General features: G+C 50.6%; 3 protein-coding genes across 4 annotated transcripts; all 3 read left to right on the top strand.

Annotated features, from left to right (window-relative positions):
* The first annotated feature begins 12,653 nt into the window (after positions 1-12,653).
* Positions 12,654-37,800, top strand: KLHL12 (kelch like family member 12). Of its 2 annotated transcripts, XM_017821390.1 has the most exons (12): positions 12,654-12,746; positions 12,965-13,162; positions 20,267-20,420; positions 21,209-21,426; positions 24,386-24,535; positions 26,307-26,421; positions 28,934-29,040; positions 29,947-30,142; positions 30,867-31,025; positions 32,612-32,710; positions 35,610-35,796; positions 36,238-37,800. In XM_017821390.1, exons 2-12 carry the CDS (start codon positions 12,977-12,979, stop codon positions 36,362-36,364), a joined length of 1,698 nt encoding a protein of 565 aa, XP_017676879.1. In that variant the 5' UTR covers positions 12,654-12,746; positions 12,965-12,976; the 3' UTR covers positions 36,365-37,800. The 2 variants fall into 2 exon arrangements, with proteins under 2 accessions (XP_017676879.1, XP_017676878.1); XM_017821389.1 differs by lacking the exon at positions 12,654-12,746 and having other exon boundaries at positions 12,938-13,162.
* A 1,983-nt stretch (positions 37,801-39,783) lies between these two features.
* Positions 39,784-43,119, top strand: RABIF (RAB interacting factor). The gene is made up of 2 exons (XM_017821392.1): positions 39,784-39,975; positions 40,052-43,119. Exons 1-2 carry the CDS (start codon positions 39,784-39,786, stop codon positions 40,292-40,294), a joined length of 435 nt encoding a protein of 144 aa, XP_017676881.1. The 3' UTR covers positions 40,295-43,119.
* A 10,965-nt stretch (positions 43,120-54,084) lies between these two features.
* Positions 54,085-65,064, top strand: LOC108500453 (tubulin alpha-8 chain). Its single transcript, XM_017821391.1, has 5 exons — positions 54,085-54,164; positions 58,690-58,912; positions 62,268-62,416; positions 63,765-64,445; positions 64,674-65,064. The coding sequence occupies exons 1-5, from the start codon at positions 54,162-54,164 to the stop codon at positions 64,965-64,967; spliced, it is 1,350 nt and encodes a 449-aa protein (XP_017676880.1). The 5' UTR covers positions 54,085-54,161; the 3' UTR covers positions 64,968-65,064.
* The last annotated feature ends 4,324 nt before the right edge of the window (positions 65,065-69,388 follow it).

The raw sequence follows: 69,388 nt of genomic DNA, 5'->3' as shown, positions 1-69,388 counted from the left end.
AAAGAGAGCAGGGAGCCAGGGCAGAGCAGGGAGCATCCACCTCATGGCATCCTGTGCTGGGTAAGGCCGTGCTGCCTCATGCAGCCAAGAGCTGGCTGTCCTCAGAGCCTTCAGGTATGAGCATGGTGGCTGGGGATCCCAGGAATAAAGCCACAGATCCATCTGAAATGTGCCTTGCTTCTACCTGGGTGCTTTCCATACCCAGAGAAGGGAGAGGAACCACTTTGAAAGGTGATAGGCATGGTGCAGAGGAGGCAGAACTGCAAGGGGCTGAAGAGTTAACAGTTTGTTCTCATTTCTCTGGCCAGTACACTTTCCTCCTATTCTGGGAAGTATTCTGTTGGGAAGCAGAAGTTTTCTGGGAAATATCCTGCTCAGAGATTTCTTAAACCCTGGATGAAAGTGAAGTATGTGCAAAATCTCTCCAGCTATGTTCCCAGGTACACAGCAAAGTCCAGATCTTGCATCTTCTCTTCACATGTATCAAGGATGTCATTGTACACACAACTGTCAAGCTGATCCTTGGGAAAAATCACAAGAAAAGCTGAGTGAAAAGCTAACCTGGAAAACAGGAAAAAGCTCCAGCTTCCTGAATGTCTCAAAACTGGAGTAGCTTCCCTGCAATTGGTGAGGAAGAAGAATCCCACTCAAGTACTGGTCAGTGATAAACTGAGTTAAACACCCTGACCACTTCTGTGGCACCTCCCCTGATACATTATTAATTAGAATGTTTGAACTCCAAAGTGGGAAAGAAGGCATGCTGTAGACAGAACCTTTTGGTGCCCAAAACATGGAGAGTAAAAGGACACCTTTTCACCACCAAAAAATCAAACCTGCTCTTTCATTACTCAGTGCAGTTTCCATCACCCAAAAGTAAAAGGGCAGAATGCCAAGCTGCCAAAGTACTCCAACAGTGTTAAGGAACTGTTCATTCATTTATGACTATCATCACACAGGGACTGTGAACATCAGGACAGTCAGAATCCATTTTTTATTTATTCCTTTTCAAAGTGTTCTGAAAGAAAAAGCAAAATAAAGAGCAGGACCCGCCAGGGGACATGGGAGATGCCGTCATCACAAGGAACACAGCTCTGTGTTTCAAAGTAATGAGTGACACCACATCAACAACAACAACCTAAACCCAGAGGAGACTGGCCAACCAGTCACATCACACAGACATATTCTAAGATCTATTTCTTTACACTGATTAGCTGATTTCCTGAAGCATAAATCAAGTTGACAGCAAAGCCATCTACAAACTAATCTCACATTTTCTCCTACTCCTGATGACAGCATTTTCTTTGCTTGGGGAGAGCCTATATTCTTTGGGGTATTGTCTCCCTTCCTTGTCCAGCACTCTGGGACAGCCTTAGAGACAAAGAAAACTTTCAGCCTGTAGAACACGACCCATGGTCCTGATTCTTCCATTGTCCAACACACTCCCAACATCCAGTACAGTTTTCCCAGCACATTGCGAGGCACAGGAGGGAAGCAGAGGGAGAGGCACAGTTGGTCTCATCCAAACATACACTTGACCACAAACACTGGAAATAATAATAATAATAATAATAATAATAATAATAATATAATAATAATAATAATAGTAATAATAATAATAATAATGGGGAGTTTACACTTACTGCTATGACTTTCACAGCCAAGATGTGGGAGAAAGCAAAGGACCAGGAATGTGGTGAGTAGCGGCAAAAACTGACTCCTCCTCTCAAAAACATCATTCTATATCCATGTTTATACCATGGTGTGTGGGAAGAGCTGATCCTGAGTTGCTGCCAGTTTAGGGATAAAATCCAGCAGCTGCTCCACACCACCTAGGAATGGTTTGAGGTTAATTCTCAACAACAACAAAAGGTCACTTTCTTTATGGGTGATTTCCTGAACCAGGAGAGGAGCAGAGGATGGAGCCAGAGGAGGCATTTTGATGGCAGTGACAACTTCTCCTAATATCAGCTGTTCAGGAAACTACAGCCTTCAGCAACACAGCTGAAGTGACCCTGATCCTCAAGGAAAAAGCAGATGGTAAGGTGGGTCCCAATTTGCCATTGAGGTTCAAGGGGTGCCCAAAGGGAGCCTGGCCCCTACACAGCTGGGCTCTTCCTCCCCTTTGCTGTGCTGCCCCACAGAGCCAATTAACAAACAGAAAAACAATTGCACCAAAAAATCTGCAGTGCTTTTAGCTCCAAGCCCTCAGGAAAAAAAGCCTTTTATTCTTTTAATTTTCTGTTTTTCTCCTGCAATTTTGCCAATTTAATCAATCAATTAAAATAACTGGATTATTTTCCTCTCCCAACCCCTCTAATCCACCTCTTCTCTTCCTTCTTCTCCCACTCTCATATTTAGATCTTAATTTCCTTCTCCCCTCCTCCGTTTTCTTTTTTTTAAACTTCTGGTTTGGAAAAGTTCCACAGCTGGAGTTTCACATTTCCTTTTGTCACCACATTGAAGACATTTGAGGAGCACAGTGAGGGGAATGTCACAATGGACACACACATGTTCAGTTACATTAGGGGCAAAGGAAAAAGAGACACAAAGGCAAAGCAGGTTCCAGTCCAGTTTCCATGGCTTGGCTGGCCTTTTTTGCCTTGCTGTGACTGCCTGGCTGTTCAAATTCTCCATCCATCCCCATCTTTCTGTCTTTGCTGCACCACTTCTTCCTCTTGCTTCACAGTCTTGTTTCTGTGAGTCCATTTCTGTTACATACACCCCTCATCACCCCGCGTGGAATAAAATCACTTATAAGAGAAATAAAACTGCACCGCAGATCTGAAGGTGCCAGGTGTGAGTCAAGTGAGCAAAGCTTTGAAGAGTCCAATTCTCTCTTTTAACAAGTGCTGGGGCCTCACTTCAAGAAAGACGTTGAAGTGCTGGAGCACTAGGGGAGGTTCAGGTTGGACATCAGGAAGAATTTCTTCACTGAAAGGGTTTTAAGGCATTGGAAGGGGCTGCCCAGGGCAGTGGTGGAGTCCCCACCCCTGAAGGTGTTCAAGGAACGACTGGATGTGGCATCAGTGCTCTGGTCTAGTTGTCAAGGTGGGGCTCAGTCACAGGTTGGACTCAATGGTCTTGAAGTTCTTTTCCAACCTAATCGATTCCGTGATTCTGTGAATAAGGAACATCCCAGAGCCCCAGAGGCTTGTGGGGGATGAGGGGTTGGACCTGACTGCGAGGCCTGTCCTGCTAGAGCCTTTCTGAGACATGAAGCATTAGTGGAATAGGCTGAGGAGATCTGTGCCATGACAGCCAGGCTGAAGCCCTGCACACTCTGCAGAGAGAGCACAAGCAGTGGTGGGGATGCACTGACAAGGCTGCACCTAGGCCAATGTGAAGGAAATGGCAATTCCCAGGGGAGCACATGCCCATCACACAGAGGTTGGGCCTGTTAAGGAAACTTCCCTGTCTGCCCATCCAGGAGCCACTCTGGAAGTCACTCTCCCACCAGCTGAGCTGTGACCAAGGTCCCTGCGCAGCTGCTCCCCCCCACACTGACACAGTCAGACCAGGTTTCCTCATCTGCTTGGCCACAGGTTTCCCATAGCAGAGTCTCAGACCTCCAGATCCTTAAAATAATTTAATCATGGTGCAATAACTAAATAAAAAAATAAGAGCTCGAGCTGATGCGTCTGAGGAGGAACCCCGAACAAAGGAACCCCTGGGCTTTTATCATCTCATAGTCTAAGGGTGGGAAACTCTGGGGGTCATTGGCTCCTGCTGTGTCTCTGAGTGTTGGGTCCCCTCGATGGGCCACAGGTCCCCAGACCCTTTGTGATGCAAAGGGTCAGCAGTTCACAGCCTCCTTTCCCCTGTTCACCAGAGCTCAACCTGCAGCTCTCACTGCACGTGGACCCCGAGCCACCGGCACTGAATGGATTCTGTAACAGGCCAACCCTGTCACTGCAGTGCTGGCTGTTCCTGTGGCTGAAGTGGAGCAGTGGTCCTTTGGATTTTACTCCTATGCCACAGCAGGAGCCCTCACCTGCCCTCCAGATCTCCACAGAACAAGCGCACTGAGTTCAGGATTTTTGGAGAGCCCCTTCTCCTGCAGGTTTATCTGAAAATCCCAGTCTTCAAACAGCAAAGCAGAACACACAGTCAAGAAGCCACAGTCAGACACTGCACATGCTGCACCACCACCTTCCTTGTCCTCCATGTGAGCAAGAAACACCAAAAAGGTTTTGCATCAGAGAAGTTGTACCACACAGGCCGTTCTGTATCTCCTCAGGCAGCTGCAGGTACCTTTAGCAGCTTTACCTTTAAGGAGAGGGGGCAGAGAGAAAAGCATAGAATCATGGAATGGTTTGTGCTGGAAGAGACCTTAAAAATCATCTACACAGAAGTCTGGAGAGGCATGTCACAGGAAGAGGTGCTGCAGAAGCAGACCCCTTGAGGTCTGTGTTCTGGATCACAAGTAACAGATGCTAAATCCCCCACCCCAGGTCACTCACAGAACCTTTCCCCCCTCTACACAGCAGCTCTGGCAAGAGGTATTTCCTTCTCTAACTTAACTGAAGCCTCTTACTTACCTTCCTCAAATGCCTGCCCCTGGCTTCTGACATTTCACTTCCTCAGGGATCTTTTCTCCAACTCTTAGCAGCAGCTTCCTCCCCCTGAAATACCTGCTCTGCCATTGCCTCAGCTGTGATCAGGAATTCAGACACATCCTGGAAGTCCTTTTTGTCCTTCCTAGCAGTCCCTAATGACTGCTGCTAACAAAGCCTTGGGGAGCTTACAGTGAAGTTAATTTTATCAACCAAGTGAAAGAGAGAAAAAAAATCAGCATATAAAGTCCTTCATCCTAAACTGAGGGTCTGAGTTCCAAACACCATGTCCAGAGAACCAGCTCTCACCTCTTAATGCCTCCCACATGCTCAAAACGACAGCAGAAGTTGCAGCTGCCTCACCATGTGCACACCATAGGGTAAGATGCAATTCACTTTCCAGAAACAAATCCTTCCAAGCTGAAAATGCCTTTTTTTTTTCCACATGACAGTTTTGCTCCAGTGAAAACTTCTTAAGAGGGGAAAAAAAAAACCAGAATCTACCAGAAGTTAGAGCTCAGCTAGAAACAGAACAAAGAGGGTTAACTAATGGTTCTGAGCTGGATGGGATTCATCCTGCCAGCCTTAGTGAGTCTGGGCCGTTCCAGTGCAGGCTGTAGAGTTTCTAGATTTGAAAGGGAAAGAAAAAAAGAAATTGGACCTTTGCTAACTCAAGGTGCCCAGGTAGAAGAGGTTGGGCACACACACTGTTCCCAACAGGCTTGGGGCAATGACTCTGTCTTCTCCAGCATGGTTCTGCCTCTCTCCAACCAGAAAACCTTCAAACTGCCCCACAGGCCCACTGCTGTCAAGTCCTGTGCCCCAGATTGTCCATCTCATACTTGTGTCCAGCACAGTGGATATGACAGCAAAACACACTGTATGACCCTTCCAGGTTACACTGACATCCTGTATGGGTCACTTGGTTGTGAGTGAAATGGAAGGTCTTGATCTGGGTGAAAACCCACTCCATAAGGGTGAAGGGCAGGCAGAGACATGGTGGGTCCCACAGTCATTTCCTCACAAGATATCAGGGACATGCTCTCCCCTTGGTGCACAATCACCACGAGTGCAGAGGCGAGTAGATGTCCCTAAGGTACATGGCCATTGGGAGCAAAGTCAAAGGGGTTATGAAACAGAAAGAGGTACAAGGTGTGGCAGAAGGTGATAAGAGACTTATCCCAGTGGCAGCAGCTCCAGCCACTGGTCCCTGTGGCAGGCAGCAGGTGGCTTCTGCAGAGAGCAACACAGCCCCATGCCAAGGCCTGGGCACAGGAACAATTCCCAGAACCTGCTCAGTGTTGTACTGGACACAACATACTCTTGTTTCAGCCCAGAAACCCTCCATGTCTGGGGCTGCATCAAACGAGCTGTGGGCAGCATCTGAGGGGGGGATTCTGCCCCCCTGCTCTGCTCAGGTGAGACCCCACCTGCGTCAGGCAGTGCTGCCTCCAGCTCTGAGGTCCTCAGTACAGGAAGGACATGGACCTGCTGGAGCAATTCCAGAGGAGGCCATGGAGATGCTCTGAGGGCTGGAGCCCCTCTGCTCTGGAGTCAGGCTGGGAGAGTTGGGGCTGTTCAGCCTGCAGAAGGGAAGACTCCAGGGAGACCTTAGAGACCCTTCCAGTGCCTAAAGGGGCTCCAAGAGAGCTGGAGAAGGACTTTGGACAAGGGACGGAATGACAGGACAAGAGGGAATGGCTTCCCACTGCCAGAGGGCAGGGTTAGATGGGATTTTGGGGAGAAATTCTTCCCTGTAAGGGTGGGGAGGCGCTGGCACAGGTTGCCCAGAGAAGCTGTGGCTGCCCCATCCCTGGATGTGTTCAAGGCCAGGTTGGACAGGGCTTGGAGCAACCTGGGCTAGAGGAAGGTGTCCCTGCCCATGGTAAAGGTGTAGAACAAGATGTTCTTTAAGGTCCCTTCCAACCCAGGCCATTCTGTGGTTCTGATACTCAAATACTGCCCTGGGAAGCTTAGAGGGACCATTCATTATATTCTGTTTGGAGGTGTCAGAGGAAACCCCAGGGGTCTTTCCAGCCACTGTCACACACACACACACACACACACACACACACAGAGTTTATGGAGTTCTTACAACACCGGGGCTGGGAAGAGCCTTTCCTTGTGGCGCTGCAGGAGCAGCCTCGGAGCTCCCCTGCCCTCGCGTGGTGCACGGGCACTGCTGCAGCTCTGCTGTCGCTGAGCCACATCCCAGACACGTGTCACTGCAGCGCCCTCAGCAGAGGCTGGGGAAGATGCTGTGCTCCTTCGGGCCATTCCGAATGTGCCTGGCAGATCGGATCCAGCGAACACCCACATCACCCCCCACAGACACGGGCCATCCTGAAGGGGAGTTCATCCTCGGAGGCTGTTCTAAGCGCTTCCCAGATCACCCCTGTGAGACATCTCTTAAAATATTACTGAAGACATCCCCTAAATTCAGAACCTCGATCTGACTCTAAGCCCTCACCTAAAGGACAGAACCAATAAGAATTCGAAAAATTATCCCAAGTCCCAGCCCAGGAACCATTTTGTGACTCCTCTGAAAGCTGGAAAAAATCCTGGACTACAGACCCAGCACACCAGAAACCACAGCCAAAGGCAGTTATGAAAATATATAGATCTAAGGCCCCAGCAAAGCAATTTATCAAAAGTCTCAGTGACCCCACTGAAGAGACATTCAGAAAATGCCCTTAGGGCATCACTGATGAAACAATTGTGAAAATCATCAAGGCAGTTGTAAAGAGTCAAACCATATGGATTTAGTGGGAACATCTTGGTGATTCTAAAATTGCCCCAAATAACACTGCATAGAAGCCATTTTGGAAGTGATCTGTAATGTCAAAGCATAGCAATAAACACCCCATTAAAAGGACCATAAAAACAAAACCAACCAAAAAATCCCACAAAGCATCCAGTATTAAAAATCTTTTGTGTGATTTTTGGAAGTATTCTCGTGGGGGCCTTTTGAAGAGATTTGTACAATGATCCTTCCATTTTTTATGGTTCTACTTACAATGGCTCCCCTGTGGGAATTTGGGCTTACTCTTGATAGCTCCTTGGCAGTATTTTTGGTCTCCTCAGTGTGTTTTCACAATAGCTCCATAATGGAGGAGGGGTATTTTTACAAGAGGCATTTCTTAGATTTTTTGGAGACAGTTTACATAATGGTTATGTAATGGTGTCTTGGGGGAGGATCAGAGATGTGATTTAAAGTGTCTGAGTGATGTTGGACTTGCAAGTATTTTCCCTGTTAAGTCTCATTCATGGTACCCATTTTATGCCATAAAGAACAAAGAGGAGACAATGGTAATCACAGGGTTCCCACTCTGACTCCAGTTGCAGGGAAGGGTACAACAGCCACATTGCAGACAGCTGAAGGTGGCATCACCCCACAGTTCCCAGGGGAACAAACTGAATCTGCCATGAATATTTCCATCCATGACTGCAACAATTCCAAATGGATCACCTGAGATGGTCCATCGGTGATCCAGGGCAATACTGACTCCCCTACAGACAAAAACAGCAAAGGAGGAAGAGTGGGGTGGCCCTGGAAGACTAACAGCCATGAGGAGTCAGGGTTCAGGTGATCACAATCCGGTAAAGCAGCCAAGGCCCTCCAGGTGATGCATCTTGTTACTAAACTGAAACTGCAGCCAGTTTTGTATGGTTGCCCCTTCTAAAAGAAGTGCCCCTGACATGAGAGCCCTGCCCAGAATCATTGCTTCTCTGACCAGAGAAGGCACAGCTGTGAGATGACAGTGTGGGGATATCTGCTCAGGCAGGGGATGTTCTGACTCCCTCCCTGGGCTGCAGGCAGTGACCATCACCTCCAGCAGCATTCCTGCCCCAAACCGAGTCATGTCTCCTTGTCCTCTACCCTCCCTGTTCATGCTGTTGGTGCCCACACACATGGCCACTCCTCCCAGACTTGAGCATGTCCTCATGGATGTCTGAAAAGTTCAGATCATGGAAAACACCCAAGCCTTGACAAAGGCCTTGTCTGGCTAGGAGGAGGGTCCTATTTGACTCCCAAGTCTAAAGCACTAATAACTTTTAAGACCCATGCCTGAGATTCCTCCTTATCCCTTCACAATCTGTCCTGGCTCTACACTTAGGAAATACCACCAGAGGTTCATTGGAAACTCCCTTCCACAAATTTCACATAGCAGTCACAGAGACATGCTGCCCTAGATGGACAGCTGCAGTCTTGTTACTCACCTGAGTTGTTGGTGGGTTTTATTACCATGATTATCATCATCATCAGGTGTCTGCAGCCTTGCCAATAGCCTGGGAAGGGACCTTGTGCTGCTGTACTGACACGGTATCAGCTGGATGGCTCCCAACTCTCTTCACAGCTCCCGCAAACCTCTTCCAGCCATGAGAAACAGGGACAAAAGTGCTTCCCTGCAAAGCAGAAAAGCAGAGGGGAGATGCTGTGTTTTCTTCACGGATTTTGTAGAGGGGTATTGAACCAGAGAAAGTGGAAACGGAAGAGTTGAAGGTATTGTGGAATATTTCAGGAGAGCTATGGGTGAACATGCACTACAACAGTGACAGTCACAACCCCGTACCTCTCAAGGATGGAGCCCAGGCTCGTTCTCTCTTCTACCACTCCCTTGAGAGTGAGCACGAGTTTCTCACCCAGGTCTCCAGCTGACTTGCTCCACAGTGCAGCCAGACTCTAAACTACGGTGTGAGAAGTGGAGGATCAAAGAGTCTGGGTTCTTCCATGATCACAGCCACAATAATCTTGCCCATCCCAAACTGGTAAACCAGCACTGAAGAAGAATCAGGAGCTGCCTGTTGCTGCTCAGGCTCGAAGGAGAGTCTGAGTGTGCAGACCCTGGCCTGTTTTTCCAGGAATATCAGTTTCTCTGACCTAAAAAATCACATCTTCCTTCTTTTCAACTGAAGAACATCCAGTGGGCAGTTGGACGGGAAGAGAATAAAGGTATTTCTTAATCCAGGGCTTGCAACAGGAGCAGAAATTTTTCAGTAACTGTATTTTTCTCCTGGAAACTGCAGCACAAAGATTGACAACAGACTCATGTCCTCAGATAAGCAGCTCCATGCAGGAGCTGAAGCCAGGAGGCACTTGGCAGTAGCCTTTGAGTGCCTCTGGCTGCTAGAGGATTATTCTCTAGAGGATGAACATTCTCTAAAGGATATTCCCAAATCCTGTGATGGCTTTTGTCAATTTTGACCTAAGTGACTCACAGTCAACCCAGTTCCAATGTTTCCTCCTCTTCCTTCTCCAAATCATCCCTCCTCCCATAACACCTGCAAGCATGGAGAACATGTCTGGTGTGGGACCAAAGGGATGAGAGTCCTGAAAAAAAAGGAAACTTCTAAGAACAGAATCTTCAACATAAAATACTTTCTTTGATAATTAACAATAAAACACATCAGTTTTGTGTCTAGAAATACATGAGCCTCCAAAAAACTTTTTATAACTAAAGTATTTCAAATAATTTTTTTTTTCATAAATCAGAATTGTTTGTAATGGTCTTGCCTGTATTCAGGCTAAAGCTCTGTCCTGGGCACGTCTGGTTTGTGTTTCCAGAGTTCTTGCACACCTTCATTCCTCTGACAGCACAGAGCACTGCCTGGCTCACGCTGACTCTGGGAGTCCCTGGGGTGTGTGAAGGCAGACAGGCCTGGCCTGGCTCTGGCCTGTCTGTCTCGGATGAACCCTCAGCTATTCCAAAATCCGTCTATCTGTTCCCTGGGGTTGGGCCACTGGGAACCTCATCCCAGTGTACTCAGCCTACAGGACCTGCAGACACAGACCCTGTGTATTCATTCAGATTTGCAGAAAACCAGGTTTTCTTGGCAGTGTGAGAGCAGCTTCCCCAGCCTGCCTTGTGCAGGAAACACTGAGCCAGGACACATTGCAGCCTTGGAGAGCCAAGCCAGAGCACCTGCTGGGGAACTGTGCCCCTGATGTCCCAGCACAGGGCTGGGAGAATACTTGAGTCACCAGGAGAGCTGTATTTTGCTCAGGCCATTCTGCAGGAAGTCCTGGGGGAACAAGAGCTAGCCTGAACAGCTCTGCTGCACGTGAGACTCAGCACCATCTACCCCAAAGGTCATTCCACCACATTCCAACTCTTCAATCCAACCCTGTCCCTGAGAGCATTGTCCAAACACTCCCTGAGCTCTGGCAGCCTTGGAGCCGTGACCACTGCCCTGGGGAGCCTGTTCAGTGCCCAACCGGCCTCTGGGAGAAGAACCTTTTCCTGATATCCAGCCTAAACCTCCCCTGACACAGCTCCAGCTGTTCCCTCAGGTCCTGTCACTGCTCACACTGAGTAGAGATCAGTGCTGTCCCTCTGCTGCCCCTCCTGAGGAAGCTGCAGATCCTGAGGAGGTCTGACCTCAGGCTCCTCCAGGCTGAACAGACCAAGTGACCTCCTCGTATGGCCCCTCTAGACCCTTCCCCATCCCTGTGTCCCACCTTTGGACACTCTCCAATAGCTTCAGATCCTTCTTACATTGAGGTGCCCAAAACTGCCCCCAGGACTCAAGGTGAGGCCACACCAGCTCAGGTGCTGGGGGAGCCATGGATTGTTTCAAACAGGCCTTCAACACTCTCAGAGATTTCATCTATATCCTTGGAAAATCAGCATGAGGTGGATACAGAGGCTAATTTAATGTGTCTGTTGGGAAACAAGGAGCATGTGGAGATGAGCAGTGGGCAGGCATATTCTGGCTCTTTGCTCCATTACTCCAGGCTGTATCTCTCATGCACTGACAGTGTGCTCTGCCACTCTGGTCACACATCCCTCCTGACTTCAAGCTCCAGGAGAACCAGATGATGATGCAGTCTGACAAACATACTGGTACCTGCCTCCAGCACAATAATTTCTGCTTGAATTGGGTCTAGAGAACGAGGCACTGCTGATTTAAAGATCCCCTGTGGCCAAGCATCTGCCAGCTCTGAAGGCAGTGGTAAACTGTCCTCCTTGCTAAACGCTGAATTCTCACCTCCAGCTGCTGGGTATTGCCAATGCTTTGCTTGCTTAGCATGGCTGAGGTCAAACAAATCCCCCAAACTCTCATTCCACATACAGCCTCCAAACAGACCGACCCTGCCCCCAGGCCAGGATAAGGTCTTAAACTCCATGTACAGATTTTCTTAAGTTGTAATTTGTTCTACATTTAGCTGGGAATTTATCTCAGGTTGCTGACAAGGACCGTATGTACGGATTCAGGTTTTTAAATCCATCCCCAGGCAGGATGGAAGCGAGCTCGAGGGCAGGGGGGAGCGGGGGTGGCTCAGGGCTGTCAGCTGGAGGCGATCTGCTGGAGATGTTGAGATGCGTGTGTGGGAAGAGATCAAAAATAACATTCATTTAAAAATCCTGGGATACTAAAGCAGTCTCCCGCTGCCTCTCTCCCAGCTTGGCTCCAGCAGCCCTCGGAGAGCCAGTTCCAGGGGGTTCATCCTGCAGGAGCGACACATAGGGGTGGGGGGCACCACGCAGCCCATGCCTGGAGCTCTGTGAGGGCTCTGCTGCAACAGAGAATTGAGACCCATGGAATCACAGGATCCTTAAGTTTGGAAAGCCCTGTAAGATCATTGAGTCCAACCCTTCCCCCAGCACTGCCATGTTGTTCACCACTAACCCGTGTCCCAAAAGTGTCACATCTGCAGGTTTTTTGAGCACTTCCAGGCATGGTGACTCCACCACTGCCCTCGGCAGCCTGGGCCAGGGCCTGATCGCCCTTTCAGGGAAGAAATTTTCCCCAACATCCAACCTAAACCTCCCGGGCTGCAACTTGAGGGCGTTTCCTCTTGTTCCCTGGGAGCACAGCCCAACCCTCCCCTGGCTCCCCCTTCCTGTCAGGGCGTTGCAGAGAGCGAGAAGGTCCCCCCTGAGCCTCCTTTTCTCCAGGCTGAGAAAGCTTTCCCCCAGCTCCCTGAGCCGCTCCCGGTGCTCCAGCCCCCTCCCAGCCCCATTCCCACCGCTGGACACGCTCCAGCCCATCCCTGTCTCTGCGGGTCCCCGCGGGGGCCGCTAGGGGGCGCTGCGGGCGCCCGTTGCCCGGCAACCGCCCGGCACTCCGGGGGGCGGGCTCGCGGCGCGGCGCGATGACGCCATCAGGGCGCGCCGCGCGGGGAGAGGGGAAGGGCGGAGCGGGGGGGGGGCAGGCGAGGTGTGCGGGCCGGGACCTCTCCCTGCGGCGGTGAGTGCGGCCGGGCCGCGTTGGGCTGTGCTTGGCTGGGCTGGGCTGGGTCGAGCCGAGCCGGGCTGCCCCCCCCCAGGCGGGTGTGGCCGCCGCGGGGTCGCGGTGGGCGGTGGCGGGGCGGGGCGGGCGCTGAGGGGCGGGCAGGGCGGGGCGGCAGCGCCCCCTGGCGGCGGCGGGGCGCCCGTGCCATGTGGCCGTGCTGGCTGTGCCCGCAGGTGCCGCGCGCCATGGCCCCCCCCAAGGACATCATGACCAACTCCCACGCCAAGTCCATCCTCAACGCCATGAACGCCCTGCGCAAGAGCAACACGCTCTGCGACGTCACCCTCCGCGTGGAGCACAAGGACTTCCCGGCCCACCGCATCGTCCTGGCCGCCTGCAGCGACTATTTCTGCGCCATGTTCACCAGCGAGGTCGGTGCTGCCGCCGCCGCCGGCCCCCTGGGTGCTCCGTGGGTGGAGGAGGCAGGGCCGCCCGACGCTCGGGGCTGCCCTCTGGCGAGCTGCTCAGCAGCTGGGCCAGGATCCCCCTCGTGGTGGCCCAGGATCCCCTTGTGGTGGTCTTGGGAGTCCCCTGGCTACTCCCCGTGGTGGCCCAGGATGCTCCCATAGTGGATCTTGATCCCCTCATGGTGGCCCTGGATTCCTCCATGGTGCCCCAAGGTCCCCCCATGGTGGCTCTGGGTCTCTCTGGTTTCCCCCATGGTGCCCCAAGGTCCCTCCATGGTGGCTCTGGGTCTCTCTAGTTTCCCCCATGGTGCCCCAAGGTCCCTCCATGGTGGCCCTGGGTCTTTCTGGATCCCCCCATGGTGGCCCTGGATTCCTCCATGGTGGCCCTGGGTATCTCTGGATTCTCCCACAGTGACCCTGGATTTCCCTGTGGTGGCTTCAGGTCCCCCCATGGTGGCCTTGGGTCTTGCTGGATCCCCCCATGCTGGCCCTGGAGCCCCTCGTGGTGATTCTGGGTCCCCTCATGGTGGCCCCAGAGCCCTTTATCGTGGCCTGGTGTGGAGCAGGAGGTTGTACCTGGGACTGTGGTCCTGAATCATGGTGTGCTGGGACCACCCTGTGTCCAGCGAGCTGGCAGACTGAGCTGCCAAACCAGAGGGTTCTGATACATTTACTTATTTTTCTAGTGGTGATTTGTGGTTTCTGTGGTTCTGGGCATCTTTCCTGCCAAGGGCAGCAGCCCTGGTGTGGAGCTGTGCGAGCAGTGCCTGGGGAAAGGAGGAGGGGGTTTGACAGCTCCCCTTGGCACTGGCTGAGCAGCTGGTGCCTGCTGGCTCGTGCTGTGGAGGTGTCACCTCCAGCACTGGGGCTGGGGTGACTGAGCCCCAGATCTGCTGCACCCAGCAGATCCCACCTGAGAGCACCTTGGCTCTTACTGGGAGACTCGCACTACCTTTGTGCTGTTTCCCTGAGTCACTGGCAGGTGCTGTTTGAGCTAAAACTGGTGCTCGTTTGTGCTGTTAAACATCAGATGCTTTGCCTGGCTTTGTCTTTTATAAGTTTGAATCAATCTTTTGTGGCTTTTTCTTACAGAAGATGCTTTCCTTATCCTACCACCTTTCCCATTAGCAGGGAGAAACATTAACAAGTAGCTCATAGGTCCTAAAGCCCTCCCTGCTAGCCCAGGAGTCCTTGCAGCAGAGAATTATTTTCTTCTTTATTTTACCCAGCAAAGAAGGCTGTGGCACAGCTCTCTGTGTGCCCACTGCTCTCAGTGCTGTCAGGGAAGCAGGTGTTTCAGTTTTTACAGTCCTGTGCAAAGCAACCAAAAGAAGACATGTGTGGCCTGATCACATACCAGTATATTTTTTGGTCCACATCTTCGTGAAATTTGTAAATTCATCAGGTTTATGCTCTTTCTCTGCATAAAGGAAATGTAATTTAAAGCAAAAATTACACAAAGCAAATTCAATCCCTGGAGGCTGAAGTTCTCTGTTCTCCAGTAGCTCCAGGTGCACAGCAGTACAGCAGAGTGTCTCTGCTTCTTCAGGTTTGCCTCCGCATTCCTGTCAATGCTTTTGACTTCTGGACTTCCTCTAGGCAGTGTGCAGAGATCCAGTCACTCCATGTGCTCCAGAACATTCTTTGTGGCTGCTCACAAAGGCTGAGGGTTGATGTGCTTTGAGTCTGAGCTGAGCTGTGTCTCCTTCCTTCGTTAATTGTTCCTTCGTTAATTCCTCGTGTTAATTGTAACATCTTCATTGAGAGATGTAGTTCTTCCTAGGAATGAAATTCTTCCTTGGAAAGTGGACAACAGGCAGGATCACTCGCTCTCTTCCACCGCAAACTGCCTTTGCTTTAAGGGTTTTGCTTCTTTTGCTTAGTTTGTATTTCTTCCAAATTTGGGGTTTTTCTGCATGGAAACACTAAAGTGACCAGCCTGCCAAGGGGCACACGATTATGGAGTGTTTGTGGGAGAGCTTCCTTCCTGGAAAGGGCAGTTTGGTAAGCCTCAGAGTGGACCTGCTTCCTGTGTCCTGGGGGGTGTGATGGGACAGTGCTTGGGCACTCTCCAGGCACTTGTGGGTGCAGTTTGGCCGTGGCTGGGACTCGAGGGAGCTCAGAGTGCCATGTGGTGTCATGGGCTAACAGTCCATGGCACTTCATCGCTCGCCTCCTGCCAGTCTGGGGACTGCTTGGCTGCTCTGATGTACCAGATTGGGGCTGCACAAGGCTTTGTTCAAAACTGGTCCCAGGGTTATGCCACAGCATTCCTGGTGTTATGTCCCAGGTTTATGCCGTGGCATTCCTGGTGCCACATCTGTGCATGGCCAGGACAGCACTGAGACTGTCAGAAGACATTGTCATAAAGAGCTGCCTTTGCCCATCCCTGTCTCTCTAGTTTCCTTCCTTCTCTCACTTCTGACTTTAACATTTTAAAAAGTTCTCAGTCTTGATTGGTATTACTCTCGTCCCATTTTCTGTTCCTGTTTTCCAGAACAAGAAGTCACTGATCACCTGATGAACTCAGGCTCTTTACAACACTTTCCTTTGCCCCTGTGCTGAGCAGTGTGGGAGAACTGAAACACCATCAGTTTTACCTACAGAGTTGTTCTTGTAGTAAAAATTGCAGAGCATTTTTAGCTCCCCTGGACCCTGGTTGTGCACTGACATTTTCTGTGTTTGGTCAAGTTAACATAGCTTGGGATCTCTTAAGAGCTGATTGTTGTCTCCACCTCAGAAAGAAACTATTCTGTCTTTTGTTGGCTGTGTTCTAGAAACTGAAGGGTTCTTGTCCTCTGGAAGGTGGAGAAATACTATTCTGAAAATAAACAACTGCTGTTTCCAGGTTCTTACATGGTCAATGTCACTGCACTCTGGAGCGAAGTGAGCCACATCTTAGCACTGTCGTGCCAGCATTTCACTTCCCCTGCAAGTAAGAAGAAATTGGGGTTTATTCCAGTGTACTTTTGTGTATCTGCATTAGTATAGGCAAAAACGAGACGTGGCCTTGGGTAAGAACGTAGTTCCAAAATTGTAGGCCTTTTGTCCTGCAGAGTGAGTTGCATGATTGTCGTGGTTGAGCCCCAGCAGCACCCAAGCCCCTCACAGCCACTCGCTCCCCCACCAGCGGGACCAGGGAGGGAGTCGGAAGGGTAAAAGCTGGAAAACTGATGGGTTGAGATAAAGACAATTTAACATGGAAAGCAAAGGCAGCACATGGAAGCAAAGCAAACCCAGGAATCCACTCCCTGCTCCCCATGGGCAGGCAGGTGCTCAGCCACCTCCAGGAGAGCAGGGCCCCGTCACGTGAGATGGTGGCTTGGGAAGACAAACACCATCACTCCAAACATACCCCCCGAGTTCTTCTTCCCCCCACTTAATACACCGAGCATGATGTCCTGTGGGCTGGAATATCCCTTTGGTCAGTTTGGGCCATCTGTCCTGGCTCTGTCTCCTCCCAACCTCCCATGCACCCCCAGCCCCCTCGCCAGTATGAAAGGCAGAAAAGGCCTTGGCTCTCTGTGATCGCTGCTCAGCAATAACAAAAACATCTCCATTATCATCCCTGTGTTCAGCACAAATCCGAAACACAGCCCCATGCCAGCCCCTGGGAAGGACATTAACTCTGCCCCAGCCAAACCCAGCACAATGACTTGTGGATGGAATAGAAGACAGCAACATTGTGTTTCACAACAGAGCTTTGGTCTGCAGCCCCTGCCTTAAGGCTTTCAGCAACTTGGTCATCCTGGGATAAAACTCCTGAGGCCTCGAAGTGACTCTCCTTGATTGTGGAAATGTGTCTTCCTGGATGCTGCAGTTGATTTCGGGATCTGTACTGCTGCATGCTTTTTATAATGTTAGAAATGTGCTTGTAGGAGGGAGGCTCAATCCCTCACAGCTCTACTCCCTGCTGGTGAGCGGAGCTCTGATATTAAACAACAAGGGGGGAAACTGCTCTGAAATTCCAACAGCAGAGATGCAGAGATGTGTCTGGTGCCACTGAACACCCAGGAAAGGAAACACTGAACACCTGAGAGAGGAAAGCCTGTGTGTTGATTAGCACTGTATGGCCATAATTTTGCATTCTGAGTCCAAATATGGGGCAGCATTGATGAACAAGGACTGTCTGTGTGCCAGCAGCCCAGCACTGAGCACTGCAGGCAGTTCTCTAATGCTGCACACACAGGGTTGAGCTCAGCTCAGGGTCCTCGTGGGATGAAAAGTCTCAAAGGCTGAGAGAATTGGGGTTGTTCAGTCTGGAGAAAAGAAGGCACCAGAGTGTCCTAATTGTGACCTTTCAGTACCTGAAGGGAGCCCATAAGAAAGATGGAGAGAGACTGTTTCCAAGGGTCTGGAGTGACAGGACAAGGGGGAATGGCTTCCCACTGACAGAGAGGGCCCATGGGAGGTCCCTTCCAACCCAAACCATTTCACGATTCTATGTTCAGAATCAAGTTGTCTCCACCCTGAGATCCTTCTTTAAGGTATGATGTTAGGATCCCAATTCTGCATCACATACATTATGTGAAGTTACTTGAAATACTTCCTTCCTTCCTTCCTTCCTTCCAGGCATCCTTAGCACGTGAGTAACCTGTGAGCAAAATAACAACCCAGTAGTGGAACGCAGCAGAAATATAAAGGAAGCAGGAAGTGATCATCTCTGTGGTTTAGTGTTGTCCCCATGGTTTGTGTCGTGGTCAGCAGAATAGAGAGTATGTGCATGCCTGATTACTGAATATTGGTTGTGAGTCAGGAGCTTCTTTACCAGCTCCAGGTTGATGTGTGAAGAACTGATGCTTACAAGTACCAGGAGGTCTGGTGGTCTTGTAACCTCCTGTCAACAGAAGTTTGTAACTTCTTTTTTTCTAAATACGCGTGGTCTGTGTCTCTATTTGCTTATTGGAATCATCTGAACACCTTGTCTGATCAGTTCTGACCTTTGGTGACATCTGTGTCCTTTGTCTGTGCTACCAAACAGCTTAGTCTTGTTTTCAGAATGTTTTCTCTGACCCAAAGCAGGAATTGGTTTTAGCTTCTGAATGCAATGCCTGGCCTGTCACACAGCAGGTCAGACAAGGTAATTTGCTGTTCCCTCCTGACTCTGAAAGCCATAAAGTTTATTCACTGAGTCAACAGGCTTGAAAGGCCTCTTCCCTCAAATTACTTCTAGGTTCACCATTACCTCCTGCACTTCTCTGCTGCAAGTGTATCTCTGCATCATAGACAGGGCTCAGTCCCAGCAGACATCCCTTCCCTTCTCTGCTGTGCCAGCGAGTGCCTCTGCAGGAGCAGCTTTCACTGCTCTTTTCTATACTTCTGTGTCACCTCCTTTTTCCCCAGCTGTGGCAAATTCGAAGCCCAGCGATTATGCTTTGATCATGCTTTCTGCTTCCTGAGTCTCTGCCCAACTGGCTGTACCAGCTTTGGGCTCATTCCTGGCAAGAGAAGCCGTGGGCTTTCATCTGCTCACTCTGGTGCTTCAGAAGTCAGGTTGGTTTTGCAGCGTGTGGCAGGGACATCATCGTCTGCTGAGGTCCAGCCATGCTGCTGAGCTGTGCAGGCTGTGATTGCTGAGCCCACCTGCTGTTCCACTGCTCAGGAACCACCAGGTGCTGTGCCAGCAGCTCTGAGGTGGAGGCACTGAATCACAAAGCTGATGCTCTGTGAAATATAATCTCAGTTTTGTGCAAATTTGGTGGATTCACAGAATTTGCTGTTCCCAAAGATTGACCGTTGAGAGGATAACATTCCTTGGAAAAAATAATTTTCCAAAGTGAATCATAGAGGTGATAAAATAGTCAGGGGACAAAGTCTGGATTGTGTAAGTGCATATATTGTCATTTTACTTTCAAATATTTAAGATAAACCGACGTTTAACCTTAACTTTCTGGCCTATGGTCATTCTTTTTAGGAACCTTCACCACAAGCTTGCAGAATGGGTGAGGAATTGACCAGTTTAGAAAGCTTTTTGGTTTGGTTTGGTTTTAGAGCAGAGTGGTGATGATGTCCAGGTGTTAGAAAGGAAAATGACATGTTGGTAGAATTGCCTTGTTAACTTTTAGAGCTGGACCTGCTTCAGTGATCTCAGACCTGGGGGAGGTTACCAAAACTTGGGCAGAAGGATGTGCTACTGATAGTGGGCACAGAGATGCCAAATTTCCAGGCCACAAGGACACTTGGCAGAACCCCCAAGATAAGGAAGAAACTAAGAAAGCCAACTCAGCAACTGTATTGAAATCAGCTCCAAGTGGGTAGGAGGTAATTTTGGCAGGGGCAGATCCTGACTACCAACCCATGGACCACCAACTCCAGAAACACCACCTCCCATCTCCCCTCTGCCCTGTTCTCCCACCTCAAAGGAAGAGAAAGACTGAGAATGGGACTTCTTAGCATAAGAAACAAGGGAATCATTAACCAATAGAAGATACAATGCTAATTAACAAGAGAACTAGGTAATTTGTAGCCAATGAGCATAATTGCCTTTGTTTGCCAAAATGTATAAACAGTGAACAGTTTTGCCAGTGCTGGCATTGGGGATTGGCCACCTGGCTCCCCTTTCTGCACAGAACTGAAATAAATCAAATATCTCAACTCTGGATGTGGATTGGCCTCTTGCACACTGGGTGACAGAACCTGTTTGGGGATAACAGTGAGGTGGGGAGCCCATGAGAACTGCAGGGTGTTACACACATCCAGCCCAGAGAGGAATTCCCCTGGACTGTTCCTTGGAGTAAAGGCTGGAGTTACTGCTTGGAGGAGAGGGTTTAGTTGTCTTACACAGATGACACACGTAATCTCTGCTCACTCTGATCTCAGCTGGCAGGTTTTACAGTGCAGTGTGACTGTCCTCCTGATCCATAATGAACTTTATCTTACTCATCCTGTAAGTGAATTCTGTAGGGAAATTCCCTCCTTCTTCTTATTCTTTCAGTGAGCCCAAAAAGAGAAAGGACAAATCTCTATTGAAACCTCTCTGACAGGTCTCATTTTCAAACCTGCTGAGTGTTGTGGGATTTCTGATCACATTGCTAAAAAATATAGCTGTGTGTCCCTTCTAATTTGCAGCTCTCGGAGAAAGATAAACCCTGTGTGGATATCCAGGGCCTGACAGCCTCCACCATGGAAATCCTGCTGGACTTTGTATATACAGAAACTGTGCATGTGACAGTAGAAAACGTCCAAGAACTGCTCCCAGCAGCATGTCTGCTTCAGCTGAAAGGTAATTCAAGGAGCAGCACATATTGCATAGTTGCTGCTATTTACATATTTGGTTTGTGTGACCCTCTGTGAATGGAAGAGAAATTGGGGGAGGAATTATATTTATAAGTAGTTACGTCAAACTCCTGTTTCCTTGTGCTCTGTGGTCTCGTTGGTAGAGGAACTGACTTGGGTGCAGAAAAAGATGATAAAACAGGTTATTGTTCTGTGCTTTGGGCTACTGTATAGGAGTATTCCCAAGGGGCATTGTGGGCTGTAGCAGATAAATGTTACAGCTCAGTCAAATTATTATAATAGGCAAATCCTAGATGTCATTTGACCTGCCATCACAGGTCAATAACAAACTGGTTGATGTCATTGCATGTGCACCTGTGGAGCTATTCCGGGCAACTAACCCAAATCCCAGGCAGCTTACCCAAAAATTATCATAGAAAACCTAGAAATTTGATAGTCATATCCACTAGCAGATACATTTATGGTTTATAATCCGTGAAAGTGAGTACAACTCGCATTGGAGTCTTTTCCTAGTATCAGATTGATGTTATTTTTTCATTTAAATAGAACAGCCAGAGCTCAAACCAGCCCAGGCACATGGTCTGTCTGGCTGCCACTGAGTGTCCTCACCTGCTCCAAAGCAATACCTGCATGTCTGTGTTTCTATAGTATTTCTACTTGTTACTTGAGTTGGGTTTTCATTATTGTTTAGAAGTTTCTTCTTTGAAGCCCTTTCCAAAGCAGTGGATTGACAGTAAGCCTGCAGCGCTCATTCACCCCTCCAATTTTCCGTAGGTGTGAAACAAGCTTGCTGTGAGTTTCTAGAAAGCCAGCTGGATCCATCAAATTGTTTGGGCATTCGGGATTTTGCTGAGACACACAATTGTGTGGATCTAATGCAAGCTGCAGAGGTCTTCAGCCAGAAACATTTTCCAGAGGTGGTTCAGCATGAAGAGTTTATCCTTTTAAATCAAGAAGAGGTTGAAAAGCTCATCAAGTGTGATGAAATTCAGGTAAAACCTGAAAAGTACCATTACTGTGCAAAGCGTTGAAGTAAAACTTTGAAACCAGTCAGTAGTTAGTCCATACTCCTGGGATGGGCTTCTCACACAGTTCCTAATTTGAAATAAAATTCTCAAGAAGTTCTAATTTCTTTTGCTAATTTGTAATTGATCAATAACATGTAGTTTCTCTGTAAGAATTTATTGTCACACAAGTGTTTCTTGCAAGTTAATCACAGTGAGTTCCCTCTGCAGAGTTCTTGGTACATTGTTCCCTCCTTTCCCTGAAGAAGACAAGTTGTCTCAATCCCTACATTTTAGAAATACCCCGAGCTTTAACTTGTGTTTGCCTGCTGCTCAGCAGCACAAGGAATGCCTGTGTCATCCCCAGGATGGTGCAGGGAGGTCTGACTCTGCAGGGAGTTAGTTCCCAAATTTAAGTTCCATCAAGGTGGGTTTCTGGAGGATTTGCTTTTTGACTGGAACACATCAAATACGTTTTTCCAACTTCTCTATGAATAAGTTCAACATTCCCTGGTAATGAGGGCGGGGCATGATTATTTATTGAGGTGGATTTTGTTGAGAGCTGATGTTCACTGTAGTTGATGGGCTTGAAGTAATCCCTACTCAGTGTTCAGAGGAACAGGAACTCTGGGAGACAAACCAATGTAAGGATTACCTTTGGTGGGATTCCTGAAAAGCCAGTGTGGGGGTAGCCACAGGAGAATTGTTGATGCATACATTGAAAGTGGCCTTCAGCCACACTGACATCCTCTTGCTAATGAGGCTGCTTGAGAAAGAGCACGTGAGACAGCAGTGAACAACTGGGCTCCAGCTGGGATCAGCAGTGGGGTCAGCAGTGGGGTCAGCAGTGGGATCAGCAGCGGGATCAGCAGCAGAGAAGGCTGGGTGTGTTTGGGGTTTGACAAGCTGCAGTTTAATGCTGTGAGGGCTGAGCTGGTGTGGACTGTGGTGATCCTGACAGCAGCTTCAGGCAGGAACCGGGAAATAATGAGGAATTGCAGAATGAGCCAGGCCTGCGGAGTAACATTCCTTGTGGATTGGAGGGGCTGGTTCAGGCCTTGCAGGAGGCAGTGGGGTGTGCATGCACTGTCATACCTTAAGAAGATGTGACCAGCAGGGTGAGGGAGGGGATCCTGCCCCTCTTCTCTGTCCTTGTGAAACCTCAGCTGGAGCACTGTGTCCAGGTCTGGGATCCTCAGCACAAGAAAGTACCTGTTAGAGCAGGTCTAGAGGGGACCATGGAGATGTTCTGAGGGATGGAGCCCTTCTGCTCTCAAAACAGGGTGGGAGGGCTGGGGGTGTTCAGCCTGGAGAAGGGAAGACTCCACGGAGACCTTAGAGCCCCTTCCAGTGTCTGAAGGGGGCTTATAAGAAGAAGGAAGAGTAACTTGTTCAAGGCCAGGCTGGACAGGGCTTGGAGCAACCTGGGCTAGTGGAAGGTGTCCCTGCCCATGGCAGGGGGTGGAACAAGATGAGCTTTAAGGTCCCTTCCAACTGAAATCCTTCTGGAATAAGGAACAAATCTCTCAAATCTCTCTTGCTGTGCCAGCATAGAGGTGCTGTGTGGAATGAGAGTGTGCTGAGGGAGCACCCTCAGAAAATCCCCAGGTCGTTCAAGAAGTACCATGGCAGGTCCTCACTGTGGTGCTGCATTTAGTGTTATTCATCATTTATCAGAGGACAAATTATTTAATGAACAACAAAACTGTTAAATATATCTGAGGACATTCAGTTCAGGAGGGAATAAATCGATGCAGGATTATTGCATTTAAGGAGGAGGTGAGGGAATTGAAAACAATACAGTGCTCTGCTCTCCTTTTGTGAGCTGTAATTGTCCTTTCCCTGTATTTCCAATAGGAAGAGGCTGTTCCAAATTACACTGTAACAAATATAAATCAATGGCGTGGAAGAGTGGCCTTACATAATTAACCTCTGTGACTCCCTGCTTCAGAACATTCTGCCTGACAGCTTCAAACTGGACTTCAAAGGGGACCAGTCATAGACTGGTGGGAAGGCTCAGTCCTCTCGTCACAGGCTCTCCTTTTATCTTCATATTTAGTCTCAGTTAACAGATTTTGTGATAATAAATTCATATCTGATTTGCTTTTATGTTGGATGGTCTGATAGATGTGCTAAAACAAAACCAAGCCTAAATTATATATTACAGAGATTTTTTACAGTTCTTTTGCTTTTGGTAATCATAGATATCCACAGCACCTGAGGTTCTCTAACAGTATCAAATTTAGATGGTTTAGTCAGTGTAATCTCTGAAAGTGGTGTTAGCATCAGCATGTGCTGGTCCTAAATGGAGACAGAAATAAACTCCTGATAAAATAAAATAAACAGTAGAAATAAACAGTAACATTCATGCCCTGGGGTTCTCCACTCTGAAATCCAATCGTTTGTAGTTTCTGAAAGGTGGATTGAAATAAAAAAATCCCTTCAATGTAGCTGGTCTGGCTGGGGTGCTCGAAGGGCAGTGCATGGGCACAGGGCTGCTGGGGACTAAGCCAGTCACTGCTCTGTGCAAAGGAAACAGGATTCTGATATATATTCTCTATAATGACTCTGTGTTTTGCAGGACCTCAGCTCCTGCTCTACAGAGAATTTGGGGAGCTGCTCCCTGCAGGAGCTGACCTCCCACTCAGGTCAGTGAGTGGCAGCTCCAGGCTCTGCCGTACCACTCACTGCTCTGGCACTTGAAGTGCCCATTCTTGATCTCAGCTGTAGGGAAATAAACAGATGCAGGTTCAAGGAAAAGCAAGTGAGGGAATTTCATGGTGCTTGTGATTACAGCTCATGGGGATTTCCCTGACAGACTCTTAGCTGCAGTTTCCCACTCCCTTGGTCGCTGTGGAGCAGCGTCAGCAGCCTGGGTGTTCTCTGCTCTGTGGTGGTAGCTCCCATGTTATCCTGCAGTCTGTCAGGATGTTCCTCCTCTTTCCAGGTGGACTCTGAAGAGCCAGTGTTCGAGGCAGTTATAAACTGGGTGAAGCACTCCAAGAAGGACCGGGAGGCGTCGCTGCCGGAGCTGCTGCAGTACGTGCGGATGCCGCTGCTCACCCCCCGCTACATCACAGACGTCATTGACACCGAGGTACGGGCACAGCTGGGAGCAGGGCCTGCCTGTCAGTGCATGGCCCTGCTTGGGCTCCTGCTGTCCACAGAACATGTGCCAAGGTCTTTCTCTGTGGATGCTGTTCGATGCTGATGCTCCGGAGCTGTCCCTGCTCGGGCGCAGTGCCACTGTCACACTGAGCAGTGGTTTGCTGTGCCAGCAGCCACAGCATCCCACTCTGCAGCCAGAGGGTGCCCCGTCCAGAGCCATTAGTCAGCTGTCTCTGCTGATATATGCAGCACCTTTCTGTTGTCATCCGTTAGAACCTCCAACAAGTGCTTTCTGCCTTCATTCCTAAGCACTGGCAGCTCCCCTTCCCGAGGCTGAAGGTTGCTGGCATTGATCCCAGAGAACACATGGCTCCTCAGAAGGTGTCTGAGGTACAGATGGCCAGCATGTACCTCTGAGGACAGCGGCTGTGTGGACCCAGGACCAACACATGGCTGAGAGCCATGGCTAACACTGCTGCTTTGTGTGCTGGGATGCTGCAGTGGCAACCCAAAATGGGGATGATGATAACAGATAATTAAGCTTTTCAGTGGAAGTTTAATTCCAAACACAAAGGGATGCTGACCCCAGGCAAGGTTTGAAAGGAAGGCACAGAGAAGTTCAAACCAGCCTTCAGCTTAGACAGTGATGGGAGGTACTCAGGGGTTACTGGCCCTTGTCACCTGACAGGTGCTGAGTGGTGAATGATGGACATTTCTCTACGTCAAGAAGACTGGTTTAGCAGCAGTCATCTTGGATGGGATAGACTATGGATGTTCTTAAACCAGGGCAGCCAACGGGCAATTAGGTTGTGCCAGAGCTGAAGGGATTGGTCTACTTCAAACTGGAACTGAAGTTAATGGAAAAGGGTCTGGTACCAAAACTGGTACCAAAAGGGTCTGTTCCCAATCCAGCCTGAGATGGTGTGTGCAGGCTCTCAGCTCCCTGAGAGTGAATGCAGAGGGTGCCCTCTCCAGTCTGGCAGTGCCACATGCTGGTGGGACATCCTCAGCCTGGGGTGGTGTGGAAAGTGGAGTATTGGCCCTTTGTGGGTTTTGACCACTGGCTGCCTTGCACAAAGAGCAAGAACCTGTACAAATAAATCTGAGCTTATGGAAGCAGCATATACACCAAACACCCAAGGGCAACTGAGTGCTGAGCATTCAGGGGAGGTTGGTCCAGGCCCTCAACCAGGGAGGGGAATTACAAGGCACTGTGCAAGGAGATGAGGCTGTTCTTTGGGTGAAGTGCCCCCCACTCTTAAACAAGACCTCACTGCTTCTGCTGCCTCTCCACAACTCCATGTTCCCTGTGCACAGGTCAGGGCAGTAAATCAGCTAAGATGCTTCATCGTGCTGTGCTCCCTGTTTCTTCTCTGATGGCAGGTGCAGGCCGAGTCATGTGGGGCAGATCGAGGCAAACTGGTTTCCAGTGTGACTTCACTGCCAGTTCCCCTTCTCAGACTTACTTTTGCTGGCTTAAATGTAGCAGAAGTGGCTTTTCCAGAGTTTTCCACTGCAGTCATTTTCCTTATGGAACCTGCAGTGCCAGACTGTGAGAATCAAGCCACATCTTCTCAGCTGCACTCTGGTCTTCAGTTGCCTTTGCATTTCCCTGCGTGCAGTGTTTGCATCAGGACACTGCAGCCTGCACACAAGTCCTTTTCATGCTGTCTGAGCTGATAAGAGTTGGCTTTAGGACACTTCTTCTGAGGTTTCCTAAAATACAGTGCATGTACCAGTGACTCATGTTTCCCCCCCAGCCTTTTATACGCTGCAGCCTCCAGTGCAGAGACCTCGTAGATGAAGCCAAGAAATTCCACCTTCGGCCCGAGCTCCGGAGCCAGATGCAAGGACCCAGGACACGAGCACGTCTGGGTGAGCTGCAGAGGAAAGGACACTGAGAGGGGGGCCAGGGCACTGGCAGGTGTTGTGTTAGACACCTTGTCTAGTGCCTCGTAATTGTGCTGATGGGCACGAGCAGTAACTCGTCATCCCACGGTCCCCAGTGGGACAGAGAGGTGACTGGAGCAGAGGACAGAGGGGCCTTTTTTTTCAGAGCATGATTGCTTAGTGCCAGTTGATTGCCTTTAATCCCAGGCCCTTGCTCTGACCATAAAACCAGTTTTCTGAGTTGCTGGTTCCTGCACATATGTTTGACCTGTATGCAGCTGTCCAAGAAGTGTGGGAAGAGTTTCTTCCTGTCTGAAAACACAGCTATCAGTGTCCAGAGAGAGCTGTGAGGTGAATGACAGCTGCCTTACAGTGCCAGCAAGTTTCCACAGGGAATTGGAGAGGGGAAGGCACAAGGAGGGAAATGGAGAGGTCCCTCTTTCCCTTCATAGGTGCTTTTTTTTTTCTCCTTAGCCTTGCTAAGGCAATAAATGATGATTTCTTCCTTTATTTCAGTAACTCCTACCAAGCACAGTCACTGAATTGTTGGGAAAATGCTTGACTTAGGGCTGTGAGTGCTCAAGAGCAATATAAACAGTAGGAATGACCTACAGAAGAAGGAAAAATATTTTACTGGCATCTGTCAGACTGTCTGTGCCATGCCTGTATCCCAGTGCACTCACATCAGTGCCAGCATGGGCCACTCTTCCTGCAAGGAGCCCTCCCTGGGTGCTCTCCAGTGCTGCTGCAGGTGTGGTGGAGGGGGACCCCAAAATCCCCTCGTGACCTGTTTTAGGGGACAGAAAGCAGTTTACCCATGAAAGGAAGAAGGCAAACTAGGTTTGTCAGAGACACATTGATCAAACTTTTCTGGCCTACAGGGAACGTTGTTATGCTGCTCCAGCATAGTCCAGGCCACAGCACATTTTTGTGGGAATTCCTACACCAGTTTCAGTGACCTGCACTTCAGCTCAGCCTGTCATTTGCATCAGCTTTCCAATATCTGATGGGGCCTACAAGGAAGCCAGAGAGGGACTCTTCATCAGGAACTGTAGTGATAGGACAATGGGGAATGGCTTCACGCTGAAAGAGGGGAATAGAAGAAATTCTTCCCCAGGAAGGTGGCAAGGCCCTGGCACAGGTTGCCCAGAGAAGCTGTGGCTGCCCCATCCCTGGGAGTGTCCAAGGCCAGGTTGGACGGGGCTTGGAGCAACCTGGTCTAGTGGAAGGTGTCCCTGCCCATGGCAGGGGGTGGGATGAGATGAGCTTTAAGGTTCCTTCCAACCCAAACCATTCTATGATTCTATGATTTTAGAAAGACACATTTCCTTTTGCTCTTAGTTGAAATGCTTCACCTGATAAAAAGACATCACAAAACTGTTTTATTGTTTAATTGTACAGGTTAAAACTGAACCAAAGGTTCAACCCTAGCTGTTTTAAATTATTCCATACCATCTGATAGCAACAATGTGTCACTTATAAACTGTGATCCAGTTGTGTATTAACTTTGCATGGGAGGAACTGAAGTAATTGCACTTTTAGCTGTCTTACTGGACAGGAGGTTTTCCAAGGTGTTGAAGCTCTTTTGTGAATCCTTCCCAGTTATTTTTTATATTATTCTTCATCTTTTGCTTTGTGACAGAGAGGGTCTTGTTAAGTGTTTGCTGCTTGGTGCTCGGTCCTTCTGCAATGAAAAGGTGGACAGTCCTAAACTCTAGTGATAAAGTCCTGTTCAGAAAGGGCCTGAGGGGCCCAGGGGATACTCAGCTGTTCTACCCTCCTTCCAGGCAGTAGGTACAAGGGAGGTTAAAACCCTCCAGGTCACAGCTGTTATTTAACAACCATGGAGGAAATAAGAAAAATTCAGAGACCATCTGAGAGAAAAGAAAGTAGAGGGAAGGCAACTTTGAAATAAAATACACAAGATTTAAGAAACAATTCCTGAGAAAATACTTAATTATCCAAGCTTCAGACAGCCTGACTTGTTTCTCAGTTAAGTGGTGAACTAAGTCCCCGAAATCAGGTGGGGATTGTTACTTGCAGCTTAGGGGAGGCCTTGTGTTGTGAGGTGGCTGCAGGGAAGCAGGCATTCTCCTCCAGATTCTAGGGGATGGTGAGAGGTTTGGGGAAAAACAGTGGAAAGAACACAAAAGGAGATAGAAAGGAGCCAGCTTCAGCACCTAATTGAGCTGGCTTGTCTTCTCAAAGTGCCTCTGAAGTTAGGAGGAACAGGTCTCCAGCAGCCAGCTCCTGACCCCTCCGTCAGCCATCCGGCCACGCACCCTGAAGAGTTTCTCCCTCCTCCTCCCCACTGAGCACAGAGGGAGTCCAGTGCCTGGAGCCAGGTTAGGTCCCTGCTCCAGAGCCGTGAGGAAAACAGGGATTTAGATGCAGCTTTGCACCAGGGAAGGCTCAGTGTTTCTTGAGGTTGTTCCCCTGAGGTGACCCTTTGGCTGTGCAGGGATTGACTTGGCCTTGCTCTCCCGCTCTGCCCCAGGAGCTAACGAAGTGCTGCTCGTGATCGGCGGCTTCGGCAGCCAACAGTCCCCCATCGATGTGGTGGAGAAATACGACCCCAAGACCCAGGAGTGGAGTTTCCTGCCGGTAAGGGACTGGTTTTGACCACCACTGGGCTGACCAGGCTGTGAGGGAACACTGATTCTGCAGCGTCAGCTGGATAACAATCCTCTTTGGGCTGTCCTGTGCAATCTCCTGAGGATTTCTGACAGAAATTCCTTGTAGAGATTTACATGGTGAATGCTGAAACCACTTCAGCTTGCAGAGTGACTGAGTGAGAGGGGGTTGTCGTAGTCCTGATCAGCTGAGCCTGCAGAGACCTACATCTTGGTTGTGGGAGTGAGAACTATCGTGTTTCTTAGTGAAGGGGTGTTAAGCTTTAAGGTTAGTGATGGTAATTGGAATGTCAATAGGAACAGTGTAATCAGTGCAGCCTTCAGGCTGCTGCATGATCCTGCTGCTTGCAGTGTTTTGGAGCATAAAGAGAGAATTTCTGCACTGAGGAGTACTTCAACCCAAATTTAAATCACCTTTATCTGTGTGAAATGGTGGAGAACTGGTTCTTCTTTAATATCATTGATCAGGGCAGACCGAGTACCACCCGGTGTCCCAAAATCCTGATCTTTTTTGGAGGCTAAAAGCTTCATCAAATATTCTGAGTCTCCACATTTTCCCATTACCAGTGCCTGCAGGAGCCAGTGGGAGGCACACAAAAGTCCCAGATGCATCAAAGATTCTGTAGCAGCATAAGATAAATGACTTTTAATGCTAAATATTTGAGTGCAAAGAGACGTGGCCCTGAGGAAAGAGCACGGCAGAGAGAGTACGGGCAAGGGAAGGCAGACACAGTCCTTTAAATCCATAGTGCTGCCTGCTCTGGGGCAGTGGGCCATTTCCCAAAGGAGCAACAGAAGAGGGTGGGAGAGCAGTGTTGGTCTCCGTGCACCGGTGTTGTTTCCTGTCTTTGACCTCTCTTTTCCCCTTCTGTCCCAGAGCATCACCCGTAAGAGGCGATACGTCGCCACCGTGTCCCTCCACGACCGGATCTATGTGATCGGGGGCTACGACGGGCGCTCTCGGCTCAGCTCCGTGGAGTGCCTGGATTACACATCGGACGAGGATGGCATCTGGTACTCCGTGGCTCCCATGAACGTGCGGCGAGGGCTGGCGGGAGCCACGACCCTTGGAGGTGTGTCCTGGTAGCTGCCAGGGCAGATCAGCCCGTTCAGCTCTTGCCCTGAGCTGGTGTGTGCAGAGTGGGCTGGCTCTGGGGGAGGAGGGGAGCTGGAGACTCTGCCTTCTCACCACTGGGGTGCAGAAATGGAAAACTTGCCCACATATCCTGAGAGGAGCTCTGCCTCCGCTGCATTCCTACGGCGTGTATCTGTGCACTGAGGGAAAGGGGCTCTGTGAGGGATTCTGGAGTGGGAAGTTCTGAGGGTGTTGACAGTGTTGGGCAACACTGAGCACAGGGCACCAAGTACAGCTGTGATCATCCAGCACTGGAGAGACTGGAGCATGTGCAGGGAAGGAGTGAGGGCCTTGGGGAGATGCTGACTTGGGGCTCATGATGGGCAGGGTTTGGGTTTGGGCATGGCAGTGTTTCAGTGGTTCTGCAGCACGAAAAAAATAACTGGGTTTGCTTGTTCTCTTTCGTCCAACAGCAAGAAGCAGATTTAAGGGCCAGATGGGTTTTGTGTTTGTTTGTTGGGCCTGTGAGCCCAACAGTGAGCCAGGGTGCAGTGAGCCAGGCTGAGGAGCCTGGGTTCACCTTGGCTCCCAGTGTGCCAAGGTCTGTTGTTTTGGGGTTTGCAGTCCATGCTGTAGTTTTTCTTTATCTGTGAGGGCCCTCGTGCTCCATGTGCATGGCTGACTCTTGACTTGCTGGGTCCCACCCCCATCTCTCATTGCAGACATGATCTACGTTTCGGGGGGGTTCGACGGAAGCCGCCGTCACACCAGTATGGAGCGCTACGACCCCAACATTGACCAGTGGAGTATGCTGGGAGACATGCAGACAGCACGGGAGGGAGCGGGGCTTGTGGTAGCCAATGGAGTGATCTACTGCCTCGGTAGGTACCTCAGGACCTCTGGGAGTTCTGCAAATCCTGGCTTTTTACCAAAGTGACCACGCAGGTGCTGCCTGGGGAGCACCAGCCTGTCACGTCCAGGTTAGAAGAGGTGTAACCTCACTGCCCTGGGCACTCCCAGCTGTGTCAGTGAATGCTGCCTGTTCTCACTGTTCCCATCACAATGGCTTGGACTGGAGCTGCCATATAACTGCAGGAAATGCTGCAAGGTGCAAATTATACAGCTGGGGCTGTTCAGCCTGGAGAAGAGGAGGCTCAGGGGAGACCTCCTCACTCTCTACAACTCCCTGACAGGAGTGGGGAGCCAGGTGGGGGTTGGTCTCTTTTCCCAGGCAACCATCAGCAAGACAAGAGGACTCGGTCTTCAGCTGTGCCAGGGGAGGTTTAGGTTAGATATTAGAAAGAATTTCTTTACAGAGAGGGTAATCAGACATTAGAATGGGCTGCCCAGGGAAGGGGTGGATTCTCCGTCCCTGGAGGTTTTTAAGAAGAGACTGGATGTGGCATCAGTGCCGTGGGCTGGGAACCACAGCAGGGTTGGATCAAGGGTTGGACTTGATGATCTCTGAGGTCCCTTCCAACCCAGCTGATTCTGTGATTCTATGATTCTATACAGACTGTACACACTACCTTTGAGGGATGGCTGAAGTGTGGAGGATGAGCAGTGCCACCTGAGGCTTGCATGGCCTAAGCAGTGGCTGAATGCCCAGAGATGCAGCAGGTAGCCAAGGGACAGAGGGTGCACCTGCACCACCCAAAACAATGGTGGCTGTAGTGCTCCAGAAATGTGAGCTGTGTGTTCTCCAGCTCCTTTCTGTTGCACTCATTTCAGTTTCAGAGCCCCACACCAGCTGTGAATACAGTGAGAGTGCCAGAGGGCAAAGCACTCTGGAATTTGTTCTGTAGGTCACCTTCTGGGCCCCAGAAAAGGCAGACCCAGTGTTGCACCCACATCTGTTGTAGTCCCGTTCCTGGGGACTCACAGATTTCATACACCAGACACTGGTTTCATAGACCCACTGAATGGTTTGGGTTGGAAGGAACCTTACAGCTCACCTCATCCCAGCTCCCTGCTATGGGCAGGGTCACCTTCCCTTAGACCAGGTTGCTCCAAGCCCTCTCCAACCTGGCCTTGAACCTGACCATAAACCCACCTAGTTTATGGGTTTCACTTCCCCCACACAAATTCCTCTTCCTCATGCTGTTCCCCTGGGCAGATGGCAGCATGCTGCTCCTTTGCTGAAGCTGCACAGAGGTTTTTTAGTATCTTGTGAAACAGCTCTTGAGACATCCCAGCCTTCCCTGTTCAGACCTGAGCCAGTGCACTGCTGGGAGCTGCACATCTGCAGAGCAGTGCCAGCAGTGGCCTCAGTGTGCTCAGAGGCAGCTCAGGGCAGCACGGGGCTGGCCTGGTTGTGCTGGTTTGAGGATGTGATGCCCTCCCACATGGCCCCATGCAGAGCAGGGGCAGAGCTGGCTGCAGGAGCCTCTGTCCCGCCGGGGTGAGCTGTGCTGATGGCAGCACCACATTCTCAGCCCCAGGGTTTGCTCCTGTGCTTTTCTTTCAGGTGGCTATGATGGGCTGAACATCCTGAATTCTGTAGAGAGGTATGACCCCCACACTGGACACTGGACAAATGTCACTCCAATGGCCACCAAGCGCTCAGGTAAGAGCCCACAATGCCTTCAGTCAACGTGTTTCCTGCTGCACTGAGGTAGCTGTCACTGCTGGTGTGTTCTGCTGCCCTGGAGGATGCTCTGGCCTCAGTGGGTGGTTTGGCTTTGAGAAGGAATGGTTTTAGGTGCTGAATTCCCAAAACAAATACTAATTTTCACAGCCTCCCTCACAGGCTAAGGTATGTATGAGGAATGTGGGGAGGGGGTTATAGGTTACAGGGAAGGAGAGGAAGTCCTGTGTGACTTCCAAAACTAGGAGCAGTGCTTGGCTTGGAGAAGAGCCCAGAAGGCACAAACTACAGACTGTAGTACGAGATCAGTGCTCCTCAGCTGCACAGAACATGGTGAAGGCAGGAGAGCCCTGTCAGGCTGCTCCTTCACCTCCACTCTGCTCTGGGACATGCAAGGCCTCAGCTCCTGGTGCAGCAGGAACCCAAAGAGCAGCACTGCCAGAGCAGTGGTGTTGACTTGAAACATGATGCTGTCACACAGTAATTATCCCCCACCAACTCTTCACTTGCCTCTTCTGCTTGGAGTTCTATCTGACCTTTAGGTTGGCAGTTGTATCTAGGAGAAAAATATAGTTTAAATCCTACTTTTGGAGTATCTTTCTGTCTAAGCTCTCCTTCATTTCTCAGAGGAGTTCCAGTGAGGTTCCTGCAGCTCCTGTGTGCTCAGGTCCTGGCTCTCTGCTCTCACCCTGTGCCTCAGGCCTCCTGCACTGCCCTCCACACCGTGCAGGTGAACAGCCCTGTGTGCAGATACAGGATGCTCAGTGCCTCCACAGCTGGGTGGTTCCCGGTGTGGTAGTTCTGTGCTTACAGACCCTCTTTCAAATCCCTTTTTGAAGTTGCTTTTTCTCAGCTTCTTTCAGTTACTGCCCCTCAGTCAGCCTGGGCAGCACTGGCTCCATGTGATCTCTGTGCAGTGTTCCTGCTTAGGGACAAGTGCTGGGTACTCACTAAAACTGGGCTCTGCTCCAAAAACATTTCAGCTTTCTTGTGCCTGCAGTGGCATTCACCAAAACCCCAAGCTTTAAATATTTACTCCTGTGACAGGGCTATTCCTGTTAGGTGTGGGTTTATCTGCCAAAAACGGTTTTGATTTAGGAGTTGGGCGCTTTTCCACATCCAGGAAGACCCCACATAAAACATGGGATAAAATCTGCAGATTTTCCTGCATCGGAGGCACCATGTGAGGCTGACCCAGAGATCTCTAGGAAGCTTGAGGATGAGATGCTTTCCCCAAGGGGTCTGCTGTGGACACCAGAGAAGATTGACTTTGGGCAAGACCAAAAGCAGAGTTCAAGGGAAAAGCCTTCCACAATAGGCATTTCCCAGCTCCATGCTTGCTTCCCACAGGATTTGGAGGCTTTGGCAGCAGTGTCTTGGCCTGCAGCATGAGCTCCTTGGTGCCATGACTGAGCAGGAACATGGTGAGGCTCTTGACCCCAGCACTGGCTCAGCTGCTTCCTTCCTTGATGCTGTCACCTGGAGCACCAAGATCTCTGAAGTGGGGGTATGCCCACAGACTTTTTTTAGCCCAGGTTTTTGTGCTGCCACTCTGGAACTAACACTCCTAATTACTAGTAGCTTAGGTACTAGTTGTGCTTGCAACCTTCATCCCAGTATCAGGTCAGTCTATCCTGGTGACCTTGGACCCTGTAAGACTTCTTTTGCCCCCCAAAAAAGCTTTCTAGAGTTTTCTGTGAGCAGGTCTTTGAATTCCAAAACCAGGACTAAAAGTAATCTTGGCTTTATTCACAGAGATTGTCTCCTCCTTTTTTCTCTTCACCTCTCAGAACAGATTCTGGAGGGAGGCCACTCCTCAGATTCCTGGCCATATTGCATTGCTGGACCTGATTTCCCTGATTAGACCTTGGTTTGGTCCCTTCAGCCAAAGTCCTTCTCACGAAAGCTCTCAGAGAACCCACTGGGCCAGCCTGGTCACTCCCAGCTGTCCCGGTGCTCTCAGCAAGGACAGGGAAAGTGAGGGTACGTTTAGTGGAACAGAAAGTCTCTTATACCCTGTTTGTAAAGAAGCAGATCTGTGCCCTAGAGCTGCAGGGTAGCTGGCTGGTTTCCTTGAGGATGCTCATTAGTGCAGTAGTTCCATGTTGGTGGTAACAGCCTGGCAGGGCTGACTCTGCTCCAAGGTGGAGCTCAGAACAGCAGCAGCCCTTGGCAGGAGCTCCCAAGGCCACCAAGGGCATTGTACCCTCACTGTGTCCTTTACCTGAACAGGGCTGCTGAGGAGGAACCGAGGCTGGCAGGGGGGTTATTTCCTGCTGGTTTCATAAGTTCCTGTCAGGCCAGGCTGCTTTTGCTGTGAGAACAGCTGTTCAGACAGATGCTCTGGCCACCTCTGCCTCGGCGATGGTGTAGAAACCAGTTTGCATTTCCTTGCCTTCCAGAGGAGCAGTGTCAGGCAAATCCCTCCTCCAGCTTCACATGGAGCAGTGTCACTCTCCTGGCTGTGGCCTGGAGCTGGGTGATACCAGGGAGCCAGAAACACCAGAGGAACCTGTGTCTGTGCCAATCGTCCTAGCTGGCTGCCTGCCAGCAGAGCGAGCCTGGTGCTGCTCTGTTCACACACCTGTGTCAGGTGTCAGCCCAGGGGAACTTCTCGTGCTGCTGTGCTGCCCAGTGACCGCATGCCAGAGAGTCAGCAGTGTTTGGTGGAGTGACATGTTTTCACCTATCATATTGGAGGCAACAACAACAGAAGATACAGTTATCAGCTCTTTTGGGGGAGATATGAGGATAACAAAATGTCCTGTGAAGAGGGAGGAGCTGACCAGCTGACTATTCAGCCTGTAAGAGCGAGCCCGGGGCACGGTGCTGCCGGTGTCACTCCTGGGTGTGACTGTGCCACCACCTCTCTCCCCAGGGGCTGGAGTGGCTCTGCTCAACGACCACATTTACGTGGTCGGTGGGTTCGACGGGACAGCACATCTCTCCTCCGTGGAAGCCTACAACATCCGCACCGATTCCTGGACAACGGTAACGAGCATGACCACGCCCCGGTGCTACGTGGGGGCCACGGTGCTGCGGGGCCGGCTGTACGCCATCGCTGGGTAAGCACTGCTGGCTGCACGGCCCGGCCTGCAGCTGGGTAAGCACTGCTGGCTGCACGGCCCGGCCTGCAGCTGGGTAAGCACTGCTGGCTGCACGGCCCGGCCTGCAGCTGGGGAAGCACTGCTGGCCTGCACGGCCCGGCCTGCAGCTCTGTGCGCTGGAACGGGGGAGCTGAGGGGACGCAGCGGCTGCCCCATCTCAGCTGGCCGCTCCTCACACTGATATTTCAAGAGGGGACGGCCCACAGGGTCACTGTGCCCAACCAGGGCCCAGGCAGGTGGGAGAGCAGCAGCAGCAGACAGCAAGGGCAGCCTCATGCAGGCGTTCCATTCTGGGCCGTTCCTGCTCTGCGTGGCTGTCCAGCCTCCCAGGAAGGGCTCTGAATGCCTCAGCCTCTTCCTCCAATGCCATCCTTCACCTGTAACTTTCTGTCCTGGCAGATACGATGGCAACTCACTGCTGAGCAGCATCGAGTGCTACGATCCCATCATTGACAACTGGGAAGTGGTCACCTCCCTGGGGATGCAGCGCTGCGACGCAGGAGTCTGCGTCCTTCGGGAGAAGTGAGCAGGAGGGAACTCACAAAGAAGAACATTCTAAAAAGTCTCGGCTGGAGGAAGAGTCCCAAGTGATTTGCAGTGACTGTTCTTGAGAGTTGTGAATGCTGTGGGAATAGGCACCAGAAGAGCAGCTTTCTGTGCTGCTTGTGACTAGAGCATGTGCATAACCGTGTGATCTCAGCAGTCATTTGAAATCAGGGGCTCTATGGGAAGCTGGAGGAAGGGGGTGAGTGGGTCATGAGAAGCTGCACTCTCTGCTGTTCCTGTGGCTTAGTCTATGGGCAGAGCAGAGATGCCCCAGCCTGGCCTCAGCCAGCCTGGTGAGCCCTCCCAAGGACATGTACATACCACTGGGTCACCTCTTCAGCCACCACAGGACCCCGCGGGTCCTCGGGTCACTCTCAGCCACGTGGATGTGTGAGGGTGAATCCAGCTGCTCTTGTGTTCCAGCTTCAAATCATCATGTACATATGAATGTTCAAACGTGCTCCTTGAGCACACGTGGGTGCAGAGCCAGATTGGGTGAGTGTGTGTGAGGGGGGGCTGCAGTGTCGCTGTGTCTGCAGGTTCCTCCCAGGGCTGCACACAAAAGGAGTCGCAGGTTAAAGCTGTCAACTACTGAGACCCAGAAGCCTGAGGCCGCAGGGGCAGAGGGCAGGGGGGAAGCTCACTGCCTGCTGCAGAAGCAGGGCTGCAGTGTTTGTGCTCTTGATCAGGTGCTCAGCAAGGTTCTTCACATCGTACTTCCCTCAAGAAGCTTGAGAGCCCCAGCTGCAAAGCGCTGCCATCTGTGGCACCAGGAGCCCTGCTGTGCTGCCTTTGCTCCCACCCTGCAGGGAGGTCACCTGAGCTGAGGCCATGACAGTAGGGACACAGTGGCTGCTGCCCACCAAGGTCTTGCTGGAGAGTGATTGGGGTTCATCCCTGGACACACCTGAGTCCAGCACACCCACGGCAGCCTTTCACTCAAGTTTATTGTGTTGGTTTTCCTTTTATCTAGGATTTTTCTGCTTCCGGGGCTGTTCTGGAGTAACATCCACGATTCCGTTTCGCCCTTTGTTCTCAGCTGTTTATTTCCCTGCCCACATCCTCTGACACTTGCTATCCCCCGCCTGCCCCAGGAGCCCCAGTGAGGGCTCCATCGCTGGCTCCCTGGAGCACTCCCTGCTCAGCATGTGTCCTGCCTCCTGGGAGCACAGGCTCCCCTCTGCCATCAGCTTGGCCCCACAGTGCCTGGGCTCTGTGTAGTGCTGCTCTTTGAGCTTCCTGCTGACTCCTTGCTTGGGGACAGGGTGGGATCAGGGACGTGGTAGCATGACTTATGCACTTTCAGCCAACGCTCTGAACCTTCTGCGTTTGTTTCTATCACACAAGTGTTCTGTGGTTTTGTTTCCTATGTTTATTTTCTAATGAAAGTATAAAGAATAAAATATTTCCTGAGCCAGTGGGAGTTTAGCTTCTGTTCTCTGCCTTCCAGACCTTTGCCTAACTACCGTGTAGAGGGTTTGTGCAAACCCTGTGTTAGACCAGGCAGCCACCTTCAGCTGTGACTCTGCCCTGCAGTTTCAGCCTGGTGGTGAAAAACAGCTGCTCCAGCTGTGAGATCCACAGCACAGAGACCAGCCAGGCCTGGAGGACTCGCTAACGGGGGGATTTGTTGCAAGGGGGAAAGACTGTGATTACAGTCGACAGCAGTAATTAGTCCTCAGGGGCTGAACAAGAGCCCAGGTGTGCCCAGGTACCCAAGAAGGCCAGTGGCACCTGGCTTGTACCAGGCAGCAGGACCAGGGCAGTGACCTGCGCTGGGCACTGCTGAGGCCTCTTGAATCCTGGAGTCAGTTCTGAGATTCTCACGACAAGAAAGACACTGAGGGGCTGGAGCGTGTCCAGAGAAGGGAACGGAGCTGGGGAAGGGTCTGGAGCAGCAGGAGCAGCTGAGGGAGCTGGGGGGGCTCAGCCTGGAGAAAAGGTGCTGTGTGGGGGGGTGCTGCTGAGCTTCTCACCACCCTCCTGCACCCGCTCCCCTCTCAGCTCTGCGAGGCCTGCGTTGGCTCCACACACACACAGGTGGTTCAGGAGCTCCCAGGCACTGTTCCTGCCTTAGAAATACTGGCACAAGTCACAGGGGAATGGGGGTATGTCTGCAATCTACACTCACCCCCCATCCCCTGGCAGGACTGCCTAGGCTGGAGTCTGAGGTGAGCAGCTGGATTGCTGATGAAATCCTGTACCTTTATGTAATACTTCAACATCAGTTCCCATTTCTGGCTTCTCCTGAGAGTTCTTGGCAGCAGACAGTGAGGAGACAGTGAGGCAGCAGGAGGATGGTGCATATTTACACTAAATGGCCAGGAAAAAAAGCAAGAATTGGAGCTCTTCTGGGATCTGGTTTACTCCCTAAAGAAGCAGTGGCTCAACCGAAAGGTCTCTTTCAGTCTTTTCAACCATACTAACAACAGTGGGCCATTAGCAGCAGGTCCTGAGACCAGCACACAGCCACAGGGGCTCAAAGGTGCTCAGTGAAGAGCAGTAGAGTCACTTGTGCCCCAGGACTTCTCCAGCACTGCTGCCTGTAAGCACTGGCACTGCCTCCTGCTTTGCCCGGGCTCTTTGGGGTCAGGCTGGTCTGTGCTTCCCTCTCCTGGGAAACACGTTGCTCCCAGTGTCAGCCCCCTGCCCCCTTCTGTGCACTCTGTGCTCCCCCAGTTTGGAGGGGGGTCTCTCTGTAAAAAGCAGCCATGTGAGCTGCTGTGTGCAGCAGCAACAGAGTGTACCCGGGCTCTCCCGAACGCTGATGCGACCACTGCACGCAAAATACCTGCAGCAGCTTCACAGAATCCCAGAATGGGTGAGGCTGGAAGGGACCACAGTGGGTCATGTGGCCCAACCTCCCCCAGGCAGGGTCATCCCTGAGCACACGGCACAGGATTGTGTCCAGACAGCTCTTGAATATCTCCAGTGAGGGAGACTTTGAAGGGAGACAATTTCCCTTTGTCCAGCATCAACTGAGCTCCTTCTTCTACCTCTGTGACAAAGTCAAGTGTCTCCAGACTCCCATTCCGGTAAGTGACGGTCCCTGATGGTCCCTGCGGGCCTGCACACGACAGACAGACCCTCGCTGCTGGCTGGTGGCACATCCCGGGATCACGTCGGGGGGGATCAGAATCCCAGACTGGTTTGGGTGGAAAGGGACCCTTCCATGGGCAGGGACACCTTCCACTGGACCAGTTCACTCCCAGCACCGTGGACACCCCCAGGGATGGAGGAGCCGGGTGGGACCACCCGGGGCGGGGGGGCAGGGCCGCGATGTCAGCGTAGCCCGTGGTGTGACGTCACAACCCGCGCACTGAGCGAGGGGCGGGGCCACGGCTGTGACGTCAGCTGCGCCTGTGACCTGACGTCACCGCCTCGCCCCGCCCGTCGGCCATGGCGGCGCCCTGCGCGGAGATGGAGCCGGCGGCGCCTCCTCCTTCCCCTCCTCCCGCTCCCACTCCCGCCGCCGCGCCGGGCTCGGCCGGGCTCGTGTGCGCGCAGGGCCGCAACCTGCGGGCGGTTCTGTGCCAGCGCTGCGGCTCCCGGGTGCTGCTGCCCGGCGCCGCCACCTTCGCCCGCCGTGAGGTACCGGGGGGTGCTGAGGGGAGCGGGGGGCGGGCGGTGCCGGGCGGGCGGTGACGGCCCCGTGGTGTCTCCGCAGCTCCTCCTGCCCGCCATGAGGAAGAAGGCGGCGGCGGCGGCGGCGGGAGGCGGCGGGGACGTGCTGCGGGAGCACTGGCTGGTGCGCGACATGTTCTCCTTCGAGAACGTGGGGTTCACCCGCGACGTGGGCAACGTGAAGTTCCTGGTGTGCGCCGACTGCGAGGCGGGGCCCATCGGCTGGCACTGCCTGGACGACAAGGACAGCTTCTACGTGGCTCTGGAACGCGTGGCCCACGAGTGACCGCGGCCCCGGGCACCGGGCTGGCAGCTGGGCTCGGCCGCCAGGAGCCCCGACAGCCCTGAGAGCCACAGCCCGGGCTGGGGCCCAGGGCACTGCCCACGGCTGGGCACCCCAGTGTCTGACTGACCACAGCCCGGCTGGGCACCCCAGTGTCTGACTGACCACAGCCCGGCTGGGCACCCCAGTGTCTGACTGACCACAGCCCGGCTGGGCACCCCAGTGTCTGACTGACCACAGCCCGGCTGGGCACCCCAGTGTCTGACTGACCACAGCCCGGCTGGGCAGCCCAGTGTCTGACTGACCACAGCCCGGCTGGGCACCCCAGTGTCTGACTGACCACAGCCCGGCTGGGCAGCCCAGTGTCTGACTGACCACAGCCCGGCTGGGCACCCCAGTGTCTGACTGACCACAGCCTGCCTGCCCTGTGGTGTGACTGACCCACAGCCTGACTGGTCGCCTCACGTGCCAGGTCCACAGGCTGAGCAACACCAGGAAGCGCAGCCCTGGCACAGCCAACTCCTCTCCCACACAGGAAGGATGGTGGTGGTGGGAGGGTCCCCTGTGACCTGCAGGGACATCTCACCATGACAGTTTTGCCAAATAACCCGATCTGCCACTGTCTGCTCTGTCGCTTCCCTCGTGGCTGCTGTTGCTCCAAGGTGCTGGGATGCCTCTCAGGCTGCTGGCTCTGTGGCACCGTGTGAATGTGGGCACTGGGAAGGGGCGAGGGGAGGACACGACTGCTGCACTGAGTTGTCGTGGCAGCTAAAATTGTCTGACTTACAGCCAGAGCAGTTGCGGGGTTTAAGGCTGAATCTTCTGCTCATTTTCAGAAGGAATGTTCCCTGCCCCAAGGCCTAACATTTACATTCTCCAGAATCTCATCCCACCTGACAGCTGTACACTGTGGGAGTGTGTGGCACCTGAAGTGAGTGTAAGGCATTCCAGCTAACGTGTGCAGTTCCATTAACTGAGTACCTGGAAACCAAACACAGTACAGGTAAAGCAGCTGAGAGCAGCACATAAAGAAAATGTGCCAGATCATAGTGTTTTCAGGCAGCAAGAGTGAAGAGGTTCCAGCCTGAAAAGGATCTGAATCATTGGACAGGCAGTGTGCAGTGACTGTATGTGCCAGTGCTGAAGCATGTCAGAGTAGCCACTTGTGTATGTTTTGAAGAAGTCAGGAAAGAGTTTCTCTTCTGTAAAAGCACCTGGGAAGAGCAATCTGGTATGTTGTGACCAGTTTTAGTCTCTGCCTTTTAAAAGCTGGGCACAAAGCTGACTGAAAATGGAAGGAGGCTGCAGCAGCTGTTACCTGCATTTATCGTGGCCCAGTTCATTCTCCATTGCAGACTCCAGACTGAGTGACAGAGCAGCTCTCCAGGGATGCTCTGGGGTCCCTGGTGCTCTGCCTCTGCTCATGAACACTTGGGTACTGACCCAGCTGTGAAGGCGCAGCTGTCACCGTGCTGGGATGATGGAGTTGTTTGGGCCACCAAACTCCAGGTGGGTTTTACCTGCAGATTGAGGACATTTCTGCCTCAAGGCTGTGCGAGGGACCTTCCCCCCTCTCCTCTAATGAAGCAGTTTTGTTGGCAGGAGTCTCTAAGGCAGGCACAGCCTTGGGCAAGGCTCCCGGAAAGGCCTCCTGACAGCGGGAGAGGGAGAAACAAGCCTCTTGTCCCTGCAGGATTTGAGCACCTGCACTTTTAAGATTTGGAGACTCTGCCTTAAATGTAGAACAACCAAGGTGCTGGCTGTGCTGGGGCTGCTCCATCAGGAACTTCTGCTGTGGGCAGTCAGGATTTTTCAGAGGAGGGAGAGGAGCAGAGCTGTAGTCTGGGGGCTGAGGCTCTTGCTGGAGCAGGAGGTGAATCCTGTGCTGTGCCCTTGTTAAATGTGTCAGATGCACATTTGACATGAAAACTGCTGCTTCCCTCCTGCCCTTCCTGTCTCTTAGCTCTCAGCCCAGTGACTCAACAGGTTCATCAAGGGGATGTACCTCAAAAGGCAGGAGAGCTTCACTTGGGTTCTGCACAGGCACAGCAAAATGGTGGGATCATGTCACTAATTTCACACTTTCACTTGGATTGTTGTCTGTTGGGGAACATGTTTTGACCTGTGATGCCTCAGTTATAGTCTGTGTTACTTAAATATAACATGTGCTGCACAAGCTTCATTTTGAAGGCACCACTGTGCAGAACAGGTTGTGGAAATCAGCTTGGCTAACGCTGAGTAACTGACCTTCAAAAAATAGTACATGTATGCTGATACTGGGGAGTAGTGGGTGGCACTGGGACGGAGCTGGGGGGTGGTGGCAGCTTTCCCAGTTAGTAGAACACTTCTGGATGGGTGGGAGACCTCAGGTCAAAGGCTTTCACATCAGAATGGCAGCGATTTGAATCCACCTCGGTGCAGCACTGCTCAGTGATGAGTGCTGGGAGCTCCTGCTGCCCTTTGGTGGGAGAGGGGAGGGGAGTCCTCCGTGGAATCCAGGTGTGCTTCCTGCTGACTCCTAAATATAGAACAGGAGCACACAGACTGTGGAAGTGCCAAGAAGAAATGAACAGTCTGATGGGAATTCTTGAGACGAAGCTTTTGTGCCATGAGATCTTGGAGATCTTTTCAGCCTCCTGTGCTGTTAGTGGAGCTTTGGGGGATGAATGTCCTGGTCAGCAGACATGGGGGAAGGGCTGCTGCTCCTGCACTGGACACACCACCAGGCTGGGGAGCTGCTGAAGTGCTGTGCTGTTCCTGTGTCAGCGAGAGCTAATAAAAATTCTGATAGACTTACAAATAAACATAATCTTTTCACTGCTTTTTATCCAGCATGTTGAAACACTGTTTTCCAGTTACCTGCAGTAACTCCTAGTTAAAAAGGATGGACAACCCTCAGGCACAGGAAGCACTTACATAAAGATCTGGAAAGGCTCATCTCTTGCAGCCCATTTTTCTGTATCAGCACCAAGACAGAGCAGAAACCCTTATTTCCACGTGCAAGTCACTTTAAATTAATTTGAAAATGGGTTCTTCTATTTAATGGCTGCATAGACTTGACTCCTAAGACCACTCTGTGTTGAGCTGTAGCAGTGCCATGACAGGGAACAGTAATAAACCTGTGCCCCTTGGGGAGGGGGAACAAATAATAACAATTTTGTCTAATTGCTTCCCAGTGTGGATTTAAAGCATGCCTGTTTGTATGGGTCAGGTGTTTATATCACATAAATGTGTTTAGTATGGTTAAAAGCAGACCTTGCTCTGCTCTGGCTCTGGTACTGACATGGGTTCACAGCCCCAGAGCCGTGGTCTGGGCTTGGCTGACAGTGGCACCCTGTGGAGCTTCACCCCTCTGCTCCCATTCCCACCCAAGCCCCTTCCTCGAGCAGCTGCTGAACCCTTTGTGTGTTCAGTTTGATAACATAGGCCAAAGCTTCTTTTCTTGGGCTGGTGGGCTGACCCATGGGAGTTTGAGCTTTGCAGCCTGTGAGATAATCCAGAGGCAATGGTAGGATGAAGGTTCTTCCCCCTTTCAGCAGCCAGAGGCTGTGAGATCATCTGAGCTGTCCTGGAGACCTGCCACAAGTCATGCCTTGCACAGACTCACAATCACACTCTTCCCTAAATTAAGTGCATTTCACTGATCAGGTAAGGGCTGCTTGGAGCAGGGACTGGAATTCAACACTCCCTCTTTCCCCAGCTCTGCAAGTCAGCAAAAGGCCTTGGTGTCTGGGCCTGCCAACACCTGAGGTCTCTCCGGATTCCTCACGTCTTGCTGAGGAAATCTGTGGCAGAGCAGTGATGACAATATGGATTTTGAAGGAGTAGCTTGGAAGACTTTGCTGTTTTGCCTCCCTGCTGTGTTCCAGGGCTCTTTCATCCAGCTGGTCTGCATAGAGGCAGCCAGGAGGGGTTAAAGTGTGATCGTTGCAACACCTGCACTCACTCTTTGGAACCTGCTGCCTGCAGGTACAGAGGGGAGGGGCTCAGCAGAGTTCAGAGAAGAGCTGTGAGTTGATAAAGCAGGGCCAGCTTGGCCAGGAGGGGTGGTTGTGGTGTTCCCTGTCCTGCACAGCTCACCTTGCTGCTTTCCCTAAAACCTCTGTGTGAACAGGGGCTGCCCCATCAGCACAGGCAGTGCTGCAGGGGGAGTGTTTGGGGCAACAGGGATCTCTGAAATGTATTATGAATTCCTCTGAAGGCCATTTTACATGTCTGACATTACAGGAACAAAAGTAGGAGGAAAGGAAACAATGGAGAGGAAATAGCTTTGGGGTCCTTGGACAACTGGTGCAGGGAAAGCTTCCCTGCCTCCTGCAGAGTCAGGTTAATACAGGCCAAACTCTAAAATCAAAGAAACACTAAACCACCGAGAATTTTGCCAAAAACCACCGAGTATTTTGCAGCTGCTTGGGGACATGGAAGGAAACCACAGCAGATGAGTGGAACTTGCCATAAAAGTGCAGAGAGTACACGAGGGCTTTGATAAAAGCCAGCTTTGTTCTCCTTTCAACCAACACTTTTATGCATTTCAGCATAAATACTTGTGTGCTGAGTTGTGAGGCAGCCAGGTCTGTACAGGGCAGCTTTGGTAGGAGCACAGCGGGGCCCCTCAGTGCCGGGGAGGGGAGGGAAGGGGGGGATGGCAGCCCAGCAATCCAGGTGAGAGTTGCTGAGCTGTGGGGCTGTGCCCCTGGGGGGGGGAGAGAAGCCAGTTTTTGCAGGAGTGTTGGACTGTGCTCTGGAGTGAGTGCACCGGCGTCTGAAAACGACTTTACCGTGCACTGGGTGAAAATCAAGTGCTTTGCTCCCCACGTCCAATCCCTGAGGAAGAGTGATCAGGTTCTGGGGTTGCTGACATAACACTTCCATCCTCTGAGAGAGGGAAACGGTTCTGGAAAAAACATTTCTTGCATTTTTCCTAAAACCGAATCCAGCGTGGCACAATCCAACCCAGTGGTTGCTGCAATTCGACTTTTGAAATCCTGCACATCCAACAGTGGGAAAGCTACAGGGGTGCCAACAGCCTGTGTCAAAGGATCTGTCCCTTCAGCATCACAGGGGCACCTCCTGCGGGCTTCAGCTTTGGTTTCGGTTCAGACATGAACTGTCCAGATACAGCTTCTGCCTGGAGAAAGGCACAGTTGCCCTTCCCTCCTTGGCACAGTTCTGTCAGCCGTGGGCTGGGCTGGAGGGCACAGCCCTGGGCAGGCTGGTAGCCTGGAAATGCAGCTGGGCCTGGCGTGGGGCATGTGCTGCCCAGGCAGAGGAGGCCAAGGCAAAGAGCCAGAGCCACGTGTGTCCAGCAGCCCTGGGTGTGTCTGGCAGGACAGGGCAGAGCTGCAGGCAGGGTCTGTCCTTCACAAGTCTTCCAGGGCAATTTGTGAGTTGATGGGATCCTTTGGGAAGAGGCTGCTGCTGGGAGAGTTCCCTCCTGGATGTATTCATCCCCATCCCCCACCTCCCCTTGCTGGGGAAGCAGCAGGGAGTGTGTGTATGCTCAACTGGGCTTCTGCTCCCCCTTTCATGTTCCTTATCTTCCAGGAGGCTCTGAATTCCCTGGAGGAAGGGAGAGGGTTGATGCTGTGAGTGCAGAGGCAGAGCATTCCTCTCTGCTGCTGCCAGAGTCCCCTCTGCCATTGTTCCAACCCAGCTGGAAGAGATGCCCTGAGAGCAAGGGAAAATGGGCAAAGCCATGTCAGCACAGGTATCCTTCCCCTCCCGGAGCAGCTGGCTCTGCTCACTGCCTGGAATGCTGTGAACAGCAGGCTCTTTCCATGGCAAACATCCAGAACTGCAGCTCATGCAGAATCACTGGTTAATTTGGAATATCTGGCAGTGGAACATGAGGACGTGGCTTCAAGAACTTGTTGCCTCGTGCTTTCCTGGGAAGGGAGCGGCCTGTGCCCCGTGTGCTCTAAAACAGGCAGGACGACTCAGTTCTCCTTGCCAGGCCGTGGTAAGTCCAAGGGACTGGCACCAAAAAGGGCGGGAAGCCAAAAATGTCAGGACTCAGCGAACAGAACCCAACTGCCAAGGAGAAAGGATGCCTGGAGAGAGGAGCAGCTTCAGGCTCTGGAGGAGGAACCTCCCTCCATCAGGAATACCCAGGAGGGAGGGCTGTAGCTGCAGAGTCAGCAGCAATTTGGGGGCTCCGTGTCCATGGCAGCTCAATCTCTGCTGCAGCCACAGGTGCCCCAGTTTGGCTCTGGTGCCAATGCTCAACCTTCTCCAGGCTGAACAACCCCAGCTCTCCCACCTGTCTCCAGAGCACGAGCACGGGGGCTCTAGCCATCAGAGCATGTTTGTGGCCAAAAAAAAAAAAAAGGCCAATTCATGGCCCTAAAAAAGAGGCCGATTACTGTAGCAGTGCAGGACAAGATGTGTTTTCAGTACCTAAACCAGAAGTTGGTGATGGAGAACACAAAATTTATAGGCTAGGGACAGTTTAATCCCAGGTAACAAAGTGAACCTGGGCCAAGCAGTTTAACCAACACAGGTACCAAAGTCTGGCATCATTTGAAACAGGGGCACCATCCAGCACAGACACACAGCACCCCAATACAGAGAGGGCACGGCCAATAGGTGAGTGATTCAGGAGACCTTTGAAGTGTAAAGAAAAAACAAGTGCGGTTGATGGAGAGGCTGTTTCAGCTTTGACAAAGGTCAGGGGGAGGTTTGGTACCGAAGAGCAGCAGGGAAGGGCAGGAAGCAGCACTGGGAGAGTCTGGGCTGAAGCAGCATTTAAAGCGTGCAGGGGCGGGAGCAGCCCCGGTAATGTGGGCTTGCAGAGAGCAAAAAAAAGTAGGGCAGGTAGTCAAGTCCGTGCTTGCAGGAGCAGGATTAAAACAGTTGGATGAACAAATAATGTAAGATTTAAAACCAGAGAATGTATTGAAGGCCATTAAACCAAACTCTTACTTAAGGATTACTTCCAAGAAGCCAGGCTAATAGCACAGTGTGGTTACAAAGACAAGTGATCGAGGCAGAGAGTGCTGATATTAAACTTGCTGGTGAAATGCTAATCTGTGCACAGACACTGCTGCAAGTGCTCCGACTGTCACAGAGGGAGCCTCGCTAAACAAAAGCAGAGCCCAGCCCTTTGGGGTTCCACTCTGGCAACTCAGGCACATCCTGCACTTATTTGGACACTCCCTGCGGGGGAAGGACCAGGTATAAACAGGATTTAATCATCTCATTAGAGATACGCCCATTGCACACGTTCAGTGTTCTGGAAGGCAGGGATGCCTTCCCTTTTAAAACTACTCCGGCTATGTCTTCTGCACTCACCATTCCCATATTTAAGAATTCCCAGCCCATCTGGGTCAGGGAGTGTTTAGATCAGGAATTAATTCATCCCTGTCTAGTTGGATCGTTTTCAACTCTAAATGAAAGATATTTCTTGGCACCCAGTAAACCTTCCAAAAGCCCCATGGAGAATCCGTGGAGGTTTGGCCTGAAATCAGTGGATTAACCATTTCCACCTGGGAACATTCTCCCCAGATTGTTGCTCTGTTTGCTGAGTGCAGCACTGGAGATAAAATGTGCAGGTCTGTGTGATGAGATTCAAGGTTGTCGTGGTTTAGGAATGGTACTCCCCAGTTCAGTGCCCCCACCAAGACTCTCCCAAACCAGATGCCATTCGCTCCCCTCCCTTTCCGTCCTCTTCTTGCCCTGCTCTGGGGATGGGGTTGAGAACTGGGGGCACAAAAGGTTAAAATCACGGGTTAAGATGAGTTTCCTGAAAACAACGAGATAAGAAAACGACCAGTAACAGCAACAATATTAATAACAAAAGATATGAGACATAGAAACGATTTACACAGAAAACCAGGACAACAAACATTCTGACTGGCTCTTCCCCCCCAGACCATGCCCATGTGCCACCGAGGGAGGGTCCCCTCCCCTGCCCTCGGTGATGATGTGGGTGGTGCAGAACAACCTGGCCATGCTCCCCTGGCTCCAGGCTCTGCCCCCTCACAAGTACTGCGAAAAAAAATCCCCCTGTCCTGGCCAATCCCAGGAAGAATGCTCAGGTCCGTGTGGGGAGATGAACGCCTCGCTCTGCCATTCAAGCCCAGCGATGTGCACTGAGCTGTTCCCACTCCCCCGTGCATCCCGGTTCACCTGCACTTCCACCTCCACGACCTGCTCCTTCGCAGGGCACTGCCCCCACCACCCTGGGGCAGAGCAGGGTTTGCCTCCCTTTCCCGGCAGGGCTTGTGGATCTTCGGCTTGCCCAGGGAACAGAAATGGGCTGAGTATCCCCCTTCTGCTCCAGGGTGACCCTCTGTTCCCTGGACATGGGGCAGGGAGAGCTGCAGTGGTTTCTGATTTTAACCCAGTCTAGTGAACCCAGTTCCACTCTGGATGTCTTCTACTGTTCCCATGATATGTTTAGTTCACATCAGTACATTCAGGCAGGAAAGGACACGGGTCTAGCTGCTCCTGCAGCTGTGGACTAGTGACAACATAGCCCATGACCTGAATGGCCAGATGAGCCTGTCTGGGCAGAACATGACCACAGTCAGGACTAAACCAACAAAAATCTCAGCACACAGCACAGGAAAGGACTGGTTTTCCTCATTCTTGCCAGCTCTACTTTATAGAACAGTTTTTCTTACCTGCTATTCCCTTCCCAGGCTACAGAGGAAAAAAAAAAAAAAGAACAAATCCCCTGTTTCTCTTCCCCATCCACCTCTTCAAAAGACTAATGAAGGTGCTGCTTTACCTGATGTCATGAACCTTGTCTCTCCCCAGCCTCTGCAGAGCTGACGGTGCATTTTGCACCAGCCAAAGGTCAGGGCTGTGCAATAGGAGGCCCTGGAAAAGTCCAGCAGCCCTGGGCCGGGTGTCAGACCTGTCGGCTCAAGGAGAAGGGTTACACCATGTCCAGTGACCCCAAGTGAACTGCACCCAGTGTCACGAAGGAAGACTAAACCAAAACCAAAACACATGATCCCTGTCAAGACAATTTGGAAGTAATTCCTTGCCAACACGAAACCCACTTGTTCCTGTAACAATACAGGACTCCTGTTACCTTCCCGGCACTGGCGAGGCATTGAGCTACCCGTGGGGAATGGGGCAGGAGCAAACAGACAAGCAAAAACCCATAGCTGACCATAGTCTGGGATCAGAAAATACAGGCTGGTGGTTCAGGAATCCTCCAAGGCAGGAATCACTGAAGGTGGGGAAGAATATCCCAGGGTAGTGGTGCTGTTCTACAGGCCCTTCCTCCACACTTCCCAAGGCATTTCCTGTGGGCCACCACGAGAGAGCTCAGAGGCAATAGCTGAGCCAGGGTGACTCTTATGTCCTCAGCAATTTCCTCCTGTGTACAGTCATGCCAGGATTAAAACACAGACCAGCCTCTCACCCTCTCCCACAGCACCGAAACAGCCAGGAGACATCACCAATACAAAGGGGGACCTGCACCAGCACAACAACACCAACATTCAGCCCAGTTCCTGTGACAGGTGTCCCTGGGCCCTCGTTTGCCACAGCCCCAGGTTGTGCAGAGGTCAGGGAATCATTCCCTCTTTGGGAGGCACCTCCCCACCCCTCCCTCAGGAGAACCCTGAGCTGCCAAATCAGTCCCATCCCCTGCACCAGGAAGGGAGGGAAGGGGCCATGTTTGTGAATAATTAACTGTGTCACACCATCCCTCCTCTGACACTTAGCCCTGGCCCTGATCCCAGCCATGGGTGTTCCTGGTGCTGTTTCATCTGACCTGACCAAGAGGAATCCCGGGTGCTCATTTTGGGGAAAGCGATGAGGAAAGAGTGGAAGTAAAGGATAGAATACCTGGGGTAACACTGGTGTCTGTAGCAAATGAAGATTTTAGATGGCAAACGACCCAGATAGTCATGAGCAGGTGACCATAAAGGCTGCAGCTGGCACAGCCACGTCAGAGGTGAGAGGAGGGACAGATCTGTCCCTGCTCACCTGGTTGTGCAATTCACTGTATGAGAAAGTGAAATCCATGTTAAGGAACTGGCTGCTCCTTCCTGCTGCCAGCTGCTGCCAGCACATCCCCTCCCTTCACCAGCTCCCAGCCAATGCCCAAGACCAGCTCCAGATCCCGTATTTAGAATATAAAGTAATTAATAAAATCAATTATATTAGAGACAGAAAGAGTCATTCAGAGCCACAGAATAAAACCTGTCACTGAGGAGCAAGGCCCCCACGCTGCTGAGGCACCCCCTGACCCAGCCTGGAATGGGCTGTGTAGGGCTGGTGGTCACAGGGTATGGCTTAAATCAGAGCAGGAGAACTCACTGCCAGCCCCCACCCTTGTCTGCCCTGTTCCTGTGCAGGAATTGTCCAGATTGGCGTCTGGGTTGGGTTTTCTGGCCTCCAAAAAGGAGGCATTTGGGAGGGAGTGTCTCTGCCTCGTGGGACAGTCAGAGGGGCCCTACACTCCTGGAAGAAGCCAGATCTAGAGGCAGGTTGAGCACACAGGACTGAGGATGGATGTGTGAAACGGAATGAATTTGCACTCAGAAGAGGAGGAGATGAACCCGGGTACTGAAATAATGAAGTCCTGGTGAAGCATTGTGCCCTCAGTGGTGAAATCTGACTGTTTCACTCTCACTTCACATGTGCCCTCAGCAATCCTCCCACCCCCACGAGTGTCCTGTGAGCTGGGGATGAGGAGGGGCCAGTACCTTAGTCAGCACCTCACTAAAATCCATGCAGCACCCTGCCATTGCCAGTCTGAGTGCTGGGAAATGTGCACAGAAATCCCAGGTCATCCCAAGCCTGGCACAGACAGGCAGCTATAGCAGATAGGCACAGGGTTATGGCTGTCACATTTTCAGGAATTCACTGATAGAAGTGAATGTGCACACATTGTTTGTCCAGTGCTTCTGAGAAAGGACAGAAAGCAAGAGTTGCAGAGTTGCACATTCAAGGGAGTTTCATCCAAATTCCTGGAGAAGCCCCAGATCCACAGTGCAGCCACAGAGGCTGTATCACAGAGACACAGCACATCCAGCATTTTCTGAAGGTATCATATCCACTGAGCACATGGGTTGCAGCCAAAGTCTGTACCCTGGGGCCATGACAGCATGACCAGGCACAGAGAAATCCTGGGGAAACACAAAAACTTCTCATGCTGCATGTAGAACTGATCTCCAGCTGGAAATAAGAATGCGTTCAATTAATCCATGATGGCCCTTGGGCTTGACATTACTGCTTAGTCAGACTAAATCAAATGCATTTCCCAAGAAATGTTTTTCTAGGTGTGCAACTCCACCAGCTTCTGTAGGACTGGGGGACTTCTTGTCAGTGCAGCAACTCTGGGAGGGCACACTGAGGGAAACTGAGGCACACTCAGCTCCAAGTGCCAACCCTGTGGTCCTGCTGCCATGATCCCCTTTGACAGAACCACAGAATCATGGAATCATTCAGGTTGGAAAAGACCTCCAAGATCATCGAGTCCAACCTATGACCAGTCCCCATCTTGTCAACCAGCCCAGAGCACTGAGTGCCACATCCAGTCATTCCTTGGACACCTCCTTGGACAGTGACTCCGCCACTTCCCTGGGCAGTCCCGTCCAATGCCTGACAACCCCTTCCGTGGAGAAATTCCTTCTGATGTCCAACCTGAACCTTCCCTGACACAGCTTGAGGCCACGATGCCACACGAGACACCCGTTGCAGCCCCGGGAGTGGAGCTGAGGCAGTGCCAGGACAGGCTGCAGCTGCCCAAGTGCCTCTGTGAAATTTGACAAAGTAACACCAAAACATGGTTTTCTCACTGAAGTCCGACCCATACTTGGTGCAGTGGAGTAGTCTCAGTAAATCCAGAGAAGCAGGATAACGCTGCTTTCAGAGCTGAGGGACAGGTCAAAAATCCATTTCCCACTGGCTGTTAACACAAATCAGAGCAGGTAGTGAGTACAGCAGATAAACACGTGAAAAGCTCAGCTGAAGCTGGACCAGGGCACACTGTAACACTGCAGCCCAGCCTAATCTCTGATTTTATTTGTCAGCTAAGTTGAAAAGAATGCTCACTGCACTCACAGAGTGATACCATCTGCATTTCTGCTTTGGCAAGGGGCCTGACCCATCTCCTGTCATGGTGCTGTAACGTTTCTAAAGGAGACTAAAATCTCACAGTGTGACTGTGCCACTGGCAGTCCAGGGTTTGCCCCACTGCTGAACTGCAATGGCAGAATTGAAAGGACAGTGTGAGTCTTATTTCAGGTCAGAGCATTTGAAAAGCATAAATCAAATCTTTCAAAGACCTATAACTAGTTTAAAAATAATGAGATTTAAAAGAAAAAAATCAATGTGGGCACTTATTTTCCATGCATTATACAGTTTAGGTTAAACTTTGCTCACAGGTTGAAGATTTCCTTAGTAATTCACAACAACAGAACCAAATGTATTGTTCTGAATGAACACATGAAATTCTCACATGTGTCCTGGTGCCTAGAATGGGAGGCTTTGAGAAAGAAGAAAAAGACAACACTGAAATATTTGTAAGACAATAGCAACATGTGGAAGAATTAAATTCAGTTTGGCCTATTTCCTCTTTTAACCTGCAGGAAGGGGATTCCCAAATTTGGGTTTGCGAAGATCCCATCAGTCATGTGGTGCTGATATTTTTTTTTTCCAACTGAGAAAAGCACAACAGATGATAAAAAAAGGGGGAAAAAAAGATCATCTAACTGCCCTATTTTTCTCAAATAAAAAAGAACAAAAGAAACTAAAATATGGTAACTGTTTTCCTCTTTCATCTTTCATTAGTACTTACTGTGGTGGCTCATGGTCACTGCAGCTGCAATCTGGGCATGAACACCTACAGTGACAGGACAAGGGGGGGATGGTTTTAAACTAAAAGAGGAAAGATTTAGATTAGATGTTGGGAAGAAATTCTTCCCTGTGATGGTGGTGAGGGCCTGACACAGGTTGCCCAGAGAAGCTGTGGCTGCCCCATCCCTGGAAGTGTCCAAGGCCAGGTTGGACGGGGCTTGGAGCAACCTGGGCTAGTGGAAGATGTCCCTGCCCATGAGAGGGGGGTGGAATGAGATGAGCTTTAAGGTCCCTTCCAACCCAAACCATTCCATGGTTCTATGCTTTTAGTTCTGTCTCAGACAACCAGGACTATTCTGGTCTTCTTTACAGAACTGCTCCACTAAGGAGATGGTCAGAGCTAAAGGCACTTTGCAGCCAAGGTCATGCCCCAGTGAAGTTAGGCCAAGCAATTAGTATAAAACAAATCAGGAAAAAAAACCAGAAAGATAAGTTCTGTCAGGTCTCAGAGCTGACTGGAGCATAGGGAGAGGTTAGCTGGAAAGAGGCTGGGGGTTATTAGAAGTTGAATATTGATTGAATCTTTCAAATATATACCAGCACTAAGCAAAGAGCACTGCAGGACCGGGGGCCTCTGGGTGCCCACCCGGCAGGGCTGGGGTTCTAAGGGTGTCTCCAGGCAACTTCTGGGCGTAGGGACAGCGATCCCAGCCAGGGACAGCGAACCCAGCTCAGGACAGTGATCCCTGCTCGCGGACAGCGATCCCAGCCCAGGACAGCCATTCCACCTCAGGGACAGCGATCCCAGCCCGGGGACAGCGATCCCATCCTGGAGCCTGAGGAGTGTGGCTCCGGCCTTCGTTGGCGGGAAGACTAGACCCCGCCCCTTCCCCGCCCCTGGTTACGAATCCACCAATAGCTCTCGCAGAAAGGTGACAGACATCCTTGCCACCCAATGGCGCCCAGCTGAGCGCACGCCTCGCTAATGAGCGCAGTGCAGGCAGCCCATCGCCCCGCCCCGCCCTATATAAGGGTGAGCCCGGGCAGGGCTCCCGCTGTCGCGGTGCTGCTCAGACACGTTGCGCGTCTGTCCCGGCGCTCCCGAGCCATGGTGAGCGCGGGGTGGGGGGCGCAGGGGGGTCCCGTGCGCTGCGGGAAAGAGAGGGAGGGGGACGGGACGCGCAGGTCCGCCCTGGCGGCAGGGCGAAATGGGCTGGCGGGGTTGCCCCCGGCGGGCCCCGAGCCGTGCCTCGCCCCGGAATGTCGTTCCCGTGTCGCTCCCGCCGTCTCGTCCCAAAATGGTGGCGACCCCGCCGAGAACATGGCGGCCCGCGGGACCCTCAGCCCCGGGCACGGCCATCCTCCGTGGTCGCAGGTCCCTGCGGGAGCTGCCGGGGACCCGCTGGGTGTGACCCCGGGGAAGCTCCGGGGAGACCCGCAGAGGCGGAGCAGAGGAGCTCCTCTGTTCCCCCGGCCCGGGTGTTCCCCAGGTGCCGCTCGCTGCCCGCTGTGGTGTGAGGCGTTGGGAGCGCCGGGAATGAGCTGATGTGGAGAATTCCTGGAGGACGGGCGGGGGTGAATGACCTGGTAGGTTGTGAGTCACCTTGAAGGGGGATCGGGAAGGTGCGACCAGACGTCCCACAGGACAAGGTTCAGGTGCTGAGCTGGGCAGCACAGCCGGAGTCGGGGATGGGCGTGCGGCCCTTCCCCGTGGGGGTGTTGGCCTTCTACATCTCCCTGGAAAGAGACCGTCAGGAGGTTACATGAGCTTAACAAAATGTAGCAGGACTGCTTCTGTGGGCTTGTGAATGCGTGGGAAATATGTATTGAACTGGAAATGGTTACAAGTTAGAGTACCGATGGGGTGTGTCGATGTCCTTGCCCTTGCACTTCCCTGGGGAGCTGTTTCTGGTCACGCTTTTTAAATAAAGTCAAATCGGGAGTCTGAATACAGCCCCTGGTCTCTGCCAAGGATACAGGTTCCCTGGAGTCCCATCCCAGGGAAACCACGTTCCTCTGTATGATGTGCTGTTGAGCTTGGTCTGAGCTGGCACAGCCGTTCTTAGGAAATCTGGCTTTCCATCAACCTCACACAGGTTGAGCTGGACCTTAAATACTATGCTGGGGAGTGCAGGGGACCTACAGCCTGACCCAGTGGTGTGACGGAGGGAGCTGGGGGGCTTTAACCCAGCAATGAGTGAGTGCAGGGGGCTGGGTCTGCAGCTGCTGGAAGGGCAGTGACAGAGGACAGGCCAGTGCCCTTCAGCTGGACCCACATCCCATAGGGAAAGGAGGCAGAGGTAGAGACTGGGCTAGAGAAATTCTACCTGAATTTTCACTGAAACTGTTTCTGTGCTTGCAAATAATGTATGTAAGTGTAGGGAGGGCATTACTTCAGTAAAAAAAGGCATTCTGTGTTATGGCTTGAATGCAGCACTTACCAGCACTGTCTGTAGTACACATTTAAACTGTGGTAATTACAAAGCTCCCCTCAGTGATATGTGAAGGCCCTGAGCTGTAATGAGTGTGACAGCTCTCTTGCTTGTCATTGCAACTTGGAGATGATACTTTCAAGGCTTGGATTTTGTTCTGTTTTTTAGTATTCTTGATGCTGAAAAGGCCATGCAGAGCAAAATGGGCAGAGAGTATTTTAGTGTCTGTCAAAGATTTGTGTTTAATTAAATAGCTACATCCTACTTAGAAGTCCTTGGTAGAGTTGCAGGGAAGCAGTTGAAGGAACTCTTGAAGCAGGATGAACAGTAGCAGCAGGCCAGGCTTTGTGACTGACCTTGTCTAGACAAGTTTTGAAAACCTCCAAGGATGGAGCTCCCTTTCCACCTCTCTGGTGACCTGTTCCAGGGCCACGCTACTTGTGAGGCTTTTCCTAACATGAACCTAGACCTCAGAGCAGCCTCTGAGCATCCAACCTGGACCCACCTGCAGTGCAGAGGGAAGGCTTCTCCTACACTGGCTGTGTACCTCCTTTTGTAGCCTGGCAAATGGTTTGCCTTACCATGGTTTGAGGATGAGAATGCCCTGTGGGACATCCAGGCTGGTTTTTGTGGTGATCCCCGGGATCTTTGCAGCAGGGCTGATTCTCAGTCATTGCTGTTTGTACTGGTGCAGGGAGTCACTGCCCCATGTGCTGAACTTTGTACTTTGTCAAAGTAAACATGCCAAGGTTTAATGTCCCATCTGTAGCACCTGGTCTGTGCTGTGTTGCCAAGTTGTACTTTCAGACATACATTTTCTTTGGAACACAAGTCATTGCTGTTGCTTTGTGTAGCCTTAATGTAGTGCTCGTTCCTGAGATGCTGGAAAGCTTGTGTGTAGTCTGACATGCATTTACCTGGCTTGGGCATGCTAGTCATGGAATCCTCTGAATTGGAAGGGACCCACAAGGGCCATTGAGTCCAACCCCTGACCCTGCACAGGACACCCCAATAATCCCACCCTGTCCCTGAGAGTGTTGTTCAAACACTCCTTGAGCTCTGTCAGCCTTGGTGCTGTGCCCACTGCCCTGGGGAGCCTGTTCAGTGCCCAACCACCCTCTGGGGGAAGAACCTTTTCCTAATATCCAACCTAACCCTCTCCTGACACAGCTTCATGCCATTCCCTTGGGTCCTGTCCCTGGTCAGCAGAGAACCCTCTGCTTCCTCTTATGAGGAAGATATAGACCATGACCAAATCTCTCCTCTTCTCCAGGCTAAACAAGCCAAGTGACCTCAGCTGCTTCTCATATCCTTCTCCTTTACACCCTTCACCATCTCCACCATCTCTGTGGTGTAGTGTAGTCCTTACACACCCTTTCAATGACCTTCCCCAGCTGCTTAGGAGCTCCACCAGCAAGACTTAGGCCACTGGTAGGACCTCGGTCAAATGAGGATCTGTGGTGGTCTATGTTCTCCTCCTCCTGTAGAAGAGTTTCAGGCTGTCCTGCTCTCCTGAAGGGATGATTCCTCATTCATTGCCATGGCCTGGCCTCTCTGTGGCACTGCAGCTGGTTTTCTTGTCACCTGTTTTACACCCTGTAGGTGGGCTGTGTGTCCTCTGCCATCACAGCACCTTACCAGCCCAGTGCTTCAGCCTGGGAAGTGATGGCCTTGAGGAGGAGTAATGTGGCAGCAGCTCTGAGTAAGGCTGGTCACAGAGAGCTGAATATACAGCTTGGATGGATGGGAGCTTAAAAACAGCAGTTCAGCTGCACAGTGCTGTGGTTGAGAACAGGTGATTTTTTTGTTTGTCTTGTTTTGCGAATACAGATTTTAATGTTGTGGGGTTCCCAATGAATTTGAAAGGACCATGCTCCTGCTTTTCTGCATTAATTATGGATGTGGACTAGATCTCCCTGGAGCCTTCTCTTCTCCAGGCTGAGCACCCCCAGCTCTCCCAGCCTGGCTCCAGAGCAGAGGTACTCCAGCCTTTGGAGCATCTCTGTGGCCTCCTGTGGACTCACTCCAGCAGCTCCACATCCTTCTGATGTTGGCACCTCAGAGCTGGAGGCAGCTCTGCAGGGGGGTCTCACCTGAGGGGACAGAGGGGCAGAATCCCCTGCTGCCCACACTGTGGGATCAGCCCAGGGCACGGGGGGCGTTTCTGGGTCCCAGCACACATGGCTGGGCCATGTCCAGCCTGTTATCCACCAGCACCCCCAAGTCCTTCCCCTCAGGGCTGCTCTCAGTCCATTCGCTACCTGGCCTGTACTCCTGCTTATCCTGGAATTCCAGGGGACAAAATTGCCTTGCCCAGTCATAGGGTCTGAACATAACTTTGGGTAACAGTCACATTGAACTGCCCTATATGCAGGCTCTTCTAGAACATGTTCAACTGTCACTCAAAAACAGAACTTGAATGTAAAATGCCCCAGATGGACCAGGAGTTTGGAGATGTTTCCAATGTGGTTTGTTTTTTACCATTCAAAGCCCTATGATGAAATATTAAAGAAGCTGGGATTATGCTCTGGACACCAAAGGGAACCTGGGGATCTGTAAATGGGTAGAAATAGATCCTCTTGCTGCCATGGCTTCCATGAGATAGTTTTGTGTGGTGTTAAGGAATTGAGCACTTTGTGTGCAGCAGTGTGGTCTGAGACCTGATGGTCTTTATTAGTGGAGGGACACAAAGGGGTTTGTTAGACAAAGACTTTCTTACAGAGTGGCAAAACTTCCTAAAGGGATCAGGAGAATATTCTGATTTTATGTACATTAAATGAGGTGACCCTGGATCTTGGGGAGAGTTTTGCTGCCTCTGGTGGCTGTGCTCCTGGGGCTGGAGTCTGGGTTGTGCTGTTCTGGACACTTAGGCCAGTGACAGGTGCAATCACCAGCTTTTCTACATATTCAGTGGCTGAAGGATTTGGAAGAGTTGATCAGACTCTTCCTGTCTGATTGAAGAACAACAAGGAGGAACGAGCTTGTAAAAATGATAATGTCCAAAAGGGTCTGTCTGGGTGGAGCTGTTGATGACCGAAGGGGGATTTTGTGTTCTGTTGTGCTTTGTGCCAAATACCCCCCAACACCAAGACAATAAGGCCAATGTTTCAATGGCTCTGTGGGCTGGGAGTTCGGGGTGGGTGTGCAGGTTTGCTAAACAAGGGCAGTGCCGTTTGTGCTGAGCGATCCTTTTCTGTCCCGCAGCGCGAGTGCATCTCCATCCACGTGGGCCAAGCGGGCGTGCAGATCGGCAATGCCTGCTGGGAGCTGTACTGCCTGGAGCACGGCATCCAGCCCGACGGCACCATGCCCAGCGACAAGACCATCGGCGGGGGGGACGACTCCTTCAACACCTTCTTCAGCGAGACCGGGGCGGGGAAGCACGTCCCTCGGGCTGTGTTTGTGGACCTGGAACCTGCAGTCATAGGTAAGAGTGTCCTGCAGTCCCTTGCACATCTTTTGACTAAAGAACTGTGTCCAGTTCTGGGCCCCTCAGCTCAGGAAGGATATTGAGGGGCTGGAGCAGGTCCAGAAAAAAGCAACAAGGCTGGGGAAGGGACTCAAGCACAAGTCCTATGAGGAGAGGCTGAGGGAGCTGGGGCTGTTCAGCCTGGAGAAGAGGAGGCTCAGGGGAGACCTCCTCACTCTCTACAACTCCCTGACAGGAGGGGGGAGCCAGGGGGGAGTTGGTCTCTTTTCCCAGGCAGCGATCAGCGAGACAAGAGGGCTGGGTCTTAAGCTGTGCCAGGGGAGGTTTAGGTTGGATATTAGGAAGAATTTCTTTACAGAGAGGGTGCTCAGCCATTGAAATGGGCTGCCCAGGGAAGTGGTGGATTCTCTGTCCTTGGAGACTTTTAAAAAGAGACTGGATGTGGCATCAGTGCCATGGGCTGGGAACCACAGCGGGGTTGGATCAAGGGTTGGACTTGATGATCTCTGAGGTCCCTTCCAACCCAGCTGATTCTATGATTCTATGAATTAATTTCTCTAGCCCTAAAAAAATGCTTTGGGGCTGCAAATTTTTACTTGCCTGCACCTTCCTAGTGATGGAAAAGGCTTGGCTTTATGTCCACTGCGATGCAAATGTGCACTATGAGCTCTCAAGAATTTCAGTCTTCTCTTCTGCCAGGCTGTGGAGTTAAAAGGGTCTTGTGAACACGCTGCATACTTTTGCTATGCAAGGAGCAGTTATAACCCCTTGGAACAGTATGGCATAATGTGTGCTGCAGAACCTCTTTAAAAGATGTGAAAGTATCATTAAGCAGATTTCTTACTGTACATGGTGCTTTCCCAAAGCAATCTTCTGCTCTGTGTACCTTTAGTAGAGCTTGCAGAAATGGGTCTTCATCACTAGCCTAAATTCAGGGACTTCTTAGTATGCACTTCAACTTCCTACTACCTTATCTTTGAATAACAATCCACTCCTGAAAATCAGTTGTATTCCAAACTCTGACAACGCTGGCTCTTGGTGTTCAGGTGTCATCCCACACATCAGCCACTGACAGTCTCCCATCCTCGGGCAGTAGCTGCACTGCCAGCTCAACGTGAGCTTCCAGTTCACAAGACCCTTATTCCTTGGGTCACAAATCCTGGTTTTGCTCTTGCCAGTGTGTGCTGGAAGTAATTCTGCTGGAGCTGGTTTATGGCTGCCTTGCCTAGAGTAGTGACTTGAGGCTCTCATAGCAGGGATCTGTGTTGTCTGTGCTTGTGCAGTTGCTGTGTTTATCATTCTGCAATACAGAGTTGGGGGAAATGTGTGGATGTGCTCAGGCTATTCCTGTGTACTCAAACTGGATCTCCTGTAGCTTCTGTTCAGTGTAACACACTGTGGCTAACACAGCAGAAGGAACCTGTGAGGGGAGCAGAGGGCTGTGGGGCTGGTCAAAGGTGGGAGTGCTAGGCTGGTAACTTTGAAATGAGCCCAAGCACCCTCAGCCATACAGTAATATTCCCAGGAGCTGTTGCCTTGTGGCTGTTGTCTCCTCTGCTGCTGGCCAGGTGGGGGCTCTGAGCAACCAGGAACAGCTGAGTCACGAGGTGAGGGAGGGCAGGTAGCAAAGCTCTCACCTGGCCTTGGGGGAAGGGGAGCTGGTGAGTCTTGGGACAAATTAAAGGTGGTGAGTGTTCAGTGCTTGTTAATGATGCAGGTGTAGTATGGGGAGAGGGACAAGAGGCTGTCTTAAAGCTTGGTAATACTCAAGGTTACATCATGTGCCTTTCTGGGGGGTAGCTGCCCTTCTTTATTCCTGCCTAGGTAATGTGGAAATTACTGCTCAGATTCCTGGGCAGGGCTGAGATGGGACTCCCCATTCATGCAGCGAGTCCCTCTGCACTGAGTTTATGAAAACCCATCTCCTGTGCGTGTGGCAGCTCTGCCACATGTGTGCACAAGGGATTTCTGTCCTTCCAGAGCAGTGTTGCTCTTGGAAAAAAGCAGCAGGATGCTGGACATGTGCACCATCAAACTTTCCACCACAAAATAGGGCAGTGACATCTGAGAATTCAACACAAGTGTCCTGAAAAGTCTAACCCAGCTAGACTTAAAAAGATGAAGCACAGCATGTCTGGTTTAGCTGTTCCCTCAACTCTAAATTCTTTGTTCCAGCACACTTTCATAGTCCAGTGACTGATCCTCTAAATTCTACTAGTTTTGTTACTTCCCCAGGACCATCCTGACTCATACTGCACCTATCACCTGCCTTTTTCTTTATTTCTATGTTTTCCCTTATTACCCATATTTATCCTTTATAATTTGGAGTGGTAATGCAGGAAGTCCTGGACACATGAGTATTTGGGATGGTAAACTTCTCCAAATTGTTTGTTTTGATGCTGTCTTACAAATACTTCAGAATATTGGATTGCAGACTGCAGTGGGAGCTGCTCAGTTTGAATAGTATTTTTGCATCTTGAATTTTACTTATCTTTGTCTTGCTAGCTCTTTTTCAGATTAATGAATATAGGCAAACAGGCAACTTCAGCTGTAGTTCATAAAGCTCTCTGCTGTCCACCTGATTTTAATTAAAGGATGCAATACTGCATTAGCACACGACTCAAGAATGGCTTGAGCTAAACCAGAGACAAAGCTCTGCTGAGTGTCTTTGTACCTCTTAGGACAGAGCTTTAGCCTGCTAGATATAAGTGTGTATTTCTGGGACTAGTGGAGACTGTAACTCTAAATCAGTCTCCAAATGTGTAACTGCTGGGGGATGCTGTGTGTGCATCTGCACTGTTTCTTTAACACAGCTGTGTGTGCTGGAGCTTACAGCTCAGGGTTTGGATGATTGCAGAACTCTCCAAGAGCATCTCCTGTTTCTTTTGAACCCTTCTCTGCCTTTGGCAGAAAGCACAGTGAAGGGAAAGGAGAGGACAAGCAAGCCCACAGCTGCAGAAGCAACAAGGCAGCATCATGAAGAGCTTGGGAAGTAAGGGGGAAAAGCAGGATTTCAGCTGCTGAGCTGCAAAATGGACCTTGTCTTAAACTTAAATGATTCTGCTGCCACAGTCCAGTTTTAAATTGCTCTGGCAGGCCAATTTTAAACTCAGATGTAAAATGGAACAGTTTCTTAAGGAGTAACTTAACTTTTCTTAGTGATTCAACATTCAGGCTGTAGAAAGTATTGTCACCTACTGATTGGTAGATATCAGGTTGATTTTTATCTCTAAGGGTTTAAGTACCTTATTCTGGACACCCTCAGAAGTCTGAAAAACCTGGTGGACATAGAAAATTAATTTTAAATAGTATTTATATATTATGTAATAATAATTATCTTGTCTCTCCCCAGATGAAGTTAGGAATGGGACATACAGGCAGCTCTTTCATCCTGAACAACTGATATCTGGTAAAGAAGATGCTGCAAATAACTACGCTCGAGGTCATTACACAGTTGGGAAAGAGATAATCGATCTAGTTCTAGAGCGTATCAGGAAACTGGTAAGATTCTTCTCTACTGAAAGCTCTTAAACATCTTTTTTACCCTGTTTTACAGGATTTGGAAATTAGGTTATTCAGTACATAGTTATTCAATACATAAGCTGTGCTTTATATTTTTTGTGGTAGGAGAATCTGTGGACTTTAGTCTACATCTGGTTTTATTCTTAGCCAGCTGAGAATGGCTGGATTATTCCTGTCAGATACAGCTTTCAAGTGACCTAAAATGCTGATGAGGCACCTAAAACTTCATATGTAGTTTCTTGTTCAACTTCAGAAAGCCAGGACAAAAATTATGATTCGCATAGTTCCTGCTGGAAAAGGATTGGTCTCTGACTGTGGCTCTTTCAAGGAAGTTTAAATAGGAGTGTTTCCTTCCATGGTTTAGACTGTTTCCATTTCCTGCTGTTATGATTTCTGGGTTAATTTTATGGTAATAACAGTAGAAAAGAAACAAATCTCAGTAAGTGGGGATGTTTCAGGCTCCCCAGTGCTTTGATCATGTGGCAGACTTACACAGATGGCAGCTTAGGAGGGCTGAGTTCCCTTTTTAGGGCTGCTAAGCATGTACATTACCCAATCTGTGTCACAAAGGTGGGAATTCTCATTGCACAAAACAACCCAGGTATACCTCTGGTGCTTTGATATGGAATGCAAAGTGTGTCTTTGTGAAAAGTTCACCTTTTGCAGATCACAACTGGAATTATTCTCAGCACTTGGCTGCCACAGTCTCTAATTAAAGCAAAGATAAGTTTGCAGCAGGCTGTACTTTGACCTGAAAAACATGGTTGTAATTTCTTTTTACAAGCTGCTGGGAGTCCCTGTCAGTCCTGGGAATTGAGCTGAGCATCGTGTGGCACCTCTTAGTGAGGACAGAGCTGTCTCATTTTGTCACCTGAGAAGCCTGAACTGGTCTGGCTCTGTAATACACTGTGACAGCTCACTCCCCTGAAGAGATACATGCTTGGCACTTGTGCAGGTTTAGAACCAGGAGCTCTGGGATGGGGATTGCTCCACTTCTGTGCAGGTGGAGAATGTCAAATCAGTGTAAGGGATAGATGGTGTGTAGGTCTTTCAACATTCCTGCTTTTCTTGATTATTGTTAATGGCCTTGGCTGAGAATTGGGAGTAAGGGGGATTTTGAGGTAGCAATTTGAAGAGGTTTAAAACAGCCAAGAATACAGTGTTTTTCACGGGATACTTTCTTGGTTATTGGTGGATAAATCAAATTCAGTACTTCTGAAGCTTGAACAGTTGGTATGTGTTAGAATTCAGAGCTGTCTTTCTTGAGCTGGATTTGGGATGCTTGATGTCCACACAACAACTCGAACACCTGTGTTTTCTCTTTCAGTCAGATCAGTGCACTGGCTTGCAGGGTTTCCTGATTTTCCACAGCTTTGGGGGAGGCACTGGATCTGGTTTCACCTCTCTGCTGATGGAACGGCTCTCGGTTGACTATGGGAAAAAATCCAAACTGGAATTCGCCATCTACCCCGCACCTCAGGTCTCGACAGCTGTTGTGGAGCCGTACAACTCCATCCTGACCACCCACACCACGCTGGAACATTCCGACTGTGCCTTCATGGTTGACAATGAGGCCATTTATGACATTTGCCGTAGAAACCTGGACATTGAACGCCCAACCTACACCAATCTCAATCGCCTCATTGGTCAGATAGTGTCGTCCATCACTGCTTCCCTCAGGTTTGATGGTGCCTTAAATGTGGATCTTACTGAGTTTCAGACTAACTTGGTGCCTTACCCTCGGATCCACTTCCCACTGGTGACGTACTCGCCGATTATTTCAGCAGAGAAGGCCTATCACGAGCAGCTCTCTGTGTCAGAGATCACCAACGCCTGCTTCGAGCCCTCCAACCAGATGGTGAAGTGTGACCCCCGCCACGGCAAGTACATGGCCTGTTGCATGTTGTACCGCGGGGACGTCGTTCCCAAGGACGTCAACGCCGCCATCGCCGCCATCAAAACCAAGCGCACCATCCAGTTCGTGGACTGGTGTCCCACTGGTTTTAAGGCAAGTCTCAGCCCTGTCATGGCTTTTCAGGCTTCTCATTCGCTGTCCTGGGCTCATTGAGCTGTTCTGTAGGTACCTGGGTTGTATTTTAGGAAGTGGAGGTTTGGGCTCTCATACAGAGCAGCTTTGTGAGTGACGCATTTTATTCAACTCTTGTTGTCTGACTTTGATTATAGTCTCTGTCAAACACCACAAAGAAACTCATGGTCTCTTCTGCATCTCCTGTAGGTTGGCATCAATTACCAGCCCCCTACAGTGGTTCCTGGGGGAGACCTGGCCAAAGTCCAGCGGGCAGTCTGCATGCTGAGCAACACCACGGCCATTGCCGAGGCCTGGGCTCGCCTGGACCACAAGTTTGACCTGATGTACGCCAAGCGTGCCTTTGTCCACTGGTATGTTGGAGAAGGGATGGAGGAGGGGGAGTTCTCAGAGGCCCGGGAAGATTTGGCTGCTCTTGAGAAAGATTATGAAGAAGTGGGCACAGACTCGATGGATGGAGAAGATGCAGGTGAAGAGTATTAAATCCAACAGTGAATTGCAAGTCTTTGCCATTTTACTGCCTCTTTAGTAGCAATGTAAATCATGTCAACTGATTGGAATAAACTTCTTTAATCAAGAACTTTGGTAGTGTCCAAGCACTATGTATACTCATTAACTGTGTGCAGTCAGCAGTCCAGGAGATGGAATTTCTTTTTAAGGAAGGTAGCTGAATAAAATAACCATGCTGTAGTTCAATGAGTTCTTGTCCTTAAGACATTGCTATTTGAAGACATATTAGTGTCTTATCCTCCAGAATGAGACTAAAATGAGCTGGAGCTTTTGCTGCAAGATGGGTTAGATCAGTTAGTTCTGAGACTCCAAAGCTGGTGTCACAAGAGGCAACAGGTACTAACCTTGTGTTACCTGTAAAAAATGCAACACCTTCAAAACCAAAGGCTATTTGGGTTAGTTTTCTTCTATTTTTAGATTTAATGGGGGCCAGTAACTTAGAGATGCAGTAACCTGGAAAGATGTGCCATAGCATGAGGAACCTGGAAGGGAAAGGTGCCCAGGAAGGGTGTGTCACAGCACGAGGAAAGTCCCACCTCAGCCAGAACCTGTGTAGTGCTTGCCCTTGTGTTGCTGTGTCCTCCCACAGAAGGAACTGGAATCCCTGTCTGCAGCTCTTAGGAATCAACTTTTGCCTGAAGCAAAATCTCAGGGTTAGCTGGCCAGGGTTAAACACTAGTTTTCCCTAAATCTAATTGTTTTGTAGAAGTAATTAGTCCATGGGTTCAGATATGAACACTGCCATCCTTCTGTGTAAGCTGATGGAACAGGAGGGGATTTGGCTAATCAGGTTTATCTTCAGATGTGAACAGCCTCTGTCTGAAACCTTCTGCATGGACTGAGTGGGGGCCTGGGCACACAGTGAACCACAGACCAAATAACTTCACTGCTGTGGAGTTGGATGACTGAGGAATCTCCCCCAAAGGTGGAATAGTCAAGTGTCAAGATGATGATTGAATACTGAATGTGATTACAGGATACCAAAGATGGGATTTGGGCTGGAGAATTCCCTGCTGTCCTATTTCAACCTTATTTATATTGCTTCTGATTTAATAGCAGAATGTGATTGAAGCCTTGCAGCATGTTAGCTGCAGATGTGCACACCTGCTTGGAGGGAGTCTCAGCTGGGGTATGTGAAATTCCTGAACTCCCTTCTGCTTGGAAGCCTCAGTGCTCAGGTAATGCTACAGTATCTGACATCTCCTCACAAAGTGGGGCCCTTTCCCTGGTCCCAGTTGGGTGGACTTGTTCTAGACCGGGGGTATCACCTCTAATTTAGAGTAACAGGCTGCTGCTGTTCATGGAACAGCCTGGTCTGTGAGGGCTGACCAGGAGTTCCTTGGGCTGAAAACCTGTTGTCCTGTCTCTCTGTTGGTTTTTGCAGCCATTGGGTTGAGTCAGTGTGATTTGAACTGGAAGCTGCCAATTTTACATAGGTAGGGAGAGCAGTCTTAGGGCTTTAGCACTTCAGTGAGTGGCTCAGTGTCAGCCACATTGCTGTGCAGGATGGGTGTCAATCATACCTCCTGCCATTCGGCACAGCTGAGTGTGGCCAATGTTTCAGTGAGTTTCTTGTTTTGCTTTTCCTTGCAGTTTTATGTTTCAGGGTAGAAATAATCATCAAGAATTTAAAATCCTGTTGATTAACTTATTTTCCTGCTTACTGGTTGATTAAGCAAATGTTTGGCAGGGGACAAGCACATTCCTTCCAGTCAGAACAGCTCCATTTCAGCACAGATTCAGGTTTTAGTGGGATGGCAGTGCCCATGAGAGGAGTGTGCAAAGGGCTGTTTCATGCCTTGCAGGTGTCAGGTTTTCACACTGAAGATCCTGTATGGCCAGCAGATCATGGAGAGGGCTCTGTGCCACAAGTGCCAGCACCATGATTTCCTCTGGAAGTTCAGTGTTTCGGGGTTGTGGATTTCTGAACTGGCCTTCATTGTAATCTCTTAGTAGTGATTTGGCTCTTCTGTGAGGAATTTGGTTTCACTGAGGCTTGGCCTGCTCTGTCTCCTGCAGAAGTGCCTGGGTTTTACTGCACATGTGGATTACCCATATTTAGGACACTGCCAGTGCAGTGGGAATTGGCTTGTGGTGTGTCTGTGTGTTTTATCCAGGCATGGACAGTGATGAGTCTGTGCAGGGCATGGCACTGAGCAGCTCTGTGAAACCCTTGTGCATATGGAATGCTGAGCTCTGGAAAGCTGGGAATCTTGCTTTGTGTAGGCAGATGAGATGCATTATGCTTTTAATTTTTAAAAGTAACATGTAATGCTACTTAGAGAAGATGTAATCTGAAACACCGCTGGAGAAGGTTTCACAAGAGATGCTTTGTCACATGGTTGCCATTGGACTGATGCTGCAAACATATTATACATTTTCAGCCTACATCATACTTGAAATTTCTTTATATTAGTATTAAGAAACACTCTTGCCTTAGCCAGTGGGCAGCTGATCTCAGTGTAGGCATGTGTATGCTGAGCTAAGATAAGATAGGGTTTTTCTCAGATATGAAGCCAAGAAAATTACAGCAGGAAAATCCTGCTGAAACTGCTCTTGCTTCAGCGAGCTGCAGAAATCCTTAAACATGTTCTAATTACTGGCTCTATGGTTGAATGAACAAATGTGTGGTTCATCTGTTTCCTGAAATGTAGAGGAGATCTTGCACTGAATTAGTTTGAGTTTAAGAGTGTGTACGTGGGACTTGCAGAGGCTCATATCAGCTGCCCCTTTAAGGAAACTGCTTGCTTTGCACTCCGAAAGCCTTTCTCTAATTCTACCCTTTAAATGTTGTTTTCTTTGATAAGAAATGCCCACAGTTGTGCTTTGCACAGTCATGTGCCTGTTTGCACTGGCAGAAGTGCAGGCATTATCTGTTGGTAACTAAATATATCTTTACCTGTGTGGTGACACAGCTTCCTCCAGTATTGAGATTGGCAATTAATAGCTCTCAGCTGATGGAATCACTTGTGTGAGTCATGAAGTGAAGGAGGAGGAAGTGGGCTGGAGCCCATGGGGGTCACTGTGAACTCTGTAAATTCTGGTGTTATCTGTAAGATCTGTTCTAGGACAGTTCTGGTGCTGTGCCAGGGGAATGCAATGCAGCAGAATCTGATTTCCACCTACTCTGCCCTCTGAAAAAGCAATCCGAGTCCCCTTTAATGTGCTAATATCTATATTATATATAGATATAATTATGTACATTCCTAATTTCTATAGTAATTGTAAGAAAAAATCTCATTTGAGCAGCAGAGGTAACATAAACCCACAGCTACACATGGTGACACCTCTTGTCTACAGAGCAAACTGTTCTCAAATAAAATCAGAAAGGGCTTCTGTGCCTCTGATAGGTCAAGTTCTGTCACACAGGTAACATTCACCCATTCAGCCTATTGTTGCAAAGCAGCAACTTATCTAAGGGAGCTCTTTGGAGCTGGAATTGGTGAGATTTTAAAGTGAGTAAGTACAGAAACAGTAGGGTGACTCCAGTATTGCGCTGGAAAAAGGGAAGAGATTGCAAATGACACTGCTTTTGGCAGTGTTTTTGGAAAATGCAAAGCATTATCTGAAAACAATGGATAGTGTAAGTTGGTAGTAAAGATTCTCTGGCTTTACCTTCTTCCTTTCTCCACAGGGCAATGGTGAAGAGCTGGACAATGATGGTTCCTGGGCAGTTTAGGGTGACTTCTTGAGGAACTAGTGGGAAAGCCAAGGGAATAGCAGTGTCAATCCATTACTTTTTGCTCACTTAGAGCAGCCACAGTTATGTTGCCATAGTTCTTGGCTGTCTTGTCCCAGGCATTCAGCCTTGCTAGGCCTGCTATTGGCATCCTGCTCCCTCTCTGGCAAATTCCCCAAGACAAGCCAGGCCAGCATCGTTCTGAGCTCACCTCTGCTGTGCAGTCAAATCTGTGTGAATGTTGTAACAACAGAGACCTGGTGCTGCTGATGTGCTGCCCTGTGCCATTCACCTCTGTGTTCTGCCAAATAAACCTGTTTGCCTTTGCACCAGGCCATGGGTTCCTGTATGTAGGAGATGCTGCACAGAAGCAAAGCTGCAGTGGTCACTACTTACAGTGCAGAGCTATTTCAGTGTAATGGGGTGGATTTTTCACTGGCCTTGCTGAAGTTTTGTAGCAATGGGAGATCCCAGTTATTTTGCAGATTTTTGTCAATCACAGACTGTTTTGAGTTGGAAGGGACCTTAAAGCTCATCTCGTTCCACCCCCTGCCATGGGCAGGGACACCTCCAACTAGCCCAGGTTGCTCCAAGCCCCCTCCAACCTGGCCTTGGACACTTCCAGGCATGGTGCAGCCACAGCTTCTCTGGGCAACCTGTGCCAGGGCCTCCCCACCTTCACAGTACCTTTGAAGTCACATTTCTTCTATAAGTC

The sequence above is a fragment of the Lepidothrix coronata genome, unplaced genomic scaffold, assembly GCF_001604755.1.
Source record: "Lepidothrix coronata isolate B3197 unplaced genomic scaffold, Lepidothrix_coronata-1.0 Scaffold90, whole genome shotgun sequence".
In the NCBI taxonomy this organism is placed as follows: domain Eukaryota; kingdom Metazoa; phylum Chordata; class Aves; order Passeriformes; family Pipridae; genus Lepidothrix; species Lepidothrix coronata.
The sequence above is the reverse complement of the archived record's forward strand: the minus strand, read 5'-3'. Positions and strand labels throughout refer to the sequence as shown.

Bases quoted from the DNA above. Each gene is read 5' to 3' on its own strand.
- KLHL12 (XM_017821389.1), top strand. From the start codon at position 12,938: ATGTGGCCGTGCTGGCTGTGCCCGCAGGTGCCGCGCGCCATGGCCCCC. The intron at 20,421-21,208 runs GTAATTCAAGGA...AATTTTCCGTAG, and splicing joins ATGTCTGCTTCAGCTGAAAG to GTGTGAAACAAGCTTGCTGT. The intron at 30,143-30,866 runs GTGTGTCCTGGT...CTCTCATTGCAG, and splicing joins GGGAGCCACGACCCTTGGAG to ACATGATCTACGTTTCGGGG.
- RABIF (XM_017821392.1), top strand. From the start codon at position 39,784: ATGGCGGCGCCCTGCGCGGAGATGGAGCCGGCGGCGCCTCCTCCTTCC. The intron at 39,976-40,051 runs GTACCGGGGGGT...GTGTCTCCGCAG, and splicing joins CCACCTTCGCCCGCCGTGAG to CTCCTCCTGCCCGCCATGAG.
- LOC108500453 (XM_017821391.1), top strand. The intron at 58,913-62,267 runs GTAAGAGTGTCC...GTCTCTCCCCAG, and splicing joins CCTGGAACCTGCAGTCATAG to ATGAAGTTAGGAATGGGACA. The intron at 64,446-64,673 runs GCAAGTCTCAGC...CATCTCCTGTAG, and splicing joins GGTGTCCCACTGGTTTTAAG to GTTGGCATCAATTACCAGCC.